The sequence below is a fragment of the Aedes albopictus genome, chromosome 3 (genome assembly GCF_035046485.1).
Source record: "Aedes albopictus strain Foshan chromosome 3, AalbF5, whole genome shotgun sequence".
Lineage (NCBI taxonomy): Eukaryota > Metazoa > Arthropoda > Insecta > Diptera > Culicidae > Aedes > Aedes albopictus.
This window is the reverse complement of record NC_085138.1, coordinates 22,317,577-22,389,665: the sequence shown is the minus strand read 5'-3', so window position 1 is coordinate 22,389,665 and position 72,089 is coordinate 22,317,577. Positions and strand designations below refer to the sequence as shown.

General features: G+C 39.9%; 2 protein-coding genes across 2 annotated transcripts; both read right to left on the bottom strand.

Moving 5' to 3' along the window:
• Positions 1-16,970: 16,970 nt before the first annotated feature.
• Positions 16,971-24,370, bottom strand: LOC115254094 (pro-resilin). The gene is made up of 2 exons (XM_029865045.2): positions 24,230-24,370; positions 16,971-18,353 (listed from the first exon to the last, which is right to left on the bottom strand). The coding sequence occupies exons 1-2, from the start codon at positions 24,245-24,247 to the stop codon at positions 17,730-17,732; spliced, it is 642 nt and encodes a 213-aa protein (XP_029720905.1). The 5' UTR covers positions 24,248-24,370; the 3' UTR covers positions 16,971-17,729.
• Positions 24,371-53,195: 28,825 nt separating this feature from the next.
• LOC109427282 (uncharacterized) lies at positions 53,196-54,060 on the bottom strand. The gene is made up of 2 exons (XM_019702811.3): positions 53,902-54,060; positions 53,196-53,782 (listed from the first exon to the last, which is right to left on the bottom strand). Exons 1-2 carry the CDS (start codon positions 53,920-53,922, stop codon positions 53,267-53,269), a joined length of 537 nt encoding a protein of 178 aa, XP_019558356.2. The 5' UTR covers positions 53,923-54,060; the 3' UTR covers positions 53,196-53,266.
• Positions 54,061-72,089: the final 18,029 nt, after the last annotated feature.

The following is a 72,089-nucleotide window of genomic DNA, read 5'->3' as shown; positions in this document are numbered from 1 at the left end:
ATATAAATTCTATGGATTTTCAAAAGCGAAAACTGTTTACAAATAAGAACAAATATTATTGTATTTTTATTGCAACAACGATTCATTTGACGTCATTCAATTAATTATACTTGTATTGTAAGAACAATGAAAAAACATTAAGATATATTATTTCCTTTGAAAAATTCCCTTAGAAATGTCTCATAAAAACACAATACATTCCATTGCTTTTTGCGAAAAAATGTATGAAAATTTTCTCAAAATTTTATGGTTAAGATACATAATGACCAACATTTTTTTTTTGTAAAAGTACCATTTACCATTCACCGGATGGTATAGAACAATAGGGGTGATGATGAGTGTGCTGTGCAAATTACAATACGTTGAATGGTCAATAATTTTCGAAAAAATGGTTTTGTAGCGTCTACCCCCGTTGGTTTGACCTCATCTAATCTGAACACTTTTTAATTTGACCCTCTCTAATCTGCACATCGTTCAAAATAAATGTGGTTCAAACATCATTCTGCTAATGGAACAGAGTGAAACGGAACGAAGAATCAAAACAAAACAGCAAAAAGGGTTACCATCAGTGTGTTTTTCGATGCCCACAGGGTTACTAAAAGTTCAAATTAAAAAATGAACCCCGTTGGTTTGCATGAGGTGTCGTTCAAACCAACGGGGGTAGACGGGGTAGACAATAAAATTTATCGTATTTTTATGATGTTTTTTTATCAGGGTGGGATTCCATCACCGGAGACATCATTTTTTGCAATTTCAAAATTTTTTTGAACATTTCTCATCGTAATAGGCTGTTTTACCTCAAGCAAATCTGCACATTTTCGTGAGCTAAAATAACCTATTACGATGGAAAATTGCAAAAAATATTTATTTACTATTTTGAGTCAGCATTCATCTTTAAACCATATCTTTTCGTACTGTTCAAAACCTGAAATGGTTCGCTACCAAAACATGAACTTAAGGCAAAATTGGAAGCATTTTCTCATTTTTTCGGTTTTTGATTTTTCATTAAATAACGAAGCAATATTTTCGTACACATGTAGAGTATGGATCAAGGTATCTTCTGATTTTTTTTGTGGAAAATGTTTTCCATTTTTGCAAAAACCATTTTTTTGTGAAATTTTGTTCAAAAATGGTTTCTGCAAAAACGAAAAACATTTTCCACTACAAAAAAAAAATCAGAAGATACTTTGATCCATACACTGAAATAAATTCTGGTGTGGAAACTACCGATTCCATAGTAAAATTACTAACCGTACCTACACTCAGCCAAATAACCTTAAGATTTCCATAAGGCCGAACCTATGAAACGGCCTTTAAATAATTCATAATGATTCGGATGAATTTCATAAGGTCACTCTATGACGTAAAATCGTCTCACAGCTTGGCTTTTATTCATGTTTAGCAACATGGTATTCTCAAGCGTCGGTAGCCGTGTGGATAAAACACGGGCTCGGTGATCCCGACGTACATGGATCGAATCCAGTCTGCACCATTTTAAGATTTTTTTGTTCTTTTCATAAGTCTATCTTATGAAATTTGTCATAGCAAGCACGATCAATTTTCATAAGGTATTCTTATGTCATCCATAAGAATTAGTTATAGCAAATTTTCATAAGGTATTTCGAAGAATTTCGCTAGTTTTTTTCGCTGAGTGTATGATTCTCAACCGACAATAATTTCCAGTTAATTCCACTAAACACTGTCAATTGAACTAGCAGTGCAGTTAACATTACCAAAAATAATCTTAATTTAACAAATGAGCATTGTATTTTTAACCATACTGTGTTGTAAAATGCGTGTCCAGGAAAAATTAACAATGATTCGTTGTTGAGACGACTACGCTTTTAGTTGAGTTTACTACAATGCATTGTAATTTCAAGCATATTTCAGTTACCTTAACAGTTTTTGTTGTCGGTTGAGAATCATAGGTACGGTTAGTAATTTTACTATGGAATCGGTAGTTTCAACAACAAAATTTATTTCAGTGTACTCTACATGTGTACGAAAACCGATTTTGAAAATATTGCTTCGTTATTTAATAAAAAATCAAAAACCAAAAAGTGAGGAAATGCTTCCAGTTTCGCCTTAAGTATAGAAACTGAATCGAATCAGAAGAGAAATTACATGACGTAATTTGACATTTGACATCACCACGATCCAAGCTCATTCAAACTACCAATCCATGTGCTGCACTCTTCCTGCTCATAACTTTCAGACTTTCCGAACAGACAGCCCGTCGTAACAGACCCACGAGCTTTCTTGAAGATTATCTTTTAGCCTTGCCTCGATCGTTACCTCCTCAATACCCCCTTTCCATCATCCGTCGGACCGGGGGTTATCCGGATCTTCGTGCAGCGATTATAGTGCACTCGTTCGCCCAATTGCCGTTTTGAAGATTTTGCATTTTGTGTGCTTCGCGCTTCTTTCTGTCTGCGGGTTTCGAAGCCAGCAGCGCTTGCATCCGCGCGCGGTTACAATGACCTATCAAAAATGCACTTTTGCCTTTCTTTCGCTTTCATGCGCACTCACTCCGCACTCGGCAAATGCTTAGCTCTACCGTCGCACAGTGGGTCGGATGTGATTCTAATACGTATTAAGATGTATAAGATGATAAATACATTGCATCGTAATAGTGCGTACTGTAAATCGCATAAGATAACATTTCAAGTAAAAAAGGGTTACTATGTATTGTGCATTGACGACGTATATCGCATCCACTTTTGTACGCATAAGGTACATTTACAGCATCTTATACGAGTTTACTTTCACGAATAGAAGTAAATACGTAAATTACGATCATAAATCTCATTTTACGTTTTGTTTTCTGGGAGTATTATTGCGATCTTAAGTAGACTTGCACTGAAGTGTTTCTTCAAAACCATAAATAATCGAAGAATGATTTCGCACAGACAAACAGACGTAACACCTTGAACGATTTTCATGGAAATCCATCGCCCACTTCACACTACCATCACCTGGTGGAAAAGTTGCACGAATCACTGTGTTGTGCAATATTGTCAACAGAAGGCGCTAGTGTGAAACGTCAAACGCATAGAAATACGATGCTCGCGCCTCTGGTTGTGAATGCCACAACTATGAAAATTTAAAATGATCGTTAAATGCGTGGTCGATGGAAATTTCGCAAGTGTTACGTCTGTTTGTCTGTGGATTTCGCTTTGCTAGGAGAATCATCAAATCAATACAAATAAGCGATACTTTGACAAAGCTTTCAAGGAACATGCATGATGTCCGTTAGAATACTGGCAACACTGCTAGTGGCGGTTAATTTACTTTGTATATCGTTAATATTTTAACTTGTGAATTTAGTGGGAAATCAGTGATTAATATTGCTCAAATTGTGTTTCATAAACTAATCAAAATATCTGTCTCAACAAGTCAATGGTTTGTCGGAACGGTGTTGCATCGTTTCTATATTTTAATTCGTTTGGTGGCCAATGTGGGTCCAAGGTGATTTCGTATGAGCTGTTGTGAGCTGACATCCATCGCTTAATTCGGTTGCTGCTGTTGTTGTTGTTGCTCTTATTGCTGCTGTTGCTGTGGTGGGCTTTCTTTTATTGCTGGTCTCGTTGGAGGAAAGTGACCGAGAGTGTGCAAGAATATTGTTTCTGTGTTAGTACGTGGATTGCACGCAAATTGTGGTTTTGGTCGTGGAAGGCAAGGGCTATATCTGCTGTTTACGGTTGTGCTCAGACAACTTGTAAGCATACAAGGAATAGCTGTGGTCGGAGAAGCGACTAATTTGGCAAAGAAGCAGAAAGCAAGGTTACGAGAAATAGCTACCAAGGACATTAGTACCCGTGGGATCCTTTAATGAAAGCTCAACTAGCTGGCTGAATTTACATTTATTACTGACTGAAAATATAAGCACAACGGATCGTCTCTCCTACCTCTCGTTTTTACTATTGAACTCGCAAGTGCTACCGTAGTTTGTATACGAACCTTGATGTGTTGAGATCTGTATTTGTTTTGGTTCAGCTTTTTTTGCTTCCCATATTGTACCTTGTCTTCAGGTCGTGCATGTGTATAGGATTCAATTATTTTTCCAACTTTCGCGTGTATTTTGTTTTGGTGCTATAACGTGCTGTATATTCGATATGGATGAAGCTGTTGATTGTGTTGTGTGCAAGAAATTAGAGGCCGACGCCGATAAAATTTTAACGTGTGTGTATTGTTTTTCTACTGCACATTTTAAGTGTCGCAATATAAGCGGTAAAGCTGTTAAGAAAGTTAGGGCTAATATGTATTTTTGTACTGTTAAATGCTCCGAGATATTTAAACGTATTAATGATATGTTAATCGACAAAACTTCTACAGTCAACGAAATCAAATCAATAGTTTTGAACATTGTTGTATCGCAATTGGACGTGATGAAGTCGGAAGTGAAATCTGTATCAGATGCAATCGAAAAATCACAAGAGTTTTTATCCTCGAAATTCGAAGATATCCTGAAAGATTACACACTTCTCAGGCAAGAAAATGAAAACTTGAAGTTACAAATGAATGACGTCAAATTTAAACTTTCAACTCTCGAAAAAACTGTTAATGGTATGGAAGGCAAATTGAGTATGTCGGAACTAGATGAGGTGGCAAATAACGCAATGATATTAGGAATTCCGTATTTTCCCGAAGAAAATGTATCTGATCTTGTTCTCAAAACTGCTTCACAGGTTGGTGTAAATTTGCTTCCTGAGTCGTTGGTATCTGTAAAAAGGTTGGATACCTATAACAAAACGAACCAAAACGTTCCAATAAAAGTTGTCTTTAAAAACAAAAATGATAAAGAGTTGGTCCTTTCTAAGAAAAGATCTTTTGGTAAGGTTAAAACTACACACATCCTGGATAATAACATCAATCATAAGGAAGCCAATGTCATCATACGCGATGAGTTAACTCCTTTAGCCTTAGATCTCCTGAAAAATCTTAGAGCTTTCCAAGCGAAACACAGCATTCGGTATGTTTGGCCTGGTAGAAGAGGGGCAATACTTGTAAAACAAGATGACCTCTCAAAGCCTGAATCAATTAAAACAAAAAATGATTTTTGGAGATGAACCAGCCTCGGGCTGAAAATCTCCCTAATAAAGCTAATAATAATAAAAATGATTTTAACGTGTTTGTTGCAAGGTTGTTAACCAGTCCATCTTTGTCAAGTTCTAGCAGTAAGTATTAAAAATATATATTTGCGTTTTGTTTTGTTTTTTTGGTCGGTCTTTTTTTTCCAATGGCTGATACAGTCGGAACTCGCTCGTTGAGCCACAACCTCCACCCAACCAACGAATTCGATTCGCTAGTTGGGTGAAATGACAGCAGCACTAGGGGCGTGTGCATTGTTTTTTTTTAATCATGTTTAGGTTGGAAGTCAAAAGTAAAATTTTTCAATTTGTTTTACATTTAGAGCAAAACTGATACGTTTTGCAAGACACATATATGTCCAATGCGAGAAATAATTATTTTCACCCATTTTCAGTCGGTGAAGTGAAAATATACATGTTTATGAAACCACCCGGACCAAAAGCAAGCACAAAACACTATCAATGATCGACAAAATAAAGATTGCCGATGTTTTGCATTTGTTTCGAAGTAATTGTACAAATTCTTTTTTTTTTAAGAAATATAAAATAGAAATTCTTCTCGATTATCAGTAAAGTTCAGGAAACCAAAAACTCATTAGCTCGCCCCTCGGAATTACAGATTGGTTGTCATTTTCAGTTTGACATTGAATTATGACATCCAGGTACTTTTTAGTTGGCAGACAGCTCAACTAACGGGGCCCCAACTAAAAAGTCACCCAACTATTAAGCCCCCAACCAGCGAGTCATGACTGTACACTCAATCATTTTCATGAAAATATTGATGATTTCAATGATAATTCTGAACTTAGTTTAAAATATTTGCGCATACTACAATGGAACTTGAGAGGCATAAATGATTTACAAAAATTTGATAAAATTCTTGAAACTCTCGATCATTTCAAAGTTCCGTTAGATATTGTTATAGTGGGTGAAACATGGATTAAATCAGGAAATTGTAATTTGTATAAAATTCAAGGTTATAACTGTATATTTTCCTGTAGAAGTACGTCTTCCGGTGGTTTAGCTATTTATATCAGGAATACTTTATCCCATAGAACAGTAATCAGCAGTGTTGAAAACGGTATGCATCACGTTCATGTACAACTAAAAATCAACGAACATTTATACGACATACATGGTATTTATCGTCCACCCTCGTACGACGTCCACGATTTGTTGAGTAATTTAGAAAACTGGTTATCTAATACTGCTCATAATAGCTCTTGTTTCGTTCTAGGAGACATGAATATTCCTGTAAATTTGGCGAACAATAATGTAGTTGTGAGATATAAACAGCTTTTACAATCGTATAACTTTATAAGCACTAACACTTTTGTTACAAGACCTGCTAGCTCCAACATATTAGATCATGTTATTTGCCGAATGGAAGATGCATCCCGTCTTTGTAACCATACAATATTTTCAGAAGTCAGTGATCATTTGATAGTGTTATGCGAAATAAAGCTTTCTGTTGAAACTAGCCGTGTTACGTTTTCAAAAAGAATTATTAACCACACTGCGTTGCAAAATGAATTTAGGTCATACTTACAAAACATCGAGAACATTGATAATGTGAATACCTGTTTGGAAAACGTTGCTTCTAAATATAATGAAATTCTGGAACGTTGTACTGTTACTGTAACTAAAACAGCAAATTTGAAAGGATCGCATTGCCCGTGGATGAATTTCGAAATTTGGTCACTAATAAAAATAAAGAATAATTACCTAAGAAGACATCGCAGAAATCCAACAGATATTCAAACTGCTGAACTCTTTAAACATGTCTCAAAAAAAGTTGAAGTTTTAAAAAAGAAATCAAAGAAACAATATTTTGAGAACTTATTGAGCAACACTTGCCATTCGAAATTGTGGAAAAATTTAAACACCATTCTCGGTATAAAAAACAAAGTGTCTCTGCAGTCCCATACAACGGAGTTCAAACGTCTAACAAAGAACAAATATGTGAAATTTTCAATGATCATTTTTCTTCCATTGGTTCCGCATTAGCAGATGAAATTAATGCCGATAGGGATAATCCATTGAGAATAGTTAGAACCATTCCAGATTCCATCTTTTTACAACCCGCAAGCGTAAATGAAGTGATAGTATTGATAAGAGATTTGAAAAACAGCAAAAGCCCGGGTCCTGACAATATTCCTGCGAGTATTTTGAAGAATAATGTAGATCTGTTTGCAAGAATACTATCTGAATCATTTAACAAAATTATTCAAACTGGTTGTTACCCATCCTGCCTCAAAATTGCCAAAGTTGTACCTATTTTCAAAAATGGAGACCCTTGCTCTCCTAATGATTTCTACATTATCAATGTTTAATAAAATTTTTGAAAAACTGTTAGTAAGCAGATTAACAAATTTCTTCGACCAGCACAATGTAATTTATAGCCTGCAATATGGATTTAGATGTAATAGTGGTACCAACATAGCTATCACTGAACTGGTTGATAGAATAATTTCTGAAATCGATAAGAAAAAGTACGTTGGAGCTCTTTTTCTTGATTTAAAGAAAGCTTTTGATACATTAAACCACGAGATTTTACTTGGAAAGCTTGATAGATGTGGGGTGAGAGGGTTGGCCAATGATTTGATTCGTAGCTATTTGCATAACCGTCAACAATTTGTCGTAATTGATGGAACCAGAAGTATTTTAAGACACATTAGCACAGGAGTTCCACAGGGAAGTAATATTGGTCCATTACTTTTTCTCATTTATATCAATGATATCTGCCGATTAAATTTAGAAGGACAGCCTAGATTGTTTGCAGATGATACTGCCTTATTCTATTCGAATTCTGATCCTCATACCATTACTTCCTTTATTAATAGTGATTTGCAAAAATTGAGTAAATATTTTTCCAACAACCTGCTGTCTTTAAATTTAAGCAAAACTAAATTTATGGTATTTCATTCATCTAGGAGAACGCTACCGCCACTTTCTAATCCAACATTAGGGTCTGATATAGTAGAACAGGTCACAACATTTAAATATTTGGGTGTTTATTTGGACAGCACTTTATCTTGGGATGCCCATATACAACAAGTTTGTAACAAGGCATCTTTTTTGTGTGGAGTTCTCAGGCGAACAAACAATTTTCTCCCATGCCGAGTACTTTTACAATTTTATCATGCACATATTCACTCAAGATTAAGTTACTTGATTCTTTCTTGGGGTCGAGCGTGTAAATCTAAATTAAAAAAGCCCCAAACAGTTCAAAACAGATGCATTAAAGCAATATTCAAATTACCCCACTTGTATCCTTCAGTTCAACTTTACGCTAACTTGCCCCATAGAATTTTGCCAATTGTAGGAATTTGCGAATTACAAACACTTTTGCTAGTTCACGATATACTCAATAATGTAACAACGCATCACAACTTATTGATACAGACAACTTCACGAACTCATAACACCAGGCGAGTTAATGATCTTGTGCTCATTAGAGCATCTTCTAGTTTTGGCCAAAAACGCTTCTCTGTCATCGGTCCGTCTAAATTCAACAATCTTCCGCGTGATCTACAGCAAATCAGCAGTCGTTATAGTTTTAAAAACAACATCAAGCGATATCTGAAAGATAACATCCATACACTTTTGCTATAATAGTAATATTAACCGTCATAAAGTAGCTTAGAATAATTAATTATTAGTTTTAGTGCACAAGTGCTTACTTAAAAGGACTTTCTGTCCACTGTAAGCACGTCCTTCAAATATTGTTATTTGTTTCTTCCATAAAATCTCTCTATTTCGTTAAGCTATTCTTTGTTTTAATTTCTAATTTCTCAGCAATAATTTAGTTTTTAGTCTGTTTTGCCTGTTGCCAGTTTGCTGAGAATCTAGATGCGTCCACTACCAGGAGGCTCGTTTCCAGAGTCTTTTGGTGTGGGGGAGAGTGGAGGGTCGCATGAGAAAAAAAAAATATGAATTACTACTTGAGTTGATTTACTTAATCAGTATTTAGGAAAATCACGCTTAACCTATCAACTTTGTCTGTGTATCAACGTTACATTTGAGTCTTTTATTTTTTCGATTCGTTCCCACTGTGAAGATGAGTCTTTATTTTCTAAAGTTTTCGTACACCTACCAATCGCGGATCTCCCACCAACAACAGCGGCACCGGGCCATCATCAAACTTAGAAGCTGAGGAAAAAATCAACTTTTCACTTTCTGGTTATCCAATTTTCAACCTTTCCCATCGGCTACCTCTGGCTCAGACCTACCTCTAGATAGACGATCGTGGAAGACATCGCCACCGCTTGCGGCGGGGGTGGATTGAGGCTGCAGCAAAGGCAAATTCTCACGCGCGCGCGGTCCAATCTTGCGCTGGGTGGTTAGGTTGGTTGATGCGCTTTTGTACCTCGGTGGCAATCTACCAGACCAGCTGCACGTAGGCGGATAGCGAGCGAACGACGACGATCGGGCTTGAGGGAACTTTGGGGTGGTTGGAGCTACGTTGCTGTAATATTTAGCGTTTCATTATTTCTCATTTTTCACATAATGCTATTGTACTGAGGACAGCTTTTAGCCCGCAATTTGTCAACACGTGCTCTGAATTCCGTCACGCTTCTTTTAGTCTTCAATGGGATCATTCACGGTATATTTGTTACCTGTCGGGTCCGATGGACTAGCCCTAGAGATTCTTGAAGTCGGCGTGAGCTCGCCAAAGGTTTATGAAAACTTTTGTCGATTTATTTGAATTACTGGTTCTGTGTGTGGTATGCCGTGTAACTCGATGCGGCCGGCCAAATGTGGAGCATGTGGACTGGACGTTCTATCGGAGCTTCGGACTGTCGACGGGCCCAAGATGTAGGTAGATATTCACAGGCTTCTCAGGACTTCGGAGGGTACAGAACGGCCTTCGGAAAGGCAGCTTGATGGACGTGGCCGACACCTAGTTATTCGATCAATCAGCCTACCCATCCTACCCGTTCTCTATCCTCTTTCTCCCTTCTCTTTTCGACATGGCATTTCATATGGCAACTCCTTTGTCTTCTTCTTTCGCTTTTGGACTTTTCTCAAGTAATCAAAAGTTCCGCTTCCCATGACAAAATATACTTTCAAGATCCATGAAGTTTAGATAAAGTTCCGAATAAAACTTTGTTGCTGCTCAAGCGGTTAACAATGTGCCTCACTGGAACTTCACACGCAACTTTCGCCATGGCTCATTGTTAGCCTCTTAAGGGCAAATTTCATGGAATCCCAGTTTAATATTGTACCAGAATCTCAAATGCAAAAATCTCAAGAAATAAACTTCTTGCTCTCTTGTATAAGGAAAGGAGAAAGAGATCAATGGCACTGGTTTTGTTCTCCCAGAGATTTGAGCGCTTAAAATCGTGAGTAGGTTAAAAAGTCAGCAATTGCGGCGGTCACGAAAAATCTTTATCTGACCATCGCTACATCTTTTTTGAACATTTAAATATTACTTCGCAAACATTGCGTTTCAGGAATCCCCGGTCAACAAGCTGGGATCTTTTCACTGATTTGGTTGCGGCCAAATTTCATGGAAACTCACCATCCATTGACACTCCAAGTGATTTAGATGATGTCGTTGATACTACAACCACAGACAAACAGACGTAACACTTGTGAAATTTCCATCGACCACGCTTTTAACGATCATTTTAAATTTTCATAGTTGTGGCTTTCACAACCAGAGGCGCGCGCATCGTTTTTCTATGCATTTGACGTTTCACACTAGCGCCTTCTGTTGACGATACTGCACAACCCAGTGATTCGTGCAACTTTTCCACCAGGTGATCGTAGTGTGAACTGGGCGATGGATTTCCATGAAAATCGGTCAAGGTGTTACGTCTGTTTGTCTGTGCTACAACGAACTTCATCATGGAAGCTTTTGAAGTAGCATGCCCTCTACGGTTTGTGAAGATCACAAGAGGAACCCCTTGGTGGAATTCTGATATGGCGAAACTCAGGAAACAATGTAGAAAGAGTTGGAACAGACGACGTTCGGCTGGTTCGGAGGCTTTCAGGTCGGCTCGCAAGGCCTACAGGAAAGCTCTCCGGTCTGCTGAACGATCCGGCTGGAAAAAACCTTTGTACAAATGTTTCCAGCTTGAGTGAAGTCAATCGGTTAAACAAAATCAAATATATTATATTAACAATATGGGTCACTCTTGGGGATTTTCGGCGACACCTTCTTAGTGCATGTGTCGCCACCCCGCGGCAGAAGAGGTACTATTACACTCTCAATTTACGCGCTTTCCGAATGACGTTTCTGCAGACAGCTGTCATCGCTGTAGAAAGAAGGGATGCTCAATGTTTTTGAGCAATCGAACAACTGCACTGAAATAAACAAATAATTTAAAAAATAATGTACCAATTATAACAAATAATTATTAGCAAAATAGCCTCGAAAATAGCATGAAAAAGATTTGTGCGGTTCCTTAGTATGCATACATGCACTTTTTTTATCGCTAACAAAAATCGATTTTAATGTCGAAAAATTCGGGATTCAACAACACCGATAATATTATTTTGTGTTGAACATGAAATAAGTTCTACGTTTATTTTAATGAGAGATACAACTAAATTATTTAATTAAATCGATATTTCTAATTAACCGTTAGAAGTAAAATTGGGTTTGCTCTTCAATGGTACAACAACCACACGTACCAAGCTGTCAAAAGTGCATCAAAGGTAGTAAAGCAATAAACTTGTTTGATTACATTTATCTAACGAGTTTTATTGTTCTTTTTTATGGCGTTCCCTTGGTTTTTAATACTTCACGATTTACAACAGACGTGATAAAATACTGCTAAATTAGTTTCAAAATTGTTACCTCTCTGAATATCAATAAATAAAAATGAATCCACAGTACTGTACCATAGCTTAAACCTATCATGTTTTCTAACATAACGGTAAATAGATATAGCTTCTAAAAGAGAAAGCCACTATGGCCTTGAAAACCTCGATTCCATTGTATCGACCCTTATATACCCCTTTATGTACCTTCGTAACACTAATTCAAGAATAAACACTAACACTAGAATAAGCTACCCTATAAAACCGAACCCCCATTCCATGAATAGAGTTTAGTCTTCTTTAACCTGTAACCCAGTGCACGTCGCATTTCTGAACCGCAATCCGAAAACCCCAGTTCTACGCGAGTGTTGGTCTCCCATCCGCTTAAAGCTTAGTTTCTTGTTGCCAAGTAGAGCGCTCAAGTAAAATTCCACTTTTTTCCGCAAGTAATTTTGACAACTGATCCAGTATGGGGAGAAACGTTACTTTTCCTTACGGAATAATAGCGCGGACTATTTTTCCGCAAGGAAAAGTGACAGCTCCATTTGATTCGCACGGGAGGCGTTACAAGTGTTACACTTTTTTCCTTACTTGCCATCTGCGAACTGCATAAGTAATTTTGAAGCGGAATCATTACTTGACCATTACTTGTCCTATCTTTTTGCACAGTACGTACGAGGTGGAAACTAGCCATAACATCGAAGGTCGGTCTGCGAGTCTCCAGAGTCCAGTTAGTGAGTTCGGGATCGCGAAAAATACTGTGCCAGTTAACCCTCTAATACCCAAATTTTTGATTTTGATCTAAATATCATTTTTCGTCATCTAAAATCGATTTAAACATGTTTTGGAAGATGATTCTTTTTAATTCTCAATTTTGTGAATTTCAGTTTTTGATTTTTTTAATTTTTATTTTTGAACATCCGCACACTTTTACCGTCTACCCCCGTTGGTTTGAACGACACCTCATGCAAACCAACGGGGTTCATTTTTTAATTTGAACTTCTAGTAACCCTGTGAGCATCGAAAAACACACTGATGGTGACCCTTTTTGCAGTTTTGTTTTGATTCTGCGTTCCGTTTCACCCCGTTCCATGAGCAGAATGACGTTTGAACCATTTTTAGTTTGAACGATGTGCAGATTAGAGGGGGTCAAATTAAAAAGTGTTCAGATTAGATGAGGTCAAACCAACGGGGGTAGACGGTATATTTTTCCTGGAAGCCAATTTGGGGGACGGATTTTTTGAGATGAAAACATTTTGAGATTTTATGATTATTGTTGAAATATTATTATTTTAAATTTTTTTCACAGAAAATTTTATTTTCCGGGTAATTTTAAGGAAAATAATTTTAGAGTGTATTCGATTCCCTTAAAATATTAAACAAGGATAGAATGATTTGGGAAATTTTTAAATATGTTAATTGTAGCGATTCAATACAAAATAAACAATGACTTCTAAAAGGTGACTAAAACATCAATTTTTCAATGATTTTTAAAAAATGTAAATACGCTTTATAATACACCAAAAATCATTTTGAGATATACAGAATAGTCCTAAATATCAGCCAAAAATATAAAAAAATTGATTTTCCTCGAAACAAAAATTACAAAAATACTCAAACTATACCCCGTCTAAAGGCGGGATTGGGTATTAGAGGGTTAACAAGGGGAATCAACGTATTTTCGAGACAGCCTTACGCAAATACATTTTGGACACTTCCATTTGTTTTTGCCGTAAGTGTCCAAAAAATATTGGCGCGTGGTGCTATTGTCAAAGCATACGATGCCGCCGTTCCAATGTATGAAAAAACGTGAAGTGACCCATATTGTTAATATAATATATTTGATAAAATCCTTGCGAAATCAAAGGATTTCCGAGTGAACGGACTTCGTTTGCCAAATGGTGATCTGACTTCCTCTGATGAGGAAGTTCTGGAATGCTTATTCAGCACTCAATTCCCTGGATGTGTGGATATTACATCTTCGGATGATCCTGATGTCTTTTCTTGTAGTTATGATTCTTTAGCTTCGGCTCGGAGTATTGTAACTATAGAATCGATTGAGTGGGCTCTTAATAGCTTTGCTCCTTTCAAATTTCCTGGGGCAGATGGGATTTATCCTATTCTGCTTCAGAAGGGATTTGATTATTTCAAACATGTTTTGCAAAAAAAATACTTGTTTGCAGTTTTGCTACAGGGTATATGCCCAAATCCTGGCGGGATATTACTGTGAAGTTTATTCCGAAAGTGGGTCGTGCGTCGTATGAAGAAGCAAAGAGCTTCAGACCTATCAGTTTGACCTCTTTTCTTCTGAAATGCCTAGAACGCATTGTGGATCATCACATCCGTGATGTTCATCTGGCCAACGTGCCTCTTCATGTGAACCAACATGCCTACCAATCTGATAAGTCCACAGTGACTCTTTTACACAAGGTTGTTTACGATATCGAGAAAGCATTCGCTCAAAAGCAATCTTGTTTGGGTGTTTTCTTAGATATCGAGGGTGCCTTTGACAACGTGCCTTTCGATGCCATATTGGAAGCCGCACGGAGTCATGGTATATCTCCAATGATTTCCAATTGGATTCATCAAATGCTCAAAAACCGATATCTCTTCTCGACAATGCGTCTAACAGGGATTAGGAAAATGAGTGTTTGTGGATGCTCCCAAGGGGGAGTCTTGTCATCGCTTTTGTGGAATCTCGTAGCAGATACGCTATTGAGGCAACTCAATAATAGCGGTTTTCCCCCATATGGTTTTGCCGACGACTACCTAGCATTAGTTGGTATATGTATCACCACCCTTTTCGATCTGATGCAAAACGCCCTTCAGGTAGTTGAGAATTGGTGTCACCAATATGGCCTTTCGGTTAATCCGAGTAAAACATCTATTGTTCTTATATTTGCGGTTTAGGGGAAAATGATATAGATCGATGAGATTAGAATTGAACCTTATGACAACTAAGGGTCGTGAGTTCAAATCTCACCTGAGCTGTGGATTTTTTCCCAATTTAACCAATAATTTACCCATCTGTACATATGTACGTTGAGTTATTTGAAATTCATAATTGACCACACGGATTGGTATTACCGAAAATTTGCACTTTGAGTGAATCTATTGTTCTTTTTACGGAAAGGCGAAACCGTAATGGCGTGCGACCTTTGCGTCTCTTTGATTCTGAAATCGATGCGACTGAACAGGTAAAGTACGTTGGAGTCATTCTTGATTCCAAGCTTCCCTGGACACCTCACATTGAGTTCAGAATCAAGAAAGCTTGTGTGGCCTTCGGGCAATGCCGGCGAACCTTTGGTACAACTTGGGGTCTTAAACCCACCCAAGTATATCAAATGGATCTACACAACTGTTGTTCGGCCAATATTAGCCTATGCATGTCTTTTTGTGGTGGCAAAAGGGCGAAATGAGAACGATCCAATCAAAGTTAGGCCATCTCCAAAGGATGTGCTTAATGGCGATATCTGGAGCGTTCTCTTCAACTCCCACGGCAGCGCTCGAAGTTCTCTTTGAAGTTGCTCCACTACACATTCATCTCAAACAAGAAGCACTTTCTTGCACTTACCGTCTACGGGTACTCGGTCTACTAGAGGAAACTCCTGTGAACCGCACATCAACACACGTCTCGTTGTTTCCACTTTTGGTGAATTGGGACAAAATTGTCCTTGCTCCAAATGATCTTACAATTGCTTGTAATTCCTTATATAGGACATTTTCCCGGGAAGAGCGGACATCTGGATATCTGGAAAGAAGTATTTCAGACGGCATCGTATGTTACACTGATGGCTCCCTTCTCGAAGGTCGAGCAGGTGCTGGTGTTTATTCTCGTGAGCTAAGGCTGTATCTGTCTTACTCACTTGGTAGACACTGCACCGTTTTTCAGGCCGAAATCTTTGCTCTTATGTGCGGAGTGCAATCAGCACTTCAGCAGCACGTAATGAGCAAAGTAATATACTTCTGTTCAGATAGCCAGGCTGCTATTAAAGCACTTGCTTCAGCCAACTCCAGCTCGAAGATAGTTGTCGCTCAAATCGAGGAGCTGAATTCAGCAAACGCTGTTCACCTTGTATGGGTGCCTGGCCATTCTTCCATCGCTGGAAATGAACTGGCTGATGAGTTAGCTCGCACTGGAGCATCACATGACTTAATTGGCCCTGCGCCAGCTATTCCGATATCGAAGTGTTAGGTAAAGCTTCAGATTCACACCTGGGCTGCTACTAAACACGGACAATACTGGAATAGTTTGGAGTCATGTCGTCAAACCAAATTGTATTGTACTGAACCATCTCCAAGGGTGGCGAAGTATCTTACATATCTGTCAAAGCAGAATTGCAGCATTCTGGTCAAAGCGTTGACTGGCCACTGCCGACTCAGCTATCACATGGCGAATATTCAGCAAACTGATTCATTTGCATGTGATAGCTGTGAATCCGATTATGGAACTTCGTATCATTTGATATGTAACTGTCCAGTTTTTGCGCAACTGCGTTTCCGAGTATTTGGTTAACACTTATTGAGTAAAACTGACTTCAGAGACCTGAATATTCAGGATATTTTGTTGTTCTTAACCCGCTGTGGTAAAGAGCTATAGGCTCTCTTTCGCTTTATGCGTTATTACAGTGCCCTTTTCAGGGCGCTGTTTGAACTCATTGTGGTACACTTATGCGTTAGTACCCTCTTCTAGGGTATTTTTCCTATTTCCCTACCTGTCTTTATCCCCATCCTTATCCTTATTTCCTTCCTTTTCCCTCAGGTAGATGATTAAATAGGCTATTATTCTGGCAATGGCACAAATGTCCCAAATGGAGGATAACGTGCCTCTGCAGCCGGCCTTCTGATAACTGATACGAATTACGACTATTAGGACGAATTAGGAATTAGGCGCTGGTAAACATTCAGCACAAAGGTGACCCGTAATTCATGGTGTGATGAGGCTACATTTTGTGTTATGCCATATACAGGCAACGTGAATGTTATAACAAACACAGATCGAGACATTTTTTTCATGGTTGTGAAGTGTTCACTGAAAATTGCGTCACAGTAGTTTAGTTACATCGAAGAATGTTGTGATATTATGAAGAATGAACCAAAGCAAACAAATTTTAACGGTGACAAATTTTTCGATTTTTTTTATTATTTTTTTGTTTTTTATGTTTTCTCGGTTACGTTTTCACTTCTCGGTACAAAAACAACTATAACAAGTAACTAGATAAAAGAGAGATAAAAACATGTTTTTTTTCAAGTATGTACAAAACAAATGAATAACAAAAGTTGTTCTCGTTGTAATATGTCTGTCTCTCTCGTCCTGTAACAAACGGTGCTATAGCCAGGGTGTTTCACGTGTTGCTGAGAATGCATTTGCCGGCTTAGGATGTTGTTCCGGGGTTCGTTACTGTTACTGAATCGGGGTGCTGATGTTGTTGATTCTCGTCGTTTCACTTGGACAATCGGCTACAGCATCGGTTGTTGCTTTTTTTTTTTCTATGTCGGAGCAGTCCGACGGTTGTCCAACTCCCGAAGGTGGAAGGGTGGTCTCGTATGGAGAGGAGAGACCATAAGGGGGGAGGACACTCGCCAGAGGACACTCCGCTCGCTCAGACCCGTTTGAAAGTATAGGTGATAGTGTTGTTGAATGTGCGTGTTTTTGTTCTTTGTAATGGTGGTGGCGTGTTCTAAGTCTTGTTTCTGACAATTTTGTTCGCTATGTTCGTTGGATTTATTCGCATGATCCTTGGTACGTTGGCCGGTTCGGATATCCAATTGTGGGCTCTTTCTGCAGACGGTCTGAAGGGTTGCGCGACTTCAGGAGCCCGGTGAAGGGCTTGAAGGGCTTTTTTTGGATTTTTTTGGTTTCAGTCCTTAGAATGGAGCTCCGTAGCTGCCGGATGGGCGAGATGGAGCACCGTACGAGCCGGATGGAGCCGATGGGTACGAGCCGCCCGAAGGAGCTCCATACGAACCGGATGGCACGGAGGAGGAAGCCGTCTGCAGGTATTGGGCAACCTGGATGGCTTGCCGCACTCCTTCCAGATCGATTCCAACGACGCGGCCAGAAGATCCGCCATGTGGGGCTCCGTACGATCCACTTGGTGGTCCATAGGATCCGCTTGGTGGTCCGTACGATCCGCTTGGGGCGCTTCCTCCGAAGCCACCCGACGACGAGCTTTGGCTTTCCTCGCGGAGCAGGATCTGTCGGATCTCGTTCAGCAGCTGCTGGTCGACGTTCAGACCTTCGGAGGTTTGGCCACCGACTGGAACGTTCTGGAGGCTACCGCCGCCGCCACCACCACTGGAGAAGCTTCCGGCGCTGCTGAAGCTGCCAACATAGCCGGAAGATCCGCCGCTGGAATAGCCGCCGCCGCTGGAGTAACCGCCACCGCCACCACCGCCTCCGTGAGAGTATCCACCCGACGAGGGCCGGTTGTAGTTGTAACCGGATGGCGGTTCAGCCACGGCAACCGCAGCCAGCGCAAAGGCCAAAAACTGAAAGATGAGAGGGGAGAAATAGAACGGGTTACGATGAGTTATGGCGACGTAATAGGTTTACTGATTCTAGATGGTTCGGCTGGATGTCTTTGCTGTCGGTAGGGTTTTTATCTAATTCCCGTCTGGATATGCACCGACCGATAATGATCGGATTTATTTTTGCTCTTCGCTTAATGCTTCATGACCAATTTGGTATCAATTGCTAGTTTATTAATTAGCTTTCTTGTAATTTAAAAATATTGTGAAAGAACTACAATTTCCTTAACTCGTAAACGATTTTGTATACATCTGACAGTGCTGCCACTCGCGCGCCAGAACAGCCGAACCTCGCCGAATGGGTTGGTTGTAGAGGCTACGGTGGGAATACTCGACACGCACTCAGATGTAATTTTCACATAATATCGACACTAGGTATTCCAATAGAAGTTTCTAGCCGACGATGTTTCGCGATAAGCCCATCGACAACCGATGAAAAGAAAGGCTTCACTGGAAGATAACTGCTCAACAGCGGCGAAAATGGAATATCAACAAGACATATCAGTGTCGAGTCTGTTTGTGTGCAATTCGTACGGGAGATTGGTTTGGCAAAACGAAAGATGGTGAAAACATATTCGTTGGCGAATGCCAATCGCATCATATCGCGAATGTTGACTATTGATAGCAAGCTTAACTGACACTGACCCTCTTCTTTGCTTATGGGTCAAATGGATCCGGATTCATGGATATCGGCGAATGGCAGCTCTTCATGCACCCTGAATCAAATTGAACAAGGAACAACAGCCGGAATGCGTGTTCATGATTCTACCAAGAACAGAGTATAAAAGTGAAAGTAGCGCAAAGCCAACCAGTTCGATATATAGTAGAATGGAATACATTAAGGTACCGCAAAAAGTGTAGGTGCACCAGTGAATTGCAATCGCTCACGTAGTGCCCTAGTGGACAATAGGGCTGTAAAATAGGTTAAGCGATTAAGAATAAAAAAAATGAGTCTTGGACGTTGACTACTGTATAAATATTGGTTCATTCCCTGGTAAATAAAAAAACGAAAAATACCAGATAGTATTCCAAGCCAAAATCTGCGAATTGTAATTCTTGGAGGTTTTTTTTTGGTAGAAACGCTGTAGACGTTTCCTAAGTTCACTTGATAACTTACTTGTATTGAGATTAAATAAATCTCTGGGAAACGTTTTTGAGAATATCTGGATTTATTAGGGCATTTGAAAGGACTTTGAACCGTCACAACTACAATGCAGTAATTTTGAGCATTTTATCAGGCATTAACTAAGTGAGAGCTTTCTTTGCCAATTGATTGCATCCCAAGTACATTCCGACATTATTTTACGTCCGTTTCAATCACCGACATTAGTTTAACGTCCATTTCAATCACCTCTAAACCTTTCATAATTTTCTAAATAAACACATGTAATGCTAAGTAACATTCGAAAGGACAACAAAGGCCTACCAGTGATAGCTCCTGATATCATTATTTCTTATGTTAGATGGCAGCACTGTTCAAATAGAATCATATATTGCTGAATATATACATATGACTGTATGCCATATAAAAGACTCTTCAGCATAATTTAAGTACACGTCAAACTTTGTTTCATGTTGCATAGAATGGAACGTAGTTTTTCTTCAAATCTGGCAACACTTCTGAACTGTAGATAAAATTCTGAATTTACAATTCATAGCAATTGGGACGGTGTCCACGTTCATTGTAGTTTAAAGTAACGTAACACAAAATCAGCAAGTCATCTAGATTTACCTTGAGTTCTTCAAAATTATTTCTGCATCTGGCAACACTGCATAACATTAAAAATCGATCAACACGATTTTGAGTTAATATATCGAATTCGATTGTTCAGTTAAGATTATGTAGAAGTCAAGTGACATCTTTGGCGCCATTTTCGAATACAGAAACTTTTGACGTCATTTAATAACACATAACTTTTGTAGTAGCTGGCAACACTGGTCATCTTCTTCTTCTTAATGGCACGACATCCCCACTGGGACTTGGCCTGCCTCACTTCAACTTAGTGTTCTTTGAGCATTTCCACAGTTATTAATTGAAGGGCTTTCTTTGCCTGCCATTGCATGAATTTGTACATTGTGAGGCAAGTACAATGATACTCTATGCCCAGGGAGTCGAGCAAATTTTTCCGACCTGAACGGGAATCGAACCCGCCGTCTCCGGATTGGCGATCCATAGCCCTAACCACTAGGCTAACTGGAGACCCCAAGCACTGGTCATGTAGATTCAAATATAGCTTAATCTCACTGATCCGGTGTGAGATAGGCCATTCGAATGTTCGACAATGTTATAGTACACCTCAAGTGCGGTACATTGTTTCACGTTTGGATACAAAAAATATATTATTGCAGGAAGCACTGGTCGTCATACAGATTCAAATATAGCTCAATATCTCTGATATGGTGTGAGATAGACAATTCGAATTTTCTATAATGTTATATGTATTGCACCTCAAGTGTAGTTCATTGTTACACATTACGACACAAAAAAATGTGTTATTGCTGGCAACATTGGTCATGCAGATTTACTTGCCCGACTCGATTATCCAGATGATTCCAAAAAAAAACCGGATAATTGAAATTTACGGATAATCGAGCCATACTTTTTTCTTTTATTTATTGTTGATTTTCTTCAATCAAAAAACTGTTCAATAAACAAGATAAGTAGCGTGATGTTATACATACGTGACCCGATTTTGTCAGCCCCTTTCCGGAACACATTTTTGCTCCCCTCAGACATTTAAACAGATATTCATACTTTTTATTCCTCTATGTTCTGCCTTTCAGCAGTAGTTTGATGATGAACTTAAATAAATTGGTCAATATTTGACCGTTAGACAATGAGAGCAAAAAGTTCGTCGCAAAATGGGGCTGACAAATTCGGGTCCGTACTGTAGTGCTTAAATTCAACGGCTGATAAATTGTTTATAAATTTTTTTTGTTGTTTTTGAAGTTTCCTCTATCTTTTGACATGTTGCCATCTCAAATTGTGCAAAACAAAGCAAACATTTTTTTGATCCCCGGATAATCGAGCCATTTTTGCCAGATAATTGAATCGCGGATGTTCGAGCTCTCGGATAATCGAGTCCAACAAAGTTATAGTATATTGTTTCATATTGTGACACTAAAAATCTGTTATTTTTGGCAGATAACATAAGAGCATCCCAAATTTCCCAGAAGAGAATAGGAGACATCCCGGAAATACTGCAGAAAGCCCCGGAAAGAATACAGGGACGAAGCACTGGATAAATTAGCAAAAAAATCATGATAGAAGAATACGTAAAGGTTTATCGGAAAGTTTTAGGATTCAAGAAAAAAAATTAAAGAATCAGGACTCTGGAGAATCCCCAGAAGAATAATGAAAAATCTCTGATCTTTGCGGGAATCCTGAAATGAATTCCCGGAGAGTGTTTGGGATGAATCTTTGGAGAAATTTCGGAAATAATGCTTGAAAAATATTTCTGCTTGAATCACGGAAATCCCTTGGTAGCACAAAAGAAGCAATCCATTGAGGAACCCTAAAAAAATCCTGGTGGATTCCCGAAAAAAAAATCAAGATTTCTCAAGAGAGGAATTCTTGAAATAATCTATGGAGGAATCGCAAAAATAATCTATCCCTGAAAAATTGGATGATTTCAAGGAAAATCATTAAAGAAATTCTGGGAAGAATCCTCTGCAGGAATGCTGAGAGAGTTCTAGATAATGCTCTGGAAATATCCCAAGCTATCCCAGGAGTAATCAATGAAAGAATTCTGAAAATAATCCCTGGAAGATTACCTGAGGAATCCTTGAAATAAGAAAAAAAAATCAAAATCATGGATTGAATTTCAGAAAAAAAAATCAATCAAGTTTATCTGGAGAAGATCATGGATAAATCTCAGGAAGAATCCTGGGCAGAACTTCGTTGAGAAACTTTACAGAGAGAATGGTAATGAAGGTAATTAGACCCTCAAACGAATATTGAGGAATTTTTGGAAGGAAATATTAAAAACATCTGAAGTATAACCATAGATGACTTCCTTTAGGAACTATGGAAAAAATGTGAAATAATCGCGGTTCTCTGCAAAAAAAAATCCTCTCAGTTTAAAACTGTGGAAGTGCTCATAAAACACTAAACGAAAAGCAGGATTTGTACAAATGGATATGTTACGCCAAGAAGAAGAAAAATGACATCCTGAAGAATCCCGTAAGGAATCCATGGAAACATCACTGACAAAATCTCTGTACATAAATTTTAAGAGAAATCCCTGCAGGAGCCTCTGCAGAATAAACAATATTATGGAGCATATCCGTAAATTACGAGAAGATCATGGATACGTTCAAAAAAAAAGTGGGACGACCATGCAAATATTATGGAGGTCCTATAAAAAAGTGTGACAATTTGTGATACAATTAATAGACGTCCTCCTGTCAGACATGTCAGTTGAGCAGACTAATCTGACTATTGAGTGGTTTAAATATTTTAAAATGTTCTTTAAAATCATGTATGAATCAGATTGAGCAACATAACTACGAAAACCCTACCATAAACCTTTCATGAGACTGAACAGGCTTATGGTAGAGAAGGTCTTGAAGATTTGATTACGAGAAACTCCTTAAAGCTTATTCGTTTTCCCAGGACATTTTCTAGATTAAATGGCTTTATAGTTATCTTCTTCGTGAACTCTTTAAGACTACAAGAGACAAACAAGATTGTTTATGAAGTTCTTGATAAAGATAGGTCTTAAGTATCATTTTGATAGTAGATGTTTTCAGAACCGTAATAAAACCAGATCCCTTTTGTTTTGGGTTTGTGATAGGAATTAGCACTTCTTCTATTAAATTCGTCTAAAAAATGTTACTTGGAGTTTGTTAATTTTAGTAGAAAACGTTATACATCTTGTTACTTTAATCCGAGACTGCAGAGTGTTGACATTTATTTTCTGCATATTTCAATCTGTTCAGACCTGATAACACATGCTCTTGGACAAGAAGAGTAAAACAAATTTCTGGAGATATCTACAAGAGTGTCTTAAAACTGTTCTCAAGTTCAAATGTTTTTGTGTGAAACAAAGCTTTGTGTGCAATTTCTCTAGAACATTTAGAGGGCACTTCCAAACCACAAATTATCGAAGAACAATTACGCTTGTCTGGGATTACGATAAAACCAATAAGAATATGCGTTGCTATGACAAAGCTATCATAAATAATAACTTGTTTTTTTATGGATTGTTACTTGGGATTTGTGTTGGTATGGTAGGTACGAGAATACTCTTTATCCAAGGAATCATCCGGAAATGAATCCTGGGTTTGGTCTTGCTGGATGTCCACATGATTACCCCTGCGCCAACCAGTTAAAATAGGTAGGGTCTAAATTCTTCGTTTAGACTTAATCTTTGGTTTAACTGCACATGAATTTTCACTTCACAAACTTATGAAGCATAGCTTCAGTTTTTTTTTTAATGATTTCAGAAACGCTAACAACTTCAAAGTAAGGCATTCCTTCTTCCTTCACATTTTTGGTGCACATAAAGAACCATTTTCACTTCAATTTTCAGTCAAAGTATCTGTTCATCTTAATACTTTCACTAGATGGCATTCTGCACGGCTATGTTTAACAATGTTTGCCGTTACTATTATCCCAACTACTTTAACCATCAAGTCCATACTGACAACGTTCGATTAGTTCACTGAAATCACTAATTCATAAGTAGCTGCCCATCAACAGTCTACTTCAGATCTTCACCAACGCCTCTCTGGGCGCAAAGTCCTTCCAACCGAACCAATCCTTATTCACACGTTTGTCCTTCTTCTTCTCCTTTTCTTGCACTAGTTACAGATATATCCTTGATCGAACTTACCACGGCAAAGGTGTTCATTATACTTAAAATACAGGGTAAGAGAATTTAGATGTTTACTGAGACGAGTGTTGTGACCGAGTGTGCCTTCCCTCGGCCAAATTGCGGTCTTTATACCAACCAAAGCAACCAGCCTACTACCATCATCCGACCAACCCGGCCACGAAATGATAGTTTCAGTTTTTTTTTGTGCGCCGCTCCATCATCCTCCCGAACCCAACGAAACTACTAGGTACTAGGTAGGTATAGGGGGTACTACTAGGGGTACTCTCCCGAGGAGCCACCACAGCTCTCCGCGCACGCGCGCTCACTCCGGTAAGGTTTTTCTTCTTTCTCCGCGCGCGCGGGCACCACATACAATCCACAACAAACACCGTACAATTCGTCTTGTGTCTTGCGTGGTGCCCACAACCAGCAACCAGCACCTCCGACCCCCCGAAACGATGAAGACGACGACGGTGACGATGGAGACGAAACCGCAGAAGCCGTTGTTGGAGAAGGTACACCAACCAACCAACCAACCACCAAACCAACTTACCTACCTTCGACTTAGTATAAGATCTCCCAGTGCGCATCTTTCTCTCGGGTGTCTTCTGGCGATGGCGAAGGCGAAGGCGAAGATGATGACTATGGTGATGGTCTCGGGGTGGCGCTTTGGGGTGGGATTCCTCCGCCAGAAAGTGAAGGTACACCACGCCAACAACAGTCAGTCGGTTGGTACCTACCTATGATCGGTCGATTGGTCGATAGGTTCTTCAGTAGTTACGCTTGTGGGATATCTCGAAAGTCGAGAGGGTACCCCGGTGCGATCATCACCGGCGTTGCCGCCGCGCCGTTGTCATCTGTTGGCAGTTTAGCGGAGGCTCTCTGTTGGGGTAGGTAGGTAGGTACCGTTAAGCTGGGACAAATTGGTCGCTTCTTAAGGCTTTTTACGGCATCACCAACATCGGCAGCCATGTTGGATATGAGCCACAAAATTTCAAAGTGATAATTCTCTGCCATCAAAGCGAATATTCGTATGAAAAATTATCATCATATATGTACCTATGCTCACCCGCAGTGATTGCGATGATACTTTTTCTGGTGCGTTACTGCAGAATTGATAGTTTTTTATCACTTCAAAAATGCGAGGCGAACAATCATTGAAAAGCAAAAAGTCAATGATTCGTTTGAAAACTTAGTGATGCAGTAAGACACCTTAACAACTTTCAACCACATCTGACCGCAGAAGATCAAATAATTCTGAAGGAGTTTGTAGATCTCTCATGGTCTTAGCAGAGTTTTGGTTCAATTAGTGTTCAATTCAAAACACAGATTGTAATTGACAACCCGACTGTTTGAGAATTAGACTATATTGTGTGACCTGTAGATTTGCGTATCGAGTGAGTTTGTGTCATTGTAATTAACATGTTTAATGTTAATTTGTGCCAATATTATTGAATTATTTAGGCGCTTAAGAAGTTAATAATGGAGGAAAATGTGCCTCTTGGGCGGGCTCTGATAGGCCCTTAACCCGTTAACGCCCAAGGTGTCTCAGAATTTAAATCTTTAAATGGAATCTATGAAAATGGAAGTCTATGGCGTAGTTCCAAAAAGTTGGTCATTGTAGGTCCTAATTTTCTGATAATTCTCTCAAGTTCTATTTCAGCACAACTTCTACGCTATCGTTATATTCTGATCCGTATAGATATAATACAGCTCTAAACAAGTGAGAGAGATAATAACCACTCAAAAAGAATAGAAAAAAGGACTTATAAACTGGGACAGAAATCTTACCCGATAAACACCTAAAAGTATGCATGGCCCTTGTAATTTCATGTAGTTTCAACTGCAGTGTTCAACATTTCTCAAATTTAATTTTCTGAAACAAATCAAATAAAGAGTGCTCACTATGCGTAACATAACTAAACTTTAAAATACTGTAGAAGATAGATTTAAGTCCAACAATCATTGTTAATAATGTAATTGAGTTTTTCAATCGGTACCCCAGAAATTCTCTTTACGTACTCACCATATGTAAAATCTTCAGAAATAGTGCATGTTCTAAAAAGAAAATCGTGTTAAGTACTATTCCTTTTAATTCCACTAAGAATTTGTATCCTTTGACAGATCCGTATTTGGACCTCAACTATAAAGTCTATATCTTTGAAAGAATACAAGTTGGAATTCCTGCAGCAATCCTAGCAGGAACCTCTAAATCTAAAGGAATCCTTTACGGAATTCCAGCAGGGATCTTTGAAGGAACTCCAGCAGTAATCCCTAAAGAAGGAATGCTGACTAAAACACTTACAAAAACCGCTCAAGATTTTCCAAAACAATCCCGGTAGAAATTCCTGAAGGAATCCCGGAAGGATTTACTGAAGGAATTCTGAGAGGCATATCTGGTAGAATTCTGAGGAATCTCAGCTGAAAGCTTGGTAGGAATCCCTGAAATAATCACAGAAGAAATCCCGGGAGAAATTGCTGTATTAATCCCGAGAGGAATGCCTGAAAAACTCCCGAGAAGCCAGCAAGGATCATGGCTCGTAGAAAGAATTCCACTTGGATTCTCTGAATATATTTCGACAGAACACTTTGAAAGTTTACTAGGTTGAATCTGTGAAGTAATTCCAGCAGAAATCCATGAAAGAATGCTGGCTAAAATTTCTAAAAAAAAACCTTTCAGGATTTTCTAAAGCAATTCTGGCAGAAATTCCTGAATTTATTGTTGAAGGCATCCCGTAAAGAATACCTGATGGAAACCTTAGAAGGATCATGACAGGAATGCCGGTTGGATGCTGAGCAGGAATTCCTGTAAGAATCAAATGTCTCTATGATCTAGGATTGCCTTGAAAGTTTCTATAATTTAGACAAATCAATCAATCAATCAATAGCATTGCCTGGAATCCCTTAACCCTTTGAAGCCGGAATTTTTCCAAGCGTTCTTCTGGAGTTTTTTCTACGTTTTTCTGTAGTTTTGGTATTCAATAGTATAAAAACGGTAGACTATTATGCGGAATATTTTTTCTGGACATCCTAGGTCATCCAAACTATTCTTGAGTTTAGATCCTTAAGTCTATGGCTGTAACGGTAACTTCTTTCATTATACAAAGCTGCAATTTGTAATATATCATGTCCAGTAAGTCTTCTGAAAATTCAATAGACAGTAACAGATCATTCGGGATATCCTAGATCATCCAAACTGTTGTTGAGTCTAGATCTTAAAGTCTATGCGTGTAACGGTAACTGATTTCATTATACAAAGCTGCGATTTATAATCTATCATGTCCAGTAAGTTTTCTGAAAGGTAAATCGACAAGTTTATGGAAAACCGCCTTCATGATACCCATTCATAAAACCGGAACACTGAGTCATGTTGAAAACTACCGTGGTATATCGATTCTTTGCTGCCTCGGTAAAGTTTTTGAATCTCTAGTGCACGATATTGTGATCAATGCGGCTAAACCGCTAGTCTCGGAGTTCCAGCATGGATTTGTACCTCATCGCTCTACTACGACAAATCTACTATGCTACACTTCCGTACTATTCAACGAAATGGAACGTCGAATGCAGGTTGACTCAATCTACATAGACTTTTCAAAGGCGTTCGACACTGTTCCTCACAGGTACGCCGTTGAAAAACTCAAACATATTGGTTTTCCTGGTTGGTTTACTGAATGGCTGTTGTCGTACCTTTCTGACCGCAAAGCTTTCGTTAAAGTGAATTCTGCACGCTCGAATTCCTTTGACATTCCTTCTGGCGTTCCGCAAGGTAGTGTCCTAGGTCCCCTAATCTTCGTGCTATTCATCAACGATTTGTGCACTCGGATCTCCTCAGGAAAGCTGCTGTTCGCTGACGACATGAAAATGTTCCGAGTCATTGCCACAGTTCTAGATTGCCTTGCACTGCAAATTGACATAAACGAGCTGCTGTGTTGGTGCCAAGAAAACGGCATGAGCGTAAATATTAAGAAATGCAAGGTCATAACGTTTAGTCGTAAATGCAACTCAGTAATCCACCAGTACAAGATGGGATCCATGCAGTTAGAACGTGTGCAGTCAATTCGTGATCTGGGTGTGACCATCGACAGCCAACTTCGTTTCAACGATCACGTGTCCGTAACAACTGCGAAAGCATTCTCCATTCTTGGATTTATACGCCGTAATGCAGCGCACTTTACCGATCCATACACACTCAAGTCACTTTTTTGTGCCCTGGTGCGTAGCATCCTGGAATATGCAGCCCCGATTTGGAATCCGTACCACGCTTCGCAGATAATCCGCATCGAACGTGTCCAGAGACGCTTTATACGCTTTGCGCTTCGCAATCTACCGTGGAACGATCCTGAACGTCTTCCGGACTACCCAGCACGTTGCCGTTTAATTGATCTTGAACTGCTCTCCGATCGTCGAAAAAAGTTACAGCAGCTAGTCGTGTTCGATATTTTGGAGAACAATATTGACAGTCCAGATCTTCTGCTGCAACTCTCGTTAAATGCACCGATGCGTCAATTACGTCACAACGATTTCTTTATTGTACCTGGGCATAGAACAGACTACGGCCACAATAATCCCTTGAGCCCCTGCATACGGGTATTCAACGAAGTTAGCAGCTTATTTGAATTTGGTATGACAAAGCAAAATTTTAGGAATAAGTTATCAAATTAGATTAAGTATCAGTCTGTACGATTTATATCGAAGACAAAGTAATAACAATATCAAATCAGTCGGGATATCTTAGGTCATCCAAACTGTTCTTGAGTTTAGATCCTAAAGTCTGCGGGTGTAACGGTAACTGATTTCATTATACAAAGCTGCGATTTGTAATCTATCATGTCCAGCAAGTCTTTTGAAAGGTAAATAAACAATATCATATCAGTCGGGATATCCTAGGTCATCCAAACTGTTCTTGAGCTTAGATCCAAAAGTCTGCGGGTGTAACGGTAACTGATTTCATTATACAAAGCTACGATTTGTAATCAATCATGCCCAGTATGTCTTCTGGAAGGTAAATAGACAGTATCAGATCAGTCGGGATATCCTAGGTCATTCAAACTGTTCTTGAGTTTAAATCCATAAGTCTGCGGGTGTAACGGTAACTTTTTTCATTATGCAAATCTACGATTTGTAATCTATCATGTCCAGTAAGTCTTCTGAAAATTCAATAGACAGTATCACATCATTCGGGATATCCTAGGTCATCCAAACTATTCTTGAGTTTAGATCCACAAGTCTACGGGTGTAACGGTAACTGATTTCATTATACCAAGCTGCGATTTGTTATCTATCGTGTCCAGTAACTCTTCTGAAAGGTATATAGACAATATCAGATCAGTCGGGATATCCTAGGTCATCCAAACTGTTCTTGAGTTTAGATCCTAAAGTTTATGAGTGTAACGGTAACTTCTTACATTAAAAGTTATGATTTGTAATCTATCATGTCCAACAAGTCTTCTGAACGTTACAGTTGTTGTTTTCATCAACTAAGCTTCATAACAGTAAGGAGCCCATAATATCCCAAAAATATACAACAACGCGTATTGTTCCTCAAACTGCTTTGGCAAGTACAGTGGATTATGTAACACCTTAACGTAGTGGCAAAAGTTATTATCACAAGTGTAGACCTGAAGCTATGGTCTCCGGAGTAGTGATGTTGATCTGGAATATCTCAAAACTATCATTACAGATTACAGTCTAAAGTTCATTGTGAAACTAACTACTGTTACTATCAAGAGCTAAACTTTAGGATAGTTTGGACGACCCTCAATGTTCCAAAGGTTCATAAAAATATATAGTAGACTTTAGGTTGGTCCAGTCATCGCTATTGATTATGAAACGCTACTCAGTATGTCAGAAATAGCTGATGTTACGAGTGTTGACCTGAAGTTCTGATCTCACTGATAGTTTGGCTGACCTGGAACATTCCCATAGTGTCTCTAAATGACATTTCAGATTTCAAGAGCTGCATGGGTCTCAGCAGATCCTATGCTATTATTTATGGTGAAAACACAAAGCTTTTCTTGTAGATTTGAAGGGCTTCATTATAGAGCAGTCTGGACAACCGTGAATGTCCCAAAGGGTTATAATAAAAAAGTAGACTTCATATTGCTCCAGTAACTGCGGTTGATTATGCAGCGTTACTCAGTATAACAGATATGGATACTGTTACGAGTGTAGACCTGAAGTCCTGAACTCCAAGGAAGTTTGGCTAACCTGGAATATCCCTGTAGTGTCTCTAAATGCCATTTCAGATTTCAAGGGCTTTGCGAATCCCAGCAGGTTATGCAATACTATTATTTATGGCGAAAACACATAAAGTTATTCTTGTAAATTTGCAGGACTTCAATATAGAACAGTTTGGACAAACCTGAATGTCCCAAAGGTTTATAATAAAAAATGGACTTCAGATTGGTCCAGTAACTGCGGATGACTATGTAGCGTTTCTCAGTATAACAGATATGGATACTGTTACGAGTGTAGACCTGAAGTCCTGAACTCCAAAGTAGTTTGGCCGACCTGGAATATCCCTGTAGTGTCTCTGAATGACATCTGAGATTTCAAGAGCTTCGCGGACCCCAGTAGATTATACAATACTATTATTTATGCTGAAAACACATAAAGTTATTCTTGTAGATTTGAAAGACTTTATTATAGAACAGTTTGGACGACCCTAGATGTCTCAGAGGTTCATAATAGACTTCAGATTGCTGCAGTAACTGTGATTGATTATGTAGCGTTTCTCAGTTTAACAGATATGGATACTGTTACGAGTGTAGACCTGAAGTCCTGAACTCCAAGGTAGTTTGGCTGACCTGGAATATCCCTATAGCGTCTATAAATGACATTGTAAATGTCAAGAGCTTCACGGATCCCAGTATCTTATGCAATGCTATTAATTGTGGCGGAAATACATAAAATTATTCTTGTAGATTTGAAGCACTTCACTACAGGACAGTTTGGAACACCTAGAACACAGAGAACAGACATTTAAGCTCGAGCAAAAATACGTCGAAATCGTGTGTACAGGATTTAAGTGTACCTCAACGCCACCAACGGAGACTGCCCCACTTATAAAGTAGATCTGACCTCGCGATGGCAGTGTTCATCGTTAAAATACACTAGCCCACAAAATGACACGAGCGCCAAACGGCCAAAAACGGCGAGCACTGGAAACAAAAATGACAACACAACAATGTAAGTGATGGAACGCTAGCGCCACGCAACGGGGACATAACCACATACTTTGATATGACCGTTACAAAGTTTTACACAAGGCAGAAAGCAAAGATAGACGTCTGTTCTCTGTGCCTAGAACATCCCAGAATATAAAACAGCTTTTGATATTCTTGATGAAGGCTAAAAGGATACATATAAACGAGACCCACATCCAAGTTTAGCTTTTAGAACAACTGGTATGTCAATTATTTCATTTTTTTCAAATTTCATGGTGTTCAGGATGTTCTTGGTTATCATTAAAGTCCCAAATACAAATATCCCAATTTTTCCCTAATAGAGGACTCAATTTGCAACAAATTTGCCGAAGACAGTATTCTGTTTTATCGAATTGGTGAATTTATACAGCCGTTTCTATGTTGGGGTCATATATGACCCGTCCGGCTCCAAAGGGTTAAGGAATCACATCAGGAGTCCTGGAAGAAATTTTTGAAGAAATCCCTGAAGGAATGCAGAAAAGAATAACTTAAAGAATCCTTTCAGGATTCTCTAAAGCAACCTCTGTAAAAATCTCTGAAGAGAACTCCGGGGCAGTATCTGAAGGAATCCTGGGAGGAAACCAGGAAAGATTCTCGAAAGGAATACCTGAAGAAATCCCAGAAAGAATTTCTGAAGGTATGTCGCAAAAAGCATCTCTCTAGCCTCTACATACTGTCTTCTCTGTCCTCTATCATACTTACTTACCGATCAGGCTAAGGACGGGGTGGCCTCTGCTGTACATAGTAGCCGCCTCCATTCCACTCGGTCCATGGCTGTTTGTCTCCAGTTCCGCACTCTGCGTAGGGTCCGCAGATCGTCCTCCACTTGGTCGACCCACCTAGCTCGCTGCGCTCCACGTCTTCTTGTACCGGTCGGATGACTCTCGAGAACCATTTTAGTCGGGTTGCTATCCGACATCCTGATGACGTGACCCGCCCACCGTAGCCTCCCGATTTTCGCAGTATGGACGATGATTGGTTCTCTCAGCAGCTGATGCAGCTCGTGGTTCATTCGCCTTCTCCAAGTCCCGTCTTCCATCTGCACTCCGCCGTAAATGGTACGCAACACCTTCCGTTCGAAAACTCCAAGAGCGCGTTGGTCCTCTGCACGTAGGGTCCATGTTTCGTGCCCAGTCCATAGAGGACGACCGGTCTAATCAGCGTTTTGTTAACTTCGGGTTACGGCGAACTTTATTCGATCGTAGAGTTCTGCGGAGTCCAAAGAAGAACGATTTCCTGCCACAATGCGCCTCTGAATTTCTCTGCTGGTGTCGTTGTCGGCGGTCACCAGTGAGCCCAAGTACACGAATTCTTCAACCGCCTCGATTTCATCACCGTCGATATGAATTCGGGGTAGCGGGCGCGGTGATTCCTCCCTGGAGCCCTTTGTCATTATGTACTTTGTCTTCGACACATTAATGACTAATCCGATTCGCCTGGCTTCACTCTCTTGTACACAGTTGCAAACACCAATTTTGCAGAGTTATTGTCTGGTATTCCTTTCCCACCGTATCTTTCCTACCGTATCCCACCGTGTCCACTGCTCAGGTGGTCCGCAAAGTACACAAATTGACTGGATTTCGTTAAATCGTACCCCGGATCGTCGTAGGCATGTGAGTCCGTCACCATGTCACAGTCCCCAAAGAGATTCAAACGAACTAAAATGCTCGCCCGAAATTCTTTTGCACAACGTCCAGCTTCCCAGAAAAGCCGTTCTCGTCCATGATTTTCCATAACTCCGTGCGGTCGATACTGTCGTATGCCTTGAAGCCGGTGATGCGTCTTAAGCGTTTGTCGTACGGTACCTAAATTTAGAACCTAAAACTCCATTAACATACGCCATCTTGAATTTTGAGCCGCCATCCACCATCTTGGATATTATGGTCGCCATTTTTGGACTCGAGACATCTTTTTTTGTCTTTATTAAAGAGGCTTTCAGCCAGACGCTGGTTCACCTCTCCTCAGACATCTTCCTCAAACCAAATATACCCATATTGTATGGTTTTAGAGAAAAAAAAACACCATTAAATATACGCCATCTTGAATTTAGAGTTGCCATCTTGGATTTTGGACCACCATATTGGATATCCTGGTCGCCATTTTTGGACTCCGGACATCTTCCCCAAACTAAAATATACATATATTGCATGGTTTTAGGGCCTAAAACTCCATTAAAAATACGCCATCTTGAATTTAGAACTGCCATCTTGTATTTTTGACCAGCATCTTGGATGTTTTGCTCGCCATTGCTGGGATCATCTTCATACAAAATATACCCATATGGTATTAGGGCCTAAAACTCCGTTAAACATACGCCATCTTGAATTTTGAACCGCCATCTTGGATATTCTGGTCAGCCTTTTTGGACTCCAGACTTCTTCCCCATACTAAATATATCTATATTGCATGGTGTCACAGCCTAAAACACCACTTAACAGCCAACATCTTGAATATTAAGCTGCCATCTTGAATTTTTGGCGGATATCATGGAATTTCTGGTCTCCCGTGTGGATTTCCGCACAAAATTCGTCAACCATGCCGCATGCCGCATGATGGGGCTTGGTTTAGTTTTATATATGGCCAGTTCTACCGGTGCTGGTCCGGACCACTGAAATGGCCATAACTCCGGAACGCCTTGACCGATCCGGACTTTTTTAAATAGCAAACAATGCGGTAAAATTACGGTTTGATTCGAGCTATAATCCAAAAAATCGGTTAATAGGAAGTGCCTTAGAAGTGAGTGAACTTATTTTGCGTACAGACATACATACATACTCACATACATAAACACAAACAGACATCATCTCTATTCATCGAGCTGAGTTGATTGATATATGTGACTCGACTCTCCGAGCCTTCTATCGAAAATTCGTTTTTGAGTGAACATGTAGCCTTTCAGTACACTTTGCTGTACGAGAAAGGCAAACATAGGCAGGAATTCACGTCTGCAATAAATTCTGGACGAATTATTGTAGGAATCTTTTGATGGATTAATTTTTAGATAATATCTAGTAAAATTTTCAGAAAGGGTTTCTGGGAGATGTTCCTGCTGAAGTACTTCGAATTATTCCAAATTGAATTATTGGAACAATTTCTAGTAGAATTCTTGAAGGAATATATGAAGAAATACTCGAAGAAACCTTTAAAGGAACACTTGCAGAAATACCTAAAAGGATCTCTGTTGAGAATCCTTTGGGAATCCCTGGAGGAATCCTCGAAAAAAGCACTGGAACAATAATTGGAGGATCCTCTAAAGATGTCCCAGGAGAAATTCCCGGAGGAATGTTTGGTGAACATAATTTCTTTAGATAACTTTTCTGGAGCTTTGAATTATTTATAAACTTAAAGTCGGCTCGAATTAGAAAAAAAACTGTCGGCCAGGGGGGGGGGGCACGGCCCCGCTCTGGCCCTTTTGGATACGCCCATGCTTCCAGGCAGCCTTTGAAAAATCTCGCCATCAAGTTATGGGACATTTCTCAAAAACAAAAAATCCATCTTTAATTGTTCGAGGAGTCTTAAGGAATCCTCCTTACCAAATTTCTCCTGGTATAACATCGAGAATTCTTACAGAGGTTCCATCAAGGAACTTTTTTAAGATTCTATAAAAAATTCTCCAAGGATTCCTAGTGGAATTTTGTAAGGGATTCGTTGGAGACTATTCTTTTTAGGGATTCCTTTAGGATTTCATCCACAGCTTCTATAGGCAAGTTATTTCAACAAGAGCTTCTATTCGGCTTTCTCTGAGAATACCACTCAAGAATAGTTTTGGGAATGCTTCAAGGATTTCATCAGAATTTTATTCTAAAATTATTACAAAGGATGAATTTTAATTATGAATTCATTCAATTGTGTATTATCCCATCTTAGCCTTGAAAGGAATAAAACTAATCCATGATTTTTTTAAGTATCATATATGGCTACGACCATGTGTGATATTTTTCTCAAAAAGCGAAATTCTTAACATTTTATTTGTGGCGGAAAATTGAGAATTTCTTGCTTTATTGTAAAGTTATGACTTTCTAAATTGTGTGTGTATTTTTCTAGAAACTGCCCCTTAATACTATTTGTTAACACCAGCAACCCAGTGGTAGCATCGGAGCAGTCCATGGCAACCAAGCGACAGTTAGCAACCAAACAAGCAACTGTGAAAATTAAATCCTCTGTTCATTCCATTACTAGCTCTCGTACAGAACACACTAAATAAGTTTAAATAAAGATTGTTTGAAATATAACACTATTTTTTATTGTTTTTAGTTACGCAAATGATTTGTATTATTTTCTATAAAGTATATCGTCTCAAGATGCCAATCATGGAAGAAAGCTATTATTTACCTACAAAGCGGTGACGTTCGAAAAATATTTTAAGCCACCTTTCTCCTCCCCCCCTTCACTTTTTCCTTGCTACGACTATGCCAAATCTTTTCAAGGTGGCTTACAGGGGTGAAATAGTAAGAATATTTTTTTATAACTGAGAAATAAGTATCTACTATGGATTATGTGTACTGATTTGAGAACTCAGTTTCTCTGTCCCTTGTAAACTCATATCACTGGCTACGCCTATGTGTGATATTTTTCTCGATAATGCAAGATTCTTCTTCTTCTTCTTCTTTATGGCTCTACGTCCCCACTGGGACTTGGCATGCCTCGCTTCAGCTTAGTGTTCTTTGAGCATTTCCACAGTTATTAATTGAAGGGCTTTCTTTGCCTGCCATTGCATGAATTTGTATATTATGAGGCAAGTACAATGATACACTATGCCCAGGGAGTCAAGAAAATGTTCCCGACCGGAACGGTAATCGAACCCGCCGTCTCCGGATTGGCGATCCATAGCCTTAACCACTAGGCTAACTGGAGACCCCATAATGCAAGATTATTAGCTTCTAATTTGTGCAACAAAATTGATTTTTTGTTACTTTATAGTCAAGTTATGATTATTTGAAATTTTTGGACAATTTTCGAAGAAATGCCTCTTATTACTGTTTTTTCCTAGCTCCGCCCATGATTTTTCCTTGGAAGTACCTAACCGTGGAAGAAAATCATGATTTGCTTGCAAAATGGCGCTGATAAATTTTCATATGTTGCACGAAGCCTTAGGGGCCGTCCATATACCACATGGACAGAAAAATCGTGATTTTTTACCCCCTCCCCCTTCTTCGTGGACAAGCGTGGACTTTTCACCGACCCCTACCCCCTCCCCTAATGTCCACGTGAACTTCAGAAAAAAAACAATATTCCTTTTTTTTTATTTTCAAAAAAACTGATTTTTCAATTCGTTTTAATTTTTTTTTCAGAATAGGATGCATTAAACAAAATATATTTCTTAATTTTATATATTACGAATATCATCGTATTTCAAATTATCTACACTGGCTACCACGGCTCTCTGAATGTTCAACCCATGATTGTCCCATATTTTTAGATGACTTTTATGCTTTTGTATTATGAAAAATATCAAAAATTATGTTTTTTTAAATCGTTGCAAAAAATGATTACAGCAACATTTCGAAAGTGCATAGTGTAGTTTCAAAACTCACCCATAGTGATATGATTTTGACTTTAAAGTGCCATAATAGTTATTTATGTAACGAGTTGCAAAAAGCTGATTTTTTCAGCAAGAGTCGTACATTTATCCAACGAGGCTTGCTGAGGTGGATAAATACGAAGAGTGCTGAAAAATTAGATTTTGCAACGAGTTTCATACGATTTTATGCAATATTTTTTTCATAAATATTATGCAACTAATGTTTATTATGCAAATAATTTTAGTTGCATAATGAACCGGTACTAATAAGTAGGTCATTATGATACTGCAATGAGTAGTATAAAATAGAAAAGAAAAAGAAATTGCAAAGTTTCTTTATTTGGAAGTATTAACAGATAAGTATTTCAAAACTTTGAAGTAGTATTAAAAAGTGATAAACCTCTAAAAATTCATTTATAATTTTATCGTAAATTCTGATAGAAACTCCATCACTGTGACGATCTACGCTTCATTTTGAAACTCCAGAATTTTGTTTAGTATTTTTTACTAAAAAGTTCGAAATCCTGATAATATTTCAAGAAATTTTGCTATATAAATTTAGAAATGTGCATGAAATGTTATGATTTCATCCTTTGAGTATCCGTCGCCAACTAAAAACAAGTAATTAAATAAAAATTATATAATAGATAAACTTTTATGAATAAGAATCACATCAGACGACAGAATTTATTTCGCTGATGATTTTTTTTTCTCTTAAATCAATATTGTCCACGTGGACATTTGACAAACCCCCACCCTCCTCTTCGTGGACAAGCGTGGACTTTTCTCAAACCCCCTCCCCCCTCTAAGTTGTCCACGTGGTATATGGACGGCCCCTTAGGCCTTTACGCCTTCTTGTACCAACCGGATGGTTAGCAAACACAAACTTTGCAGGGTTATTCCCTTACTTCCCTTCCGAAGGAAGAACTCACATTTTGCGAGTTTGTCGGGAGTGGGATTCGATCCCAGGTCCTCGACGTGATATTCAAGTGTTCTAACCATCACACCAGGTCCGCTCCTGCAGGGTTCTGGTCCGGCATTATTGCAACATGCACTGCCCACCCTATCCGTCCAGCGTTAGCCACTTTCTGGATGTTGGGTTCACCGCAGAATGCAGCGAGCACGTGGTTCATCCGTTGCCGGCGCATATTTCTCAGGGTGAGGCTGATACAGTCTCATTTGATCAATTATTCAGGATTTTTGAGTAATAACTATAAATCTTTGAGAGAAAGCTCAATTTTGATAAAACGTTTGTCTATGCTGATCAGTTTGGCCCCGGTTCACGGTATTCAAGTATTTCTCCACCATCAACCAGCGCAGCGATATGACCAGCTGAGTTGCAAAGTCCTCCAACAACGGTCAACCGTCCATCCTGAAGAGGGCTATGGAATGGGTTTTTTTTTTGGACATCCCCGCGTTCGCCCTGAGGGAACAACTGTATAGGCACCAAAAGCAACCATCGCAACACATTGCACGCAACGCAACGGGTAATAAATTGTCGATAAGTATAGACGTGAGCGGACATCGTCGCCTCGCCGCCATCATACATCGCAGTCACCACAATCTCCCACGCTGGTCTCTTCGTGGTCGTGGACGATCGTCACTTACCTACATATCAGTCGGATTAATAGGCAAGAGGTCACAGCCAGCTGGAGTCAGATAGCCAACAAAAACGGCACCAGTATTTTTAATTTGCCGAAAAAAAACGCAAGAATGACCCATCATGACAAACATGAGGCAATAAACAGCAATAAGCCATGCGCGTTATGCAAGGACGTTGCCGAAGACGCGACAGTGCAGTCCCCAATCACAACCGGCTGATCAAACCTGATGTGTGCAGTTAAACTCAAGTTGGCATGTTGGCTTGGCATATACCTAGTGGCGGTTCATCAGTGATTTGCTGTTTGACAAGTGTTTATGTGATTAAGGTTTTATTGTTGTCATTTTGTGTGCCGACGCAAAGAAAAAGGTAGCGTCTTCACAAACCGGTGCAATGCGGCGATGTATCATTGGATTTGCGCAAACGGCATGAAATGTCCATGTGATTCCATTATATTATCCATGACCGTTCGCCGCTTCACGACTTTGATTCGATGCATGCCGGTTAAACGCGAAATTTTATGTTCATGATAAGAATGTAACTAGATCCTCGGCTTTTAAAACTTTGAGGTTTCTTTATTTCTCTTTTCTTTCTTCTTATTTTTCTCCTTTATCTTGTTCTTTTAGTTCTTCTTCATAATTATCTTATTCTTACTTCTATAGTTCTTCATTATAATTACTTAATTTTCTTCACATCCAGTCAAGTACAGTTTTCACATGAAGTCAAGAAAATTTCTCAAGCAGAACGGGAATTTAGCTCACCGTCTCCAGAGTGGCGATCCAAAGTCGTAACCACTAGGCTACGAGGAGACCCTTTTCTGGAGGCTTCTTCGTCCTCCTACTTACCATTTTCAACTATTTTTTTATTTGTTTTAATAACATCTGCAGCTATTGATTCAAGAACGGTTACATCGTGAGTGGAATAGGGTATTTTGGTCAATATTGGTACCATAAATAAACCTCAACTTCCAGCTCTAATCTGGTTTTTTACTAGAGAACTTTCACCGGAAGACAAAGGCCCACGATTTTCGACAACTGTATGCAATGGAGTAGCACTGTATTGTATAGCCACAACTGTAAAGGAATAGCTACATATTCAGCATGACCATGCTGAGGGTGACGGGTTCAATTTCTGGTCGGTCCAGGAACTTTTCGTAATGGAAATTTGCTTGACTTCATTGAACATAGAGTATCTTCGCGCCTGCCACACGATATGCACATGCATAATGGTTATTGGCAAAGGATGCTGTGCGAATAGAACACTATAGAAGCAGGCTTTGTCTCAGTGAGGACGTCACGCCAAGAAGAAGAAGATGGTGTGCAGAATACCAAATCATTGGTAAAGAAAATTTAACGAGGATTACATAGGGCTTGTTCACAAATGTCATAACGCTGGAGGGGGTGGTTGGTCCTTCACGGTGTTACAGTTCGAACAAAAATATGTTTTCCTAAAAGAAAAGGCCTATTTTGGCGTTATGAAATTTGTGAATGATGCCCATGTTGGTTTTTTGAGAACTAAGGGCCTATTCTGACCAATGTCTACAGTCCATCAAATCATTTAATTTTTTAGGTATTTCGGATTATAACTATGATTACTACGTACACTGCTTATAACCATACCATAACCGTCCCATAACCCAGCAAATATGGGACTACACTGAAAATATTCTACACGTTCGAGCCACATGTTTCAAACATGAATTTTCACCACTTGGAAAAAATCTGAATTTAACGTGTCAAACCAGTCATAAATCTACTTTTCGAAATCATGTGTAAAACACGTTAGTTTGGCATCCTAAGTTTCAAATTTGTTAGAATATCAGTACCAGGCACCCAGCTGCGGGTCCCTGTTCACCAAAAAATAAAGTATAGGACATACTTAACGCGGGCGAGTTCGGTGATGTACATTACATTACACTAGTTTACAGCATTTTTGAACTCGGTAAGCTGATGATCATTTTTGGTGTAGAATCATGCCCTGAGTTCGAAAACGCGAAAGAAAAAAATTACAGTAGAGCGGAATTTTTTTCGACTTTCCATACAAGGTTGATGATTTGAAATCGATTTTTGTTCTATTTTTAAGCAAAGTCGCTAACTTCAAACATCTCATTCTCCGTAATCAATGCTCCGATTGAGCTGAAATTTTTACTGTAACTCGCCTACATATGATATGTCAAATAAACGTCGAGAAAGAATTTTTAAGTTAATTATTTCTTATTTAAAAAAATACATTTATTCAAAAAAATTTGGGAATTTTGCTAAAATTTAAGAAGATTGTCCCTAAAACTCGCCAATATCGTGAATTTCATCAATCTGACGCAAAACCTGTATTCAGATGATCGAATGGTATTGTATTCAGCTTTCAATTTATGGAAAAAGATTTAAAATTGGTTGAACAAAACGCAATATATTTGAATTTTAGTAAATTACATATTTTGAAAAGTTGTAAAACTCGATATTGAGCTAAAACTCAAAAACTGTTCCACTTAAAATTTTTTGAAGGTCGGTTTCGAAATCAGCACTAAATTGTGCTTCAAAAATTTTGGTCGTTGACAGAAGTTCACGACTTTCATTTTATTTTGTAAACTTGTGTTATAGGCGAACCATTTCCATTATCGATACATAAACATACTGCCAAACACGATAAAATCGTGTGTAAAAGACAGTGGTTTAGAACCTCAACTATTCAACATCTGATTCAAAAGAATTACACGTTAATATAGCGTGCTGTTTTGAACGATACATTAACGTGTAAAAGAACATGGATGAGGCGTGTCGATTATTTTCAGTGTAATATCACAAGTTTACAAAATAAAACGAAAGTCATGAACTTCTGTCATCGACCAAAATTTTTGAAGCACAATTTAGTGCTGATTTCGAAACCGACCTTCAAAAAAATTAAAGTAGAACAGTTTTTGAGTTTTAGCTCAATATCGAGTTTTGCAACCTTTTAAAATATGTAATTTACTAAAACTCAAATATATTGCGTTTTGTTCATCCAATTTTAAATCTTTTACCATGAATTAAAAGCTGAATACAATACCATTCAATCATCTGAATACAGGTTTTGCGTCAGATTGATGAAATTCGAGATATTGGCGAGTTTTAGGGATGATCTTCTTAAATTTTAGCAAAATTCCCAAAATTTTTTGAAGAAATGTATTTTTTTCAATAAGAAAAAACCAACTTAAAAATTCTTTCTCGACGTTTATTTGACATATCATATGTATGCGAGATACAGTAAAAATTTCAGCTCAATCGGAGTATTGATTACGGAGAATGAGGTGTTTGAAGTGAGCGACTTTGCTTAAAAATAGAACAAAAATCGATTTCAAATCATCAACCTTGTATGGAAAGTCGAAAAAATTTCCGCTCTACTGTAATTTTTTTCCTTCGCGTTTTCGAACTCAGGGCATGATTCTACACCAAAAATGATCATCAGCTTACCGAGTTCAAAAATGCTGTAAACTAGTGTATACGATCATAGGCAGTACATACACTGAATTAAACTTTCTTGAACGTCGTTTGGAAAACTTGTAATAGCCAAGTACACGAGAGCCAAGCGAGAGCTATTGAGATCCAACATTGTGCATCAGAAAATGTAATAATGACGGTGGGTCTCGGGTGCGTTTTAGATGCGTTTCATGGGTGTTTCAAGGAGATCAAGGGGATTTCAGAGGAACTTCAGGTGGTCTCAAGAGCGTTTCAGGAGTTTTCAGATGTGCCAGAAGACCTCAGGGGCGTTACAAGGCATCCCAGCGGGTTTCAGAAGGCACAGAGTTTCCGAGGGTCTTAGGGAGTTCCAGGGGATCTCAGGAGGTTTTAGGGGGTTTCGGATTATTTTAGGGGAGTTGGGTATCTCTGGGGCATTACAGGAGGTCTTAGGGGTGTTTTAGAGGGTCCCAGGAAGTTTCAGGGCGTAACTGGAGGTCTCATGAGCTTTTTGCCTTTCTCGTACACTAAGTGTAAAGGCTATATGTCCATTAGTATGGGAAAAACATCAAATTCTCGCTCCAGTCGACTTTTTAGATCCCATTTAAGTCCCATATGAACTGTGCCAAATTTCAGCGCAATCGGTGAAACTATAATTTAGCGCAAGCGGTTCATTGTTTGCATAGGATTTACTATTGGAAAAGTAACACTTTCAGATAAAAAATCCCAGAGGTCGTCCCTTGTCTCCTTAATTCAAATCGATCAATGCTTCTTGTAGAAAAATCATTTATGAAACTTTCCTTCGAAGACCGCAAAACGATTGGATGCTAGTGGAAAAAGTTATTGATTTATTAGGCGCTGTCCATAAACTACGTAGACTTTTTTTCAGCCATCTCAGACCCCCCCCTCCCCCCTCGTAGACTTTTGTTCATACAAAATTTTCGAAATTTGTATGGAGCGTAGACTTTGGTCAGACCCCCCCGTCCCCCCCTAAGAGTCTACGTAGTTTATGGACAGGCCCTTACCAATTAGTGATCCAACGAACGGCTTTTTGTTTTGTTTTATTAGCAGCACTGTGACATATGACATTGAAAGGCACGCCATCGAAAACATTCTTAATAGGGTTTTTTGCCCTATTCCCGGCACAACATGTAAACAAAATTATTTAGAACTTAAATTCACAACGAAACGACTGTTTTCAACCACTTCTTCCGTCTGAATCAGATACCTTATTGATTGAACTTGTTGTTAACAGTGATTGTTGTGAAGATTTTCTGCCGGAAAGTTGATTTTGAACGAGTTTACTGCACCTAGTCCAGCACCAATTCTCGGCATCAGTGCCGAACTTCCAGCAAAACCAAATGGGAAATCACTTGGGCACCCATCTTTGTGCTGCCGAAGTGCACCCGTCTGCGAGTAATACTTGTTGTGAGCACTTGTGCGGCTTCAGAGTGAAAGTGTAGCTCACTGACTGAGTGTGGATTCCGTTGCGAAAAGGTTGCGGGAGACGAATACCTACGGAAGGGCGTTTGGAAAATATGCGGCAAGTGATATTTTGATTTGTTTTGCTGTGAGGTGCCGGAAATTGACGCGGGTGCCGAAGTAGTTCGAAACCCTATTCAAAAAATCACGCAAGCAAAAACTACGTTTGAGCGAGTACTTTCTTGAAAACGTATACAACTTTGTGTAAAAGAGTCACTGTGGAGATAGCAAATTGGGAGGCATGTGAGTTCACATGATTAGGCACTGTTTTCCTTCAGCCATCCTCAGACAATTTCGATCACCGCAGCAACTTTCACCTCCTTTACTGCTGGGCGATCAAGTACCTTCTCCGACCTTCTGAAGGTACGTGATCGCCAGAGAAGAGAAGGGCATCTTAGAACAAATCGACCTCACGAAAAGTGATAAATTTTTGACGTCGAAAATCGACCTGATTTATTTTGTTTCTGCTCATTTCGTTTCCATCGTGTCTAAACGTCAAAACAACTGCATGGCTCAAAGTATGTTGATTACTTTCAGGTACAGCGGCCGTTCGCTCGTTGCAACATGTTTACATTGCAACGAGCGAATGCCATTCGCTAATTGCAACATCAGTTTGACACTAAAGTGCATCGAAATGCACTACCAGCATGACTGACAGCACAAATTTGACACTTATTGCTTTTTAATTGCAAAAACGTGTCAAATTTTGCAATTAGCGGACTTGCAACCAAAAAGCGTTGCAATGAGCGGGTTTGCAACGAGCGAACGGACGCTGTATAACCAAAATTAATGAATAAATGACGTCATATCGATGATTGATTCTTTTATTTTTTGATAATTTGTTTCATTGCGAGCATATCAATTGTTGTTTCGACCACTATGGCAATAATATGGTAGACGTACCAACAAAGTTTCTGCAATTGCAAGGTGTTATAAAGCATAATAATGGTGTCTACCCATTTTTCTAAATTACCATACGCATATTTCCCGCATTTTTGTATCGCGTACCCTTTTTACGGTTTTAATGAATAAGCAACGTTGATTGTGTCCCCGAAATACACTCTAGTTGAACACAATCTTTTTGCGAATCAATTTTTGAATTGGTATACCTGCCACCAAAATACTTACTCTGTCGTGTCAACACGGTTGAAATTTTCCGTGTAAAAAGTGTGGTTTCAACCGCAAGGTGTCGCGACCAACAGCATGAAATTTTAATCAATTTCTGACTCGGGAGAGGACCTTCTCTTCTCTGTGATCGCCCAGCAGTAAAGTAGGTAAAAGTTGCTGCGGTGATCGAAATTGTCTGAGGATGGCTGAAGGAAAACAGTAAGCCGAAACGTCACAACGTTAAACCAATAGTTTTCATTGGCTCACTGAGAAACATCAATAAAACAGATAAATAACATATGTTATTTCCATCACATTTGTATATCCCAAAAACAATCACTCACTTGATTGGACGAATAGTTCGAAAGTTATAAGTAGGAAGATTGTGAACTTCATTTTGTAGAAACGATTGAAGTTTCTAACGTGAAATGATGATAATGAGTTGTTTTTATCGATAAACTCTAAGTAAGAACAAAGAAATACAATTTTGGAATAAGTGAATTCTAAGTTTTTAAATCAATCATGCGTTTTATCGTTTTGAACAAGCGTCATTTCCGCGTGAGCATCCCTATCAAACAGATTCGGATTTCCTTTATAGTGCTTTATCTGACGATAGTGTTTGCCATCGATTCAAAACAAATCGATATCCATCGATATCGAAAATCTCTCACTGGTTGACCGGGTTGTTTCAGGCAATTTGGCCGATAGAACCCTCAAGACGAATAGAACAATCCTGTCGATAATACCCAAAGGACGAACAATGTTTTCGTTACATGGAACTACGTTTTGTATGACTTCCAATACTTTTGAGTTGTAATTTTACACAAATGATGTATCTATACACGCGAAAACATTAGATCGATTACAACCAAAACAGTACTGATGTTTTAATTTAGCCAAAAAGTATACCAAATTACCAAGTAGTGAATGTTATGGAACATGGAGAAAGCAAAAGTGGAACTAAATAATTATAATATGGAATTTGTTTATTCTACCTATTTTGCTTGTTGACCTTAGGGAGCACCTATTAAGTACGTCACGATAAAATTGGAAATTTTCAACCCTCCCTGCCTCCTCCAAAAGTGACGATTAAGTTAATGGATGACCCCCTTATGTGATAGATTCCATTTCATTGCTTAAAATAAAAAAATGAGGAATATAACTAAATTATATCTACAGCTGTTATAATTTCTACATTTGATATAATTGTGATAGATTAAAACAAAATCACTAACGACAAATCAAGTCTATTATACGTCAACGAGCTCAATGTGACGTCATACTACCCCGCTCGTGTGCGTCTGACAAACAAGGATTTGAATGAGGAAACTGGAAATACGTGGAACCAGTAAAGCTTTTATCACCACCCTCTTCAAGTGTTGTGGTGGCCTCATTGGTAAAGGCGTCAGATTGCTACCGATGGTAGGTGTCTTAGTTCAAATCCCGTTCGGATCCGACAATTTTATAACGTACTGGAAACTATTTTTTTATGTTACTTACTTTTTTCTAAAAATATAATAACACACTTAAAAATATTTAAAAATGAGTATAAAAATTTAGTTTTTACCCCAAAAGCTTGTCAAGGAATTATAACACAATTTGTAATAATTTTGTTAAATTCTATCATATTTCATGGAACAAGTTCTGTAATATTTTTGTTATGATCATAACAAAAGTTATTACATTTTTGTTCTTTTCTTGTGGGAACTTTGTTAGAATTTTTGTTATTTTAACCACTAACCACAGACAAACAGACGTCTCACTCTACTCACTTCTCATCGTTTCCCTTTTTAACGGATTATTTAAATATTCCGTAGTTCGCAAATCGCTCGCTCATGGCGCTCACATCGATTTTGCTCCTGTTTGACGTTTGCTCACTACTGCCATCTACTCAGTGGGTTTGCGTACCACAGCATAATTAGCATTGGGCGATTGGGTTTGCGTGACGATGATTTTTATCGCATTTTGTTCCAAGTGATACGTCTGTTTGTCTGTGTACTAACGGTACGTGTTTTATAACAACCCTTGTTATAAAAATTTATCGTAACAAAATAACACAGCTTGTAATAATTTTGTAATGTCCATCTAGTCGGGATGTCAGCCAGACGAACATCACAGATGTGATAATCGACAATGCGTTTCAAGCATTTCAGAAAGAACTAGGTAACCAGATACAACGGACGCACCCTTTCGGGATAAAACTATGGAGTAATTTCACGCCATGAAAACTACAAGAGTTCAAAACAAGTTTGAAATACTCAAATCCCTCTGGAGAAAAATAGGACAAAACCCCATTTGCTCCTGGAGATTTGAAGTAAGCAGAGCTTTTTAGGGCCCACTAAGTCGATTATATAGCTATAATTCTCAAGCAGAAGCTAGAGATTCGTAACTATACAAAAGAATGGATTTTCCGAAGATATTTTGAAATTGAACAGATCAGAGTTCCATTCAGGAATACCTCGTTAAGTGTAGAATTAGCGTTTAAGTTAAAATACACGTTAATATAAACATAAAAAAGGAATACCTCTTGTGGTCCGCACAGATCGCAGAGGACAAGCTTCTTTCAAAGCAATAGTTATGGTATACCACAATGGAGGGCGTTGTAGGTACAAAACCACAATGAAACTCTCTTGGAGTAGTAATGGAGGCGAGTTATCCATAAAATGTGGTCGCAACCAATTAGTACAGGTTCCCTAGTTTGTTGAGCAGGGTCGCCTGAATATGCAAATTTTTGCGAAGGAACACTTAAATTGCAAAGAAGGTCAAATGGAGACTTATCATCTGACACATCCCAACCAGTCAACTCATGACAAATTCTGCTCATGCAGGAGTTGGGTTAGGTGCAATTCTATATTAAGTTATCCATGAACTGTACTACCTAAGTAATCCATCCAACTGAAGCATCTAAAATTAATGTTTGAGCTACTTCAGATGATGTAATCATCGTAGCAATACTGCCAAATACCAGCGAAAAGATGCTGAAAACAAGAGCTTACTTGAAGGCATCCATAAAGAAATGTTCAAACATACTGGTAAACATATTCTCGTGCTCGAGGCACGACACTTCATTTAAAATGAAAGAAGCAAAACTGGGTTCACAAGGTACAGAAGTTACCCTACGAAAATGAACTTTTTTAAGTAGAGCCACTTGGGCTACGCACGCTTTTTACGCTGAAAATTGATCTGAGGTTTCCTAGCCGTAGCCACTACCCAAACTAGATAGGATTACACTCTTCACAATCACAGTACAAAAAGGAAACATCAACGACAAACCAAATCGGTGTCAATTGAAAAACGTCAATGCCGAAAACGCATTAAGCGAAACCATGTAGGTAGTAATGTAAGCTAAATAATTTATAACATTTGAATAATCCCGCCCTTATTTAGCCTCAAATTTGAGACTTAAGAAAGGTACTGATTATCTCGGAGAAACGCAAGGTCCACAGCACTATTGCTCCGGTTAGTGCAGTAAAGGCGTAATACTTTGGAGGACACCCTAATTCTCCACAGGCTTCGTTTGTGGTTAGGTTTTTATCATTCATTCCTTGGCACGGTAAGCATAAAGCCGCATAACACCATGAATTAGGGGTCACCTGTTTAGTGGACTCTTACCACTGGATCAGGCGGTCCGTAGTGTCATTCTTAGCCAATTGAGACAATCGCTACCGACACTACACAGCTATCTAGGCTGATCGAGAAAAGAAGTTAACATTGATGGTTAACTTCGAAACGAGCCCGGACAGCCCACTCAGTGAACTCTTGTAAAGAGGAGACTACTAAGGCATTGAGTATAAACATTTGACCATTTTTGTAATTATATGTTATCAATCTTACACTTGTTTCTGAAGATCTATATTGTATTAGTTGAATTTATCATCCATAGCAACTGTAGGGATGTTTAAGACTCAAAATTAAATTCGTGATACGTCATTCAGAATAGTTACTGTTATACAAGGAATCAATCACCTGAAAGCTTCATGATACAAATAAAAAAGTTATATGAGAAATTTCGTCCCTTAACTAACGCCCCACCAGTTTTTGAAACTAGACTTTTTCACAAAAATTGTCGTTGAACACCGACTTTAGTAACATCATTTTTTTTACCCTAGTTTCGTTTGAAATGAGTTGTAGAACACTTTACGATTACTCACATTTTTTTCCTAATAATATTTCTGACCTTACAAATGAATGTTTCAATGGTAGCGAAATTGAGAAAAGACAATGCTGTTCTGTTTTTGATGTCTATTGTCCAGTTGAAAGCGTATTTTCATGAGTGGTAATCTTTATAGGGTATTGATTCCCTTATTAAGCATGTGGCTCCCGTTTTCATCCTACGAAAAACAAAGGATTGAAGCGCTGTTTGTGATATTTCTTATTTTTGTATTTTTTGTGAGAAGTGAGCACCCATGAAAACAAAGAGAACGGAATCAATCGGTGCCGTAATCGCTTGTTTTCGAATAGGATGCATATGGGAGCGTGAGATTACTGATGGCACACATACCCTAGTATGCCTTTATTTCCAACACACATTTGAAGCGAATTTGGAATTAGTAAATCAATTTTAAATGGTTTGACGGTTTTTCAAAGTAGAATGTGAAAATGAATCCCTTAACACCCCATAAGTTCTTAACACCCCATTTTACGGTATCAAAAACGATATAAAAGCATTTGTTTTTGAATTTCGTGCGTATATTTGATGTTTAGATTAATAAACTAGTGACCATTGTACTGGTTCTTGTACTAATTCAATAAAAATAACTGGCATGTCCCAATTCTTTTCAAATTGATTCAAAGAAGGATAAAATAAGTGAGGCTGTTCAAATTTTAAAAAAATAGTTACTTGACTATCGAATTGTACCAAACTTATTCGTTTTTTTTTTTCAATTTATGGATGTAATTATTGTAGCGACTCATCATAGCCATTGTGTGGGTTATTGAAGAATGGCTAAAATATAAACGACTCATAAAAAAGTGATCATTTTCCGTAACAAAATCAGAAATTGCCAATAAAGAAGTAGGGGTGGGAGCAATAATAAACTAAAAAATTTCCACAAACAAATCAAAAAGTGCATAAATAAATCAAAATTTCCCATAAATAATTGATTTTTGAGCAATAAAAAACGTCGGAATTTCCACGAATAATTCAATAATTGCAATAAATAACTACATTTTTTCCACCAAAACAGTTAAAATTTTCCATAAATAAATCTGATTTTTCCATAAATAATTTAAAAATTCCCAACTGAAAAACATCAAAAAAGCAATTGAAAATTTAGCAATAAATAGGAACTGATGAGCAAGGTAAAAGTACCAGCTGAGCCATGCGGCGAAGCCGCATAGAGGATTGAGGAACTGAGGCGGCAGAAGGCCACCGATGTTTCCGAAATCTGATGCGTCGTAACTGCGTCGATTCGGTTCTAGGCAATCCACAGATCCAAGAATTTGCCCGGTATAATGCGAACAGAGATGTTATCCCTTTTTTAAGTCCGACGAGCGTTAGCGAGTTCGGACAGCAAGCGATTGTCTGTTAAATTGCACAATAGTTTCAGTCTTTCTATCATAGTTCTATAATGTAGTATGTTCGAAAATTTTTGTTGGAAAAAATATAGTTTTTTATTGCAATTGTTGATTTATTTGTGGAAATTCTTACATTTTTTATTGCTAGAAAATCAATTATTTATGGGAAGTTTCGATTTATTTATGCGCTTTTTGAATTGTTTACGGAACTTTTCTAGTTTATTGTTGCTTCCACCCCTAATTATTTATTGGTAATTTTCGAATTATTTATGGAAACTTTTTAATTTATTATGGGACGATTAATTGGCTGCCTTGAAGAATCCGGAGCACCCGCAAAAGTGAACAAATTTTTCGAATTAAGTTGTGCCGCGATTAAGCTTGAGTTTGAGGCAGGCATCTTCAGTGTGTGAGCGTTGGTGACCTTCTATTTTTAGGCGAAAATGACGCCTGCCACGTCAGGTTGCCGATGAATCTGGGGGAGAGGAAGGAAGTGATGATTGCAATCGTTTGTAACCACAGCAGATCGAATATACCTCTGCGTCTGCACAAATTCTTGCGGATGTGGGAGTGTTGGTGGGATATGGTAGACATAGGGTTCACATCATTGGTGCGTGGTTGCCAGGCGTAAGGTGTTAGATATGTGTGATTATGATGCTAATGCGGAGTACATAGTACGCTTCATTGCATAACTCGTAGGCGTTTATGATAGGTTAATACTGTGCTGTGAAAGTTGGAAGAAAGGGAAACGTTTTTTCAACCGTTTCTGGTTCTAAATAGTGATAGCTATGAACATATGATTATAGATGAGTTGTATATGTAGAGAGGAGAGAGAAAGTTCATAGAAAGAATCAAAGTAGAAGGAAAGGGACGGGCCAGGGATTGAACCCAGGACCTTCTGCATACGAATCAAAAGCGGAAGCGGTAGACCACCAAGTCCGCCTCAAAGTTTAAGAGATTTGAAATTCAAAGCAAATAATCGGTTCATTTTTATGCGTGACAAGTTTAAGCAAGAAAACTCTAACCGGGAAAATTTTATCATACACGGTAATTGATGGTAAAACATGCAATCTTTGAAAAGTTTAAGGTTTTTTACAAAAAATGCAGATTATAGATAATCCAAAACAATGCATTGAATGTTATTTTCGACATGGGTACTAGATAATGATCGTAGTCTGGATAGACTAATGGCTTGATAGATAATAGAGATGATCAATAGTGAAGTTCTTGTGTGATTAAAAACAGTTAGCTCTTTCCCAGGACAATCGTGAAGACACTAAGATGTTCGGACTAATATTACCTTATCTCCTCGATGACACCGTTAATGACATTACTAAAATTGAGAGTTCTCGACCTGTAAGTATAAACATTGAGAATGGTAAGCTCTCAAGTCGTGTTCATGTCCCAAGTCCTATTCAATGTTCTTGTGTGGAACTTCTATTACTCTTATGAAGCACGACGTAGCGACTACGAATTGTACTGTCATCTATGCTCATTCTCATACTCAAAATCTTTGAAAATTTGGCGAAAAATGTGTGTTAGAATGTATTTCACTGTTATCCCGATGGTTTTATGAAGCAAGAATACTGCCTTTGAGTTTTTTTTTTTCAGACGATGATGCTTCGATATCTCTTGAACTGTATTGTAAAGGAAGTAGTGAACTATAAATGCATTAATTACTGAAAAAAACGCGTTCCAATAATGTGATCAATCAGTGGAACTGAAAACGGAAAATGAAGCATTTGTATGTAATCCAATACAAGTATTCCTTCATCTTCATCACCACCAAGAACAACAAACCAATTAAAACGTCCTTCTTGTGAGTAATTAGAAAATCATGCTGATTGAACTGCCTTGGGCATATTGATCTCTCAAGCCTTGCACGTGACCGCATCAATGGACACCACCATCGCGGATAAATGAATAAATAAATCAACAGCCGGATCGCGCGCGCGCGCCACTTCGCATTCAAATTGGTAGGCATCGGATCGGCAATAAGCAAGGTCCAAAAGAGAATGGCCGCGCCGCAACCAGCAAGCACCGCTGCGGCGGCATCAAGTGCGAAACGCGTCAAGGAGCAACACATATTCTGCAGTCAATCGCGGCACAGCATAATGACGACGGCGACGACGACGCTATTTACGATAAGTAATGAAGATGAAACATTAGCCAACCGACAACCGCGGGCCTCAATGGGGTCCAAACGATCGATTGACGGGGCAACGAGTTCATTAGGCTGGTGCAGAAGATGGGACGAAGTTGATATTCATTCTCTATATAAAAATCTTAGCAAGAAACGAGCTCACCTATGAATGACGATATATACGATAGTGACTTGGTTAATGGGATGAGTCATTTTTTTCAAGTGTACTGTATTCATACAAAACATCCCGAGCAGAAGAAAATAACAAGTGAATAACATATCAAGGTATTTATCTTAAATACTACCATACCTTGATATGTTCTTCATTAGGTGGTAATAAGAGGCAAAATAACAAAAACGAATACCAAAATTTTGTATAAATAACACCTAGAAAATAACAAGTCTTGTTATTTCGATAATGAATACATACCTAAAATTTCAAGTACTGTATTTGTTATTCCAAAGTTATTGAATAACAAACTAATAACATTTCTTGTTATCAAATGTTTCATTTGTTCGATGACTTCATGATGTAATAACAAATCTTGTACTTTGGTTATTTTAACTGCTGAACCAACAAATACTACATCAATACCAAATTCTGCTCAAATACCTCCAACTGTTATTGTGATGTTCTCATAACATTTCGTAGAATAACGCAGTAATAACAATTTCAGGTATTATAACACATGTTGCTCTTCGCATGGTATTTGTAAGGTATGCCCTTCTGCTCGGGATGTCAACTGCAACTATGTATTACTTTATGAAGGACGAAATTGCATTCGATGAACCTATGTGCTAAAGCACAAGCGAGAAGGAGTCAAAGTAAATACATGCACCCACATACCATGCATATAAAGAAGTGTCAACAACATTCGGAACCCGTCTAATGGCCATTCACCATCACACGTTCGAATGCAATTTAGGCCCATTCTGCAGGTGGAATGTCGAAAACGCACTGCGATCGAAACACTGAAACGCTTCACGGTGACAAATTTATTTTTTTCTGATCTAGCAATACCTACACACTACACACGAATAAATTAGATAATTTACTTTCTACCTAGGGGAGCACCATACGAATCACTGGGGGCACCATAAGATCCACTTGGGGCACCCTGGCCCGGGGCACCGTATTGACCACTGGGAGCACCTTGTTCAGCACCACCTTGCCAGAACTCGGCGACCTGCATGCTTTGCCGTGGGTTCTCCAGCTCAATTCCGGTCACACGACCTCCCTGCGAACTGCTTCCGGCTGGTGGTCCATAGGACCCATATGGACCTCCAGCTCCACCACCATTCGACGACGGGTATGGACCTCCTGCACCGCCGCCACCACCACCACCGCCATTAGCGAATTCACTCTCGTGCTGCAGCAACAGCATCTTCACCATATCGAGCAGCTGAGGATCCACCGATTGGCCCTCAGAAGTCTGCTGGCCACTGTTGACCTGCTGGTAACCACCGCCGCCGCCGCCGCCACCGCCACCACCATTCCGACGATCCGGATATCCACCGGATGCCGGAGGTTCGGCCAGTGACACTCCTACGAGCACCAAAACCACACACTGCACCAAAATGAAACGAAACAAACAAAATTCAGAATCAGATCAGAACAATCTTCACTTCCAGACTCTCAGGAAATCACTATTTATGGACCCCCGTTCACGCGTCCACGCCAACTCACCACAGCACTTAGCCTAAGCATTGCAATTCACTTGGTTCACTAAGTTCTAAAGTTCTCCCGCTGTTGCACCGTCAAAAGAACACTACCGAATGCTTAGACATTACACTTGACCAACGAACTTTATATCAAATCTTCTGGTGCGGGGTCCTACACAAATGTTTCTGAATAAGTCTCGTTGGCGCGCGGAACTCCGGCAGCAGCATCGGTGCGTTGCCGCCTCGTCTTCTTCGCGCCACCGTCCGGCCGACCGTCTTCGTTCGTGCCGTCGCTCGCTGGAATCACCCACCACATCGAGCCTCTAAGAACGTACCGAGTTTTAATTGTCCAATTTGGTTGTCTGTTGTCGGCGGAGGCTCGGGGGGCTCATGCCGCCGCCGCGGCACAATGGGTCTGAATTTCGACAAAATCTTATCGCGATTCTAGGAATCTTCGCGCTGCGTGGTGCGGTTGGGGTAATAACTATTTTTAAATGCTTGGTTCTCGGATGCAGATGGGTGGTGGCTGTGGCCGGAGTTAGAACAACTAAACTTTCACTGCAAAACTGAAGGTGAACAATGAGCAAATGAGCATACATATGTCTGACTGTGAGGTGTTGAAGAACTGTGTGAAAATGATTAGTTCTGCTCTTGGTTCAGCTATGTATGAATTTTGAATTACTTGATCAGGACAGATGCTACCTGAAAAAACCTAGAAGCTTGAATTGTCAGTCTAGTTTGTTGTGATGATTACCGGTACTAGTTGACAGAGTTTCACAAAATAATAATAAAAAAGACGCAACAGGTTCGTAGCTTGTGCAATCTCTGTTCTGTGGCCCAATGTCCACCATTATCTATAGCAACGAACACATGTTAGGTAGAAGTGTATCACCCGTGTTTACACAGGTAGGTAGGTATTAGAGTGGGTCAACGTTGTATGGAGAAACTTTAAATTTGATCGTATCAACCCGGAACAAAGTTTTTTCAATCTATATTAGCGTCCAAAACAACTGTGCAAAATTTGGGAGCGATTGACTGCGTCCCCGTATTCCGCTTTGCGATTGAAATTTGTATGGAAGTTAGTATGGGAAAACGCACTTTTTTGCATTTTTCTCATAAATTGAATTTTTTCGTCTAAAACAGTCTAACCAATGACAGTAAAGTATAGCCTAGGATATGCCGAACAACTTTGCCGAAGACCGCAAAGTGATCCGACGCTTGTGAAAAAAGTTATTCACCAGGTAACTTAGGCCAAAAATTAAGATTTTATTATTGATGTTATTCCTTTACATGTTAAATGTTAAGCACCACTGGGCACTCTATACGTTATAACTTTTTTCGCAAGTGTCGGATCACTTTGTGGTCTTCGGCAAAGTTTTTCGGCATATCCTAGGCTATACTTTACCGTCATTGGTTAGACTGTTTTAGACGAAAAATTTCAATTTATGAGAAAAATGCAAAAAAGCACGTTTTCCCATACTAAATTCCATACAAATTTCAATCCCAATGCAGAATACGGGGAAGCAACCAATCGCTCCCAAATTTTGCACAGTTACTTTGGACGCTAAAATGAATCGAAAAAGCTTTGTTCCGAAAAATCGACTTTGTTGACCCAGTCTAGTAGGTATAGACTTCAACAAACTTTGATCATTTGCTGAACTTATTAGACTCTACGGCATCACCAAATCAGCTATACTCATACAACGAACCAATGAGACAGATTAAGGACAGACTTGTAAGAATCCCAAAATACCCGCCACAATGGCCGACTTTGGCACCTACTCACGAGTTCGAAAGCACAAATCTCTTCGTAAACAAAAAAAGGGCACCTGAGCTTCTTATTTTAAGCTTATTACAAGTGAGCGAGAACAAAATAGTAAAATGCATTGTTGTTTGAAGCTTGATTCTTGAGATTTATGCGTCTGAAGTTTTGATGCACTGTTGAAGCGGAATTTCAAGACGTTTGTCCTTAACAATGATGTTGTGGTATTCAGTATGAGAATTTTGATGACCTTCCATTTTTGAACGAGAGTGACACCTGCTAGGTCAGTATGCTGATCAATATGGAGAGAGATTACAATAGACCTTTGTGTGGTGGATGCAGTTAGAATTGTAAATTAAACATTGTGATTTAATTATTTAATTAAGCAATGGAAGGATAACCTGCTCAACAAACAGCGGAACAGGGACCACGTTCTACAGGCAAAGTAGAAGACACCCCTGACCCACTAAACACATTCCCATTGCCGTCTCTTCGGAACCACCAAGGAGGCATTGCTTCAGTTCAGAGTGGTCACAGACAAACAGACGTAACTCTTAAAAGAAATTCCTCAAAAACTTTTGCCCGGTGTCTTTTTCATTAGAACACTGCCACCTGTTGGTAGAACCGCGCACGACACTGTCGACCATGATGGATTTTGGTTTGACGTTTGGAAGGATCAAGATTAACTACGTAGCCATGCAGCAACAAACGATGCTGGGTCATTAGGCCGAAGGCCATTGGGCCGTAGGTCATTAGGCTGAATGGTCATTAGGCCGAATGGTCATCAGGACGAATTGAAAGTTAGCCGTTGTTTTTACCTTTTCCAACCATTTTTGCCAAAAACTAGTTTAACCGTTATGTGTCCGACAAAATTTTTGCTTTTTTCTACACCGTGCTTTCCAAATGGGCGCTGGGTACCCGGGTACCCTGTCGGACACATAAGGGTTAACAATGAAACTAGAAAGAATAGCCTATGTTATAAAGATGGAAAAATTTATGAATTGAATATCAGCAGTTTCAGCGACAAAAACTATTTTAGCAATGATACTAAAAAAACAGCCTATATTTAAAAGAAGGAAAAATTCATGGGTAAAACTATCAGTAGATTCAGCATCAATAAAGTATCTTCGTGCCTGTCACACGATACGCACATGCAAAATGGTCATTTGCAAAGGAAGCTCTCAGTTAATAACTGTGGAAGTATTCATAGAACACAAAGCTGAGAAGCAGGCTTTGTCTCAGTGGGGACGTAACGGCAAGAAGAAGACCCAATGCCCATTCGGCCTGATGACCATTCGAATGACCATTCCGCCTAATGACCATTCGGCCTAATGACCATTTGGCCTAATGACCATTCGGCCTAATGACCATTCGGCCTAACGACCATTCTGCCTAATGACCATTCGGCTTAATGACCATTCGGCCTAATGACCATTCGGCCTAATGACCATTCGGCCTAATGACCATTCGGTCTAATGACCATTCGGCCTAATGACCATTCGGCCTAATGACCATTCGGCCTAATGACCATTCGGCCTAATGACCATTCGGCCTAATGACCATTCGGCCTAATGACCATTCGGCCTAATGACCATTCGGCCTAATGACCATTCGGCCTAATGACCATTCGGCCTAATGACCATTCGGCCTAATGACCATTCGGCCTAATGACCATTCGGCCTAATGACCATTCGGCCTAATGACCATTCGGCCTAATGACCATTCGGCCTAATGACCATTCGGCCTAATGACCATTCGGCCTAATGACCATTCGGCCTAATGACCATTCGGCCTAATGACCATTCGGCCTAATGACCATTCGGCCTAATGACCATTCGGCCTAATGACCATTCGGCCTAATGACCATTCGGCCTAATGACCATTCGGCCTAATGACCATTCGGCCTAATGACCATTCGGCCTAATGACCATTCGGCCTAATGACCTTCGGCCGAATGACCTTCGGCCTAATGACCTTCGGCCGAATGGCCTGACACCGCAACAAACATCGATGACTCGCTTTGCAGAGTCCAAAAATTATATTTTAAGATAACATTCAGGCGCTTACCCAGTTTCCCGAGTGATCCTTACCACTCCCTTTGTCCTCGGAAGGCGGGAAGGGTCTACCACCACGCTCGCGCCCAACTGTTCTGCAAGCATCAAGAACTGATACGGTGAGCACATCGATTTGACCTTCGCGCTAGTAAAACCCTATCAGCCAGCCACAGTAGGAAGTGCCGACATGGGGCCTCCATCTGCCCGACTTTGCCGGCGACCCCTTGACAACCACGGCTTCGGATCCAACCCAGTAGATCGACGCAGCGCGGTTGGGGCAGCAGGGAGTACAGTCCCGGGGCCTGACGAACCGCCCCGCTAGCGAGTCAGCGGCGTAGTCACCGGCTAAGAATAGGGAGCGTCCATAAATTACGTCACGCTTTTAGGGGGGAGGGGGGGTTCAGCAAAGTGTGACGACCCATACAAAAATTTCAGAGGTCTCATAGAAAAAGTGTGACACAGGGGGGAGGGGGGGGGGGGGGTTGAAAATGGGCAATTTTTGCGTGACGTAATTTATGGACGTTCCCATAGGACGTTCCCATAGGACTACTATCCCTCATTCAAGATGTCAAGCCACCCGTGTCGAGGAATGAGTGATCAAGGGGGTGAAAAAGATACTCGATCGTTAACGGAGCCTGTGGGGTACCTGGCAAACCCCACAGTTTTTCGTCTCTTACCGCGTTAATGCAGGACTCTGGAATGGTGGACCTCCTTTCCCGTGCTTTCCCGATTGAGGTAGCTAAGCAGCAGCTTGGCAAGATTATCGACATTGAGTCTAGGAAGTCCAATATAAGTAAGGATCTGAAAATGGCCTTGTTGCTACTTCGTGAGTCGATGCCAAGCAGGATCACGTGAGCCTCGTGAAAACTGCAGCAGCAGCGGAACCAGCGAAAGTAAAAGTTACGAAGTCTACCCAGACGGAGGCCTTCGCTTTCGCAGGAAGCCCAAAAAGGCAAGTCGGACTCCATCCAGGCGTCCCGGAAAGCTGGGAAGGGTGGGCCTGAAAAGGCTGGCCCGTCCCGGATAGAAGGAAACTGAGGGTTGCGATCGTTGTAAAGCCCTCAGCAACCACAGAGTAGAGTGACCCCTCTTGGACGAAATTCGTGCGGAAGAATAAGAAGAAAAACCGCATGTCCCTAGGTACCAAGCGCGAGAAAGGCGACGCACTCGTCATTAAGACTGAGCAGTGTGAGTACTCGGACGTCTTGAAGGCGATACGAAGCGATGCCAAGCTCGTGGATCTGGGACGTGCGCAGCATTAGACGTACTCGTACGGGTGAAATGATCTTAGAGCTCAAGCGCGACAAGGAACGCAAGGGCGATGCCTACAAAAGTTTGGCGGAAGACGGCTTCTGTTGTGAGGGTGTAAGAAGCGACTCTGAAGTGAAATACAGTGACGATTCGTTCGTTGAGAGCTCGTTAGATGGGCTGTCTCGATGGTTGAATGTTCACTGGTTGGAGCAAAACCCAACTAAAAAGCACTGTCAATGTCAAAATAGATGTCAAAACGAGTTTGACGTCTGACCGCCGTCGCATCACAGCTCCTGTATACAGAACGTTTACGCAAGTATGTGAGTGTTCCGTGACGTATTTCTCGTCACTTGCGTGTGTCTAGAGCATTTTGATCAGTTGTCAGTTGCCCCAACGAACGAACACGATTCGCTAATCGGGGCGCAGTCGTGACCCAACCAGCGATTCCGGACTGTACCTAGACGAGGTCACTGAAGCAGAAGAGCTCGTCACGGCACTGCGGCAACAGTGCGAGGTGCAGGAGGTCACCGCAGCCGTTCGACTACGGAAGGGGCCGGCAAGGACACAGGTAGCCTTAGTACAGCTACCTGTGGTGGACGTGTAAAAAGGTCCGTTAACGTAGGGGAAATCAAGGTAACAGGAGCAATCTGTGTAGGAAATGCGACAATAATGGTCATAAGACTGCATGAGTCCAGCCATTTGTCAGAATAGTACCGGGTAATCCGTGAACAACAGGCAGCCAATGGGTGGTCCAAAGTGCCCAAAGTCTCATGAAAGCCGCAGTGAACAAATCACAGTGCAGGTAACGCAGCCGAACCTTAACCACTGTGACGCATACCGAGTACCCGCCGGCAAAGGTAATCGGGTCGCGGATGGGTCCAGAAAAATAACGGCGATATGGACGACGGGTAAGAGTTGGTGTCTGCTACCCATGAGGGCTTCGTGGTCGCCAAAGTAAACGAGGAGTTCTTCTGTAGCTGTTTTGCGCCTCCGCGATGGCCGATCGAGCAGTTCACACATATGCTGGACTGTATGCCGACCGTACTAATATTAATAACGAGTGACCCTAATGCCTAGGCCGCGAGATGGGAAAGCTGGTTTCACAAACCCCGCTGACCCCGCTAGCTCCTGCTAGAGACACTGGCCATACTAGATGTCGACCTGTCTGATGTCGGTACCAAGGACAAGGAGTACCTTTAGTCGGAACGTTGCGGAGTCGATTATTGACGTTACTTTTTGTAGTCCTGGCCTCACAAGTAGTTCGAATTGGAGAGTAGACGATAGCTACACTCGCAGCGATCACATGGCGGTTCGACCACAACAACAGCAGGTAGCGGGTAGAGGAAGCGGTGGCTAGGCCAAGGCCAAGCCCTCGAAGGTGGAAGACATCATACTACGACGAAGGGGTATTTAGGGAAGCGCTTCGCCGAGAGCGAAACCTACCTGGTTTAGACGGCGATGAGCCGGTAGCGGTGCTCTCGCGTGCGTGCGATGGGACCATGCCTAGGCGAGTCCACCCTAGAAATGAGAGACCATCGGTTTACTGGTGGACTCATGCGATTGCGGACCTGCGCCGCTCTTGATGTAGCGAGCACGATCTGAGGAAGAGCGAAACGAACGGCGGGTGGTGCTCGCCGCTGCAAAAGCCGAGATAAGGGCAAGCAAAAAGGCTTGCTTCGAGGGTCTCTGAGTGCGAATCCGTGAGGTGATGCCTACGGGATCGTGATGGCCAAGACGAGATGTGTAATGGCTTCAACAGAGCAATCTCCAAAGATGTTGGAGGGGATCATTGAGGGTCTTTTTCAGCGCCATGATCCTAGTCCTTGGCCTCCTTTCGTAGGACAGCCGAGGAAGGGAGCTGGTGATGCGAAGAGGGTCACCGATGAGAAACTTGCGGGAATAGCAAAGTCCCTTAGCGTAGGTATGGCCCCAGGTCCGGACGGAGTTCGCTATTATAGAGGCTCCCGAGATGCTGGAAATGCCTGGACGAGGGAGTTTTCCCAGAAATATGGAAGAGGCAGAACCTGGTTCTATTGCCAAAAGGCGGGGAACCCACTCGTAGACCCGTCATCATATAGACCAATATGCTTGATCGATACAGCGGGGAAGGTGCTCAAAAAGATCATTCTCAATAGAATGTTGAGGCACACCGAGGGTGTAAATGGTCCCTCGAGTAGCCAGTACGGCTTCCGGAAGGAGAGGTCTACCGAAAACGCTATTCTGTCGGTTACAAAAACCGCTGAGATAGCGTTTCAGCGTTAAAGAAGGGGGATTCGCGGTATCCGGAGTCTCGCAAGTTCCATCCTGGGTTCGGTTTTATTTAATGTCATGTACGGCGAAGTGAATCGATCGATGATGTATACCCAAGTATCCACGGTGCTGAAGCCTTATTGCATGCAGATAAACGATGTATTTAAAGCAACCATTACTTAACATACAAACTTAAGGTTGGTTTAACCCGTAAACACCCGGGACGACCTTCTTTTGGTAGAAATGCTATATATTCTTTGTTTTAAAAAAATACCCTGGAGTCTTTTTTTATAGTCAAGGGAAATATTTGTGCTAAGAAATGCATGACACCTCACCCCTTTTACTGGTAGCCAAAAATACGTGGCTTTTTTGCATTTTTTTTTTGATAAACTCTACATGTTTCTACCAAAATATCATCGTTTTGCTAATCACCAGTAGTTTTCACTGACCCTTGACATACAATGCATTACTATTCATCATAGTCGGTTGAAGTTTTGACCCCAGAGCTATTCTAAGGCCTCCAAAGTACTCCGAAGTTTGTGTCACAAATCCAACTTTCTAAACTAAATTTTATACACGATGAATGTTCACAAAACATAGTCTACGGTACTCAAAAAGCCTCAAAGTACCCCAGGAAAATCAATGGTACATAAATTGGGTGATCTAATTCATCAAAACAACTCTGGAGTTCATTTTCTTAGGATCTACAACATTAACCATCGTTTGTGTCCACTCTGTTCAAGAAATTTGTCACGTTGATATTGTGCTTGATATTGTGGAAATTGGACATACCGTGAAATATAAATGGCTTCCAAACCCCTTTGGAGTTTGGGTTACAATTTCTACATACTGTATCATGCTTCAATTGCAAAAAATATTCGTGAAATGTAGTTTATACTGCTGATGGAGCCTCAGTGCACAACTATAATGGTTTTGGTACCTTCATAGGATATTCCCGGCATTCCAAACTATTCTGGAATAAGGTCTACAGGATCTACTTGTATTTCTCTTCACTCTATCGGCATTATTCTTTCACGATTGTGTCTCGCCGGCTGTTGAGCCCGGCTCGTCGCATAACACCTTCCAAGGCGATGTTGAATAGTAGGCAGGAAAGTCCATCACCTTGTCGTAGTCCCCGTTGAGATTCAAATGAACTGGATAGTTCACCCGAAATCCTTACGATGTTCTGCACACCGTCCATCGTTGCTCTTATCAGTCTAGTCAGCTTCCCGCGAAAGCTGTTGTCGTCCATAATTTTCCATAGCTCTGTGCGGTCGATACTGTCGTATGCCGCTTTGAAGTCGATGAACAGGTGATGCGTTGGGACCTGGTATTCACGGCATTTCTGGAGGATTTGCCGTACGGTGAAGATCTGGTCCGTTGTCGACCGGCCGTCGATGAAACCGGCTTGGTAACTTCCCACGAACTCATTTACTTTAGGTGAAAGACGACGGAAGATGATCTGGGATAGCACTTTGTAGGCGGCATTCAAAATGGTGATCGCTCGAAAGTTCTCACACATTAACTTGTCGCCTTTCTTGTGGATGGGACAGATTATCCCTTCCTTCCACTCCTCCGGTAGCTGTTCGGTTTCCCAGATCTTGACTACTAACTGGTGCAGACAGGTGGCCAACATTTCCGGGCCCATCTTGATGAGTTCTGCTGCGATACCGTCCTTACCAGCCGCTTTGTTGTTTTTGAGCTGGTGGATGGCATCCTTAACTTCCCTCAGCGTGGGAGCTGGTTCGTTCCCGTCCTCTGCTGCACCAACATAGTCATTTCCTCCGCTGCCTTGGTCCTCCGTGCCTACATTCTCTTCGCCATTCAGGTGCTCGTCGAAGTGCTGCTTCCACCTTTCGATCACCTCACGTTTGTCCGTCAGGAGGCTCCCGTTCTTATCCTTGCAGATTTCGGCTTGCGGCACGTAGCCTTTGCGGGATGCGTTGAGCTTCTGGTAGAGCTTGCGTGTTTCCTGTGAACGGCACAGCAGTTCCATTTCCTCGCACTCCGCTTCTTTCAGGCGGCGCTTTTTCTCCCGGAAGAGACGGGTCTGCTGCTTCCGCTTCTGTCTGTAATGAACATATGGGAGCTTTAGATTTTTAACATGATTGAAGTCTGAACTGCTCTACTCTACAATCTTTGAAGATGTGTTGAACCGTTAGCTGAGCCCCACAGTAGTTGCAAGAATGAGTTTGTTTGTTTGTTATTCTGTCTATAGTTTTTGAAAACATTTTGAAGAATTTATGGAAATTAAAGGTTTTTTTTTCAAAATTTATAGGAATTTTTGGAATTTTTGAGTCTGGATTTTACTTAAGGCAGCTTACGACTTAATCAAATCGGAGAAATCTAAAACTGTTGAAACATTTTTTTTTATAAAATCTAGCAGATTTGTTTGAAGAGTTTCAGTCTGTTTTTTTAGTTGAGAGGTTGCCTTTCTGAAATAGACATTAATCCATGGCATATTCCTGATCATATTCATTTTTTTCTAGAGAGAATTTCAGAAGAAATTTGTGGAGTAATTGACCAAAAATCTATTTGGGATTTCCGCTGCAGATTTTCAAGAAATTTAACAGGAAATTCTAGCTTAAGGAGAAACATCAGAGAATACCAATATGGCTGCCACAATGGCCGACTTGGACCCCAACTCACGTTTTCAGGAGCACAAATCTTGAAAATTCGTAAACAAAATCGCTCGATTTGGAAAAGCTGCCTCTTTTTGCAAGTGAGCAAAGCCAGGATAAACAAAAGCGGCTTGGTTCGAGGCCTCATTCGTCAGATTTGTACCTCTAAAGTTTGTATGCAAAATTGCAATGGGATTTGTTGATGTTTCATCTTAAGACAAAAATTCTTTCGGGAGCTTATTATGGGTTCTCTCCAAAATTTCTTCAGCGTGTTCTATCCTTTTTGATTTTAGAGTTCTGTGAACCTTCCCTAGTAGTCGCGCTAGAACAAGTTTTTGTTAAGTGTTCATTCTTTATGATGGTGATCCACCAGCAAATTCTCCAGAGATTGCAGCAGGGATCCACTAGAAATTGTTTTTGGATTTCGCAAAAGCGACACAACCGATTGCACTACAAATTTTAAATTCCTTTTGCAGTTTCACTCTGAACTCTGGCATAAATTACTACTAAATCTGGGATCTGATGCGGTGAAAAGCATTTTTACAGCGGGGCAGCGCGGACGTCAACCACGAATAGATGTGCCGTAGTCCACATAAATTTGACATGTTTGGGAAATTGACACTTTTGGGCACTCTGACAGATCTGGGATGTGCACGACATTTGCGAAATAGTCATTACCATAAGTTATTACTTAAGTAAAACGTGTAAAACTAGCAAAAGGTTACCAAAATTTTGGCGTGCAATCGTTCGAAATTACACGACAACGCGAAGATAGCAAATAAATCAGTAAGAAATTGTGTAATGCATCAATTTTCAGCACAGACAATTTTGAACGTGTTTTTGTTGTGAGCTACGGGGATTTTGCCTTTTGCTGGCCCCATGCATTTTTATCATGGTTTTTCCGTCAGAATTTTGTATCCGTTATGGATAAACTTAGTGGATATCAACATTTTCATAGCTCTGTTAATTATTCCAGATTCAATTTCTCCCACAACGACATTAATACGCCCAGGTTCATCATCATTAATACCTTCATTATTATATTTGTAAAATGATCAATATTGTTTTTAAATTATTACCATATTATATTGGCAAACAAATATATATTCTATATAAAGAGCCCTCACAACGCACATTTGTTAATTCGGCCCTGGTAATGCCGGAATGTCTGACGCAGACAGTTTGAAAGGATGGGCCCAAAAAGATCGACACGTCCCGGTTCGAAGGGAACAGGAGGTAGGTTCTCAGCCACTACAAGTTAGGTGGGGTCAGAGAACGCCACCTGCACCTAGTAGACAGGAAGAAATAGAAGCAAAACCGGACAGAGGAACAGGAACACCAAGCCAAGAAGAAGTAGGAGGGTGACACGCTCGTCTCCAAGACAGACGTTTCTAAGTACGCGAAGGTCTTGAAGGTGATGAGGAGCGATGCCAAGCTCGTGGATTTTGGAGCCGACGTACTCAAACATGCGAAATGATCCTCAAGCTGCTCGATTAAACCCACAATGGCGCTGTTCAGAAATGTTTGGTGGAGGAGGGACTTGGTAAGGGTATTGAAGTGAGGGACCTCACTGAAGATGCGACTCCAAAGGCCAAATACCTGGACAAGACCACGGATGCGAAACAACGTGTAATGATACTGTGGCAACATTGCGAGGTTCAGGTGGTCACAACAGCCGTTCGGCTTCGTAACGGCCCGGCAGGTGGCCTTGGTTCAGTTCCCTGTGGTGGACGCTGAAATGTCCGATAAGATAGGGAAGCTCAAGGTAAGCTGTCGGCATGTTCACTGGGCATTCACGAGGCACCGAAAGTTTCCTTTAAGTGTGTTGAACCGGTACATAAGCCGTGGGAATGTAAAGGCTTTGACGCTTTGTAGCTTTATAAGGCCGGTATGGACATGATACATTGACCATACTTCAGGAGGACCGGCAAGCACTCGAAGATATCGAGCCACGCATGCTAAGGACGATGTGGAGCGGGATCTGGCGAGCAGCGCACCGTGGTGACCAAGGATTGAGAGCGGCAGCTGCAAACCAAGTACTTTGGTGTACTATTGATGATTATGCTGCCTATGATCGCATATCAGTCCCATATTTGCTGGGTTTCCTATTCATATGCCATTAGAATTGTCAGTTGTTTTATATTCTTCAAATGATGTTAACAAGTCCAAGGCTTGTGTGCAGTCTCTGCTGTGTGTACTACCTTAGGTAGACATCGTACCTAGACATTTAGGAACTGTCATGAATAGTATTCCATGTAGGTAGATATTCTATGTACACAACCATTAGGTAGACACTACAATTTCTTCTTCTTCGCAACTGCGAACTGCGATCGAAGAAAAAATATTTGTTTGGCGGTTCAGGCAAGGAATTTCCCATGCACTAAGATAGACGGAGAAATTCCTTCTGAACTGCAAACAGCCCAATAAGTTTAAAATTCCATCCATCAGAATTTTGAAAAGTTTCTAATGCTCCTTTTCGGTACATAAAGCCATGTTCTAATCTATGACCAATGTTGTTCACCATTCGTCGCACTGTGCGGGCCAGTATGCAAAGTGCATCCAGGTCATAGAATCGTCCACAGTTCATGGCTTGATCCCTCATGAGCCTGCAGTTGGGCCGCCATGGATATTCCGTCCGATCGGTGGATAGGCCTTCCAAAGCAAGAATTAGACAGTACTTAATTCCTTCCCATTCTTCGTTCCGTTTGCTGGTCATTATTGAGAAGTGTGTTTTTTTTCTCGTTCATTCTTCTCCCTCTCGATTGCAGTTGTTTGTTCAGTGTGTTTCTTACATCTATCGGATCTTTATTGCTGCCCCATCTCTGCGTCGAGCCGATCTCCTTCTGCTTCATTTGTGTGTAATAAGTGTACTTCATTATTCCTATTTTAAGCAGAGCCCGTCCATCGAATTAGCACTATTCGCAACGAGGACAATGCTATCAAAAATGTTTTTTTAATAGCGTGATTGTTTTGAAGATGCGCGGCGGCACAATTCCCACTCACCGTCGTGTATGTGATCGTCGTCATGAACAATCAGCATACATGATTAGGTCCAGCAACATCATCGTTCGTGTGTTGATCAGATCAACATCATCAGTCCCATTCGAGTTCGATTGGATTCGCGCGCGCGCGTGCACAACGATTCCGGCTTCACAGTTCAGCATGTGTGGTGGCAGGTGGCATGGCGATCGGTGAGCGCAGGCCTATGTGTACGCACCAATGCATCGGAATAGTGGTCCACGGTGATCATCTTCATTGCTAGATAGAGGTACAGGTCGGACTCGATTATCCGGGTGACTCCAAAATTATTTCACCCCGGATAATCGAATCACCCGGATAATCGAGGCATGCTTTTTTTCTTTTATTTTTGATGTTCTTCAATCCAAAACTGTTCGTTCAACATAGAAGCTAACATACATAACGTTGTAGTGCCTAAATTCAACGTCTAGTATTATTTCAACCATGTTTTTTGAAAATGAAATTTTAGCTGAAAAATGTGAAAAAATAAAAACAATTTTTAAATAGGCTAAATCCTACTTACAGGTGTTGTATTTGATGTTTATCACATTTCTTGACATATTGTAATCTAAAAATGTGTAAACAAAGCAAAAACAAACTTTTCCCCGGATAATCGAGCCATTTTTCCCGGATAATCGAACCCCGGATAATCGGGCTCCCGGTTAATTGAACCCCCGGATAATCGAGTCCGACCTGTATTCACCTGAGTGAGGATCACTTGAATCATTTCCATATTTGGACAAAGTACAAAGTCACGACGTTCATCTACCTACCGGAAGGGCATTTGGTTTGCATTATGGATCGTGGTTGTTTGTAATTTATGTGCTTGAATCAATTACAAAATTGAATGGTTGTACAATTGCACAAAAGAGCAATAGTGTACATTAGCATAAGAGTGTAAGGGTCGTCGTCACGTTACTTATGGTATTTATGCTATCAAAGATTATTACCTAATGTAAATATGATAAGTTTGTAGGTAAAATACAATCAATGGAATCCTCAACCAATAAAACGAGGTCGTAGTGAAGGTCTTCTTAACTTTCAAGGTAAGATGGTAGGGGAATTGGACCCCGTGTCTCTCTCTCTCTCTCTCTCTCTCTCTCTCTCTCTCTCTCTCTCTCTCTCTCTCTCTCTCTCTCTCTCTCTCTCTCTCTCTCTCTCTCTCTCTATATATATATATATATACTCTATACTCTATACTCTATAATCTATACTCTATTCCCAAGGAAGTCAAGGAACCATTTTAGTTGTTCTAAAAAATGTATTGAAAGCGTAACCTTATTTAACATATAACATTATTGGAATATGGGATCACACATGTCATAATTTGCGAAAAATATACGAATTGACCTTAATTCAGATAAGCTCAATTCTACATCTGAGCATATTTTCTGTGTGGTTTTTGTTATTTTCGTCATAATCAAGTGGTTTATTCAATTTTTAAGGGGCCAAGGGCTCAAAGTCTCTCAAATAAAGATAAATCAATCAATCAATCAATTTTTAAGTTCAAGATCAGCAGAAGTATCATGTTTTACGTTATCACACAGAATCCAATCGTTAAAACATGCTAAAATACGCTAATTGCTGTAAAACAACACCCTGTTCATTTTACGCACAATTTCCCTAACTGAAGGCGTTTGAACCTCCCATATTACCAAAATATCCACGGTTAATCCACAAGTGACCAATTTTGGTTGCTCATCATGAATATAAGTACATGACATGAATGCCTCCACGCCCGTTGAAGATTTAATACCGCCCATCATGTCTCGGTAGTAAAACAATCAGATTGGAATCTTTCAGTTAATTTGATTGACACTGCACGGTAGTATGGGACACGCTTGTATGGAAAAAATAAATCCTCGCTCCAGTCGACTTTTTGGATCCCATTTAGGTCCCATATGAACTGTACAAAATTTCAGCGCAATCGGTGAAACTATAATTTAGCGCAAGCGGTTCAAAGTTTTCATAGGATTTACTATGGGAAAAGTTACACTTTCAAACAAAAAAAATCCTGGAGGTGACCCTTTGTCTCCTTTATTCAAAACGAACAATGCTTCTTGTAGAAAAATCATTTGTGAAACTTTCCTTCGAAGACCGCAAAACGATTGGATGCTTGTGGAAAAAGTTATTGATTTATTACCGATTAGTGATCCAACGAATGGCTTTTTGTTTTGTTTTATCAGCAGCACTGCTGCTGCCGTTGTTGCATGGGGTGGCGGGAGGCATCACCACCCCCAGAAACAGCAGCAGCCAAGGCAGCAGCTACAGTGCTGCTAATAAAACAAAACAAAAAGCCGTTCGTTGGATCACTAATCGGTAATAAATCAATAACTTTTTCCACAAGCATCCAATCATTTTGTGGTCTTCGAAAGAAAGTTTCATGAATGATTTTTCTACAAGAAGCATTGATCGATTTGAATTAAGGAGACTAGGGACGACCTCTGGGATTTTTTATCTGAAAGTGTAACTTTTCCCATAGTAAATCCTATGAAAACTTTGAACCGCTTGCGCTAAATTATAGTTTCACCGATTGCGCTGAAATTTTGCACAGTTCATATGGGACCTAAATGGGATCTAAAAAGTCGACTGGAGCGAGAATTTGATGTTTGTCCCATACTACTGCACGGCCACAAATCCATCTTAGCCTTCAAATGATGACCCATTCGGTGATGTAAATGAACAAGAATTACGCAATATGCGAATGTCCACCCAATTAAGAGGCTTGTTTTGAACGGACGTTGTTTCTAATGTTATAACGAGTTAAAGATGTTAGCATTGTTTGAAAAGTACGAATATAATAGCAGCTACCCACTTAATGTCTCGACTGATTTTGATCATATTTGCCAAATTGAAGTGCCCAAGTTGATGCGCTTTTAGTAAAACGATAAAAGCCGAATATCACTCCTCGCGAATCATAAATATACCACGGCGAGTCGAGTCAAGTGTCGTGAAAGTCGCGCGAATCCGCGAGAGGGCACGCGCAGCGCACTTTTAAATGTGAGTTTAACCTTCCACCTTATACCCCTAGTGCAATAGTGGTAGCTGGTGGCTGCTGAATGCGAAGTTATTGAGCAGTCGTAAAGCACCAACCACTTACACCCTAAAACGAAACAACACAGGCTTGTGTACAATGTACACAGGCTTGTGAGCAATGTACACAGATTTGTGTACTACTAGATCAGCCTCCACCCCTGTGTCAAATGTACACAGTCACTTTTCTGGCTCTAGCGCTGGTATGGGAGCAAAGTTCGTAACTAATTTTCTCTGAACGATGACATGCATTATCAGGAATCGATCAATGCAAAAATAACTGTTAATTTTGTTTTCATGCCAGCGCTGGAGCCGGAAAAGTATCTGTGTACATTTGACACAGCGGTGAGGCTGATCTAGTAGTACACAAATCTGTGTAACTTCTGTAACCGTGTACCAACCTCTACTCTATAGGTACAGCAAAGCAGAGATGGTAAGTGAAAAGACCAGGCCCCTGACACGGCCTATATCAATGCATTGGAATCATGGTAGACAGGATGTCCTGGGCGCTAATAAATAGCGCCCACTGTCAAACGCGAAAACATCAACAATTTTTTGTTTAACGTTTATTTTGGTTTGTTGATCAGTTTTTGGAATCATTTTTTCCACCTGTTATGATCACAAAACACTTAAAACTCGCTTTAATTTTAATGTACGGTAAGAGGAGCATGCGATTAGTTGAATAAAGCAACCCAACAAACACGCATTGTAAATGTGATTTCGTGTGTGGCTCACAACATCAAACAAAAGCTGCGTTTGTTGATTACATGCTCATTTCAATTTGCACGAATATGAGTATAAGGCAGTTAGATGTTGGCTACGATATATTTCATTGATGCCAGAGGCCTGGAAAAGACATAAAACGATAGCAGCTATCGCGAAAGAGCTATCTGAATGATCCTCCTACTGGTAAGTTATGCTTTACAGAGAAAAAGGAAGTTCCGTAATCCGGGGTAAATTTGGTCACTATAAAACAACTTCTGCGGATAACTTCTTCTTCTTTTTCTTCTTGATGGCTCGACATTCGCATTGGAACTTGGCCTGTCTCTCTTCAACTTAGTATTCTTAGAGCCTGCCATTACACTGCAATGATGCACTATGCCCAGGGAGTAGAGAAAATTTTCCCGATCGGAACGGGAATCGAACCCGCCGTCTCCGGATTGGCGATCCATAGCCTTAACCACTAGGCTGACTGAAGACCCCATGCGGATAACATTAGTAGCAATTCAAATACTGCGCCAAAATATTCAAATTGACTTTATAAACTGTATTGTATTTTGTAATTTTATACGTGTAATTTGTTGTGTATGCTTGTTTTGTGAAAAGATATAGGGTTTTTACGCCGATTTGAGTAAGTTTTGAGAACAATTCACTCAAATCGGCTTTTCCCTATCCCTTATATTCATTAAGACCAGCTAGGTCAGATGAATAAATAAATAAATAAATAAATAAATAAATAAATAAATAAATAAATAAATAAATAAATAAATAAATAAATAAATAAATAAATAAATAAATAAATAAATAAATAAATAAATAAATAAATAAATAAATAAATAAATAAATAAATAAATAAATAAATAAATAAATAAATAAATAAATAAATAAATAAATAAATAAATAAATAAATAAATAAATAAATAAATAAATAAATAAATAAATAAATAAATAAATAAATAAATAAATAAATAAATAAATAAATAAATAAATAAATAAATAAATAAATAGATAAATAAATAAATAAATAAAAAATAATAATTTGTGCAAAACCAGTACCTGTAGGACCTTCACATAATTTTCGGTTTAGCTTTAGCTTCCCGAGTTAAGGAAAAAATCTGAAAAAATATAATATTTCAATACGGAGACCAAAAAGTGATATTGTTTTTATTTATATAAGAAGTAAAAGTATTAAATATAATATGTATCACAAATTTAACCCTGGAACTTCATTATCATATCACATTTAGTTCTTAATATGATCAAACCAACAGTAGCGATCTATTTGATTGATCTTCAAGTATTAAATTGTCTACCTTCTATCTTTTATCTCAATCTTACCAATATCAAGTTTTAATCGTCAGTACTTATACCCGAGTTCCACTGGGGCAGATCAACTACCAAGCGAGCTTCTAAAATACGGTGGAGAAGCACTGGTGAGAGCACTACACTGGGTCATTACCAAGATTTGGGAGGAGGAAGTATTACCGGAGGAATGAATGGAAGG

Coding starts and splice junctions, on each gene's coding strand:
- LOC109427282 (XM_019702811.3), bottom strand. CDS start 53,922: ATGCTTAGGCTAAGTGCTGTG. Junction 53,783..53,901: donor TGCTTAGGCTAAGTGCTGTG/GTGAGTTGGCGT, acceptor ATTTTGGTGCAG/TGTGTGGTTTTGGTGCTCGT.